The 72,089-nt window shown below is 41.7% G+C and overlaps 1 long non-coding RNA gene across 1 annotated transcript; it reads right to left on the reverse strand.

Annotated features, from left to right (window-relative positions):
- Positions 1 to 34,083: 34,083 nt before the first annotated feature.
- Positions 34,084 to 56,925, reverse strand: LOC123370963. Its single transcript, XR_006579664.1, has 3 exons — positions 56,877 to 56,925; positions 36,305 to 36,407; positions 34,084 to 34,196 (listed from the first exon to the last, which is right to left on the reverse strand). It is a non-coding gene; the product is annotated as an uncharacterized LOC123370963 (long non-coding RNA).
- Between the last annotated feature and the right edge of the window lie 15,164 nt (positions 56,926 to 72,089).

Here is a 72,089-nt window from a genome sequence, read left to right on the forward strand (position 1 = left end):
GAAGGCCTCTGGTTGTCTTTGATCTCCTTGCCACTGCGTCAGGGTTTTCCTCCTGTCAAGTCTCGTGTTGTCACTGCCTGCACACTGGTTTCTCCACAATAAAAGATTTCACACGAATTGCGGTACTAGTGAGCTAGTAACTAGCATGCAAAGAAATTAAACTCTATTAAGGGAACTGGAGTATCCTGAAACCATTCCATCCACATATCTACCCAGCCTATCAGATGCACTACAGCCTTTCATTCATCTTGGAAAATGAAAACTCCTGATATTAGAGCACAAACTATCATTTAACAGGATGAAATAGCTCCTACTTGAAGTACTAAAATGTACCTTCTATGAAGCCAATAAACCAAATGCTGTAAGCGGAAACAGCTGATCTAGATGAGTTTAATTTCAAACCCATTTGAACACTATCAGTTTTATACTAGGCAGCAGATATGAGATTTCTTAGAGCTTGTGTAACAAACCAAAGTTGTATATACTGATACTACTGTGAGGAGCAGGGACTGAACCCAGGTTATTCAGCATCAAAAGCACAAACCTCAGCCATTTGAGCTAAAGGAGACCTGGCTTGTTCAACTGTGAAATAGCTGTCAACTATGGACTATGAGCAGGGTCCCAGAGCCCAGACTCCAGCCCATGCCTGAAAGTCTACATTGCAATTGAACAGTCCCATAACCAGAGTCAGCTGACATGGGTCAGCCACAGGTGTTTAATTGCAATGTAGACATTGACTGCAGTGATCACTGCAGTCAACCATTGAAAGAAGTCCTGACCACATTAATTAGGCCAGTATATTACATATTCCCTTTATTACACGAAAATCACACTGTCCAAACATTCTGACTGGAGCATTTAATTAAGATAAATGTAAGGAGGACTTCTCTTCTATATTTTAATTTACCCTTCTATCTCTGTAAGACAACCTTACTTGATTCCATATGACGGGCATTGTCAAATGTCATGTTATTGTATACAGACTGAATAAGGCAAGAATTGTGCAATTGAAAAAGGTTTTAAATTTGTTCCACAGGTACAGTATGATTCATGGTTTGTGAATATTATGGGCCTAATTAATCTCTTTCTCCCTCTCATGTACAAATCAGGAACAACTCAATTGAAACCAGTGGATTTCACCAGTGTAAAAGATTACTGTAACATTATAATCAGGTTCATTGTTTTATACTACTCTGCATAAACTTCAATTCATATTTATTCCTAGATTGATTGAGACTTGTTTGCTTCAACTCATGAAATTACAGTTAAAAGAAACTTAAATTAGGTCTTAAATTATGCTAATGACAAACAATAAGATAGTGATTGCAGTTAATGAAGCTACAACAATCATCATTAGCCAAATAGCAAGTGCATAGTTAACCTGCAGTAATTTTTTCATTTAAATAAACCGGCAGCCAAGTGTATATATTGCAAACAGCATTTGCACAAACTGTACAACTTCATATATATATATATTTTTGGAGAATGAGAGTGGGGTAGTTGAATTAAAAAGCCTCATTTAACACCCTTTCTTCTATCTCTATATAGGTCTGAGGTACAAACCTATGAAAATGATATTTCTCTTTATGCTTAATGTGAAAAGGCACAAGATATTCATAATATGTACAGAAAATACCCAGATTTTGGCTTTGACCATGCTCAAGACCTACCTGGAAGTGATCATGTGATGTGGATAACTGCTGGCAACTAGAATTTTCAAAACAAGATTTTTAAAAAAAATTTCTTGGTAGGCAAAACCGCTTTAGAATTCTGTATATGTTCAAGCTTATAGCAACCATGATGATATTTTTGGTAGATGCATAATAAAGTCATATATCTGTTCAGCTATAGTCATTTGAGTGCATTCCAAGAGAAGGTTGTCTGTGCAATAGAAACGTCAATAAAAACCTGGTTTCTTGGAGAAAAGCCTATATCTTTGTTTGTTTGTTTTTTCTAAATGGACAGCTCAAACAAATATCCTGCTACTAAATCCTCAGTGATTTTTACTGGGTGTCATTAGCTGCCAAATCCCCCAGGCAAACTGGATATGCCATATATTATGAATCTGTTGCTTGCCAAACACGTCATAAAATGATAATTAACTTGGATTGAAACTGAAATCCCTGTTCATCTGCTAGCAGCTGCAATACCTACAACACCCTGTTTATTCACCAATAGCCACTCACTGTCAGAAAATTTGTACATTATAATAGTAATTTAGAGCTCACCAGTATTGAGCTTCTGTTTGCAGCTCATAGGTTTCACAATATTCAGCTAAAATTTATTCCTTGCGTTTACTTTTACCAAACATAGTTTTGGTATCAGTATGTATGATTTTCACAAAGAGTGGTATTATCTTTTCATTGTATATTTCACCATAAAGGGAAGAATACATGAGTTTATTCACATAAAACTAGAATATGTAAATACTGTATCTGTGCCTGTATGGCTGTGATTGTACATCTGTCTAGGATGGAGATCTTTGTAGATCTCCTGCCTTTGAGAGTTTTTTTTACAAACCACAAAACAAAGTCAGGTTTGGAATCAAGCCACAGTAATTAGCACTGCCTCTGATTCCTGATATGTGATTGTCCTCCAGGGGAAACAAAAACCCACAACAGAAAAGGAATGAGAATTGTGGTATTCAGTACATGCCATGAGATAAATCATACTGGCAGGTCTTTACTTTAGGGAAATAAGCAGCAGCCCCACCGATCCCTTCAAGTAAAGTTCAACAGGCTGTACAGCAGTAGGGAAACCACACACAAAAAATTGCCAAGAACAGACAGCATTGCCCAAGCCATAAACAATTGGAAAAATGCTCTTGTCCTGAGAACAATGATCATGCCCAACAAGCTAGAATGCAATTTGCTTCTGGTTTTGTGACTAATAGCTCCTGCCCCAGAAATAAAAGTAGATTACATATTCAGAAATGGTATTCCACTTTCCTTCTTTGAACCACCTATAGCTGAAAATCACTATGTCTATCTTCTAATTACACTGCATGTAGGAGTGTACAGCTTACTGCAAAATGATGTTGAATCATAATCATATTAGTCTTACTGATATTGTTCAAAATTTGAGAAAGAATATCAGACATTCTGTAATGGAATGACCTTGCAGAATTCCCGTAGGCAAATGATTTTCAAGCCCTGCCCTCCACTTGTGGGTACAGATTCACACTTTACAATGGCAAATATTCACATGCCTATTTTAAAAATGTCTAAAGTCTCTGTGGGCACAGGTGTTAAAATTTGCACCTGTTTGCTCCTCTGTGCAAGGTGGTTATTCATAGAATATGGTTGCATTTATATGCATATGCACAAAGTGGGGCCAGGCAGTGTCCTCGCTGAAAACTGAACCTTGATTTTTGGAAGTGCTGAGCAGCTACAGCTGCCATTAATGCCAAAGGGCACTGTAGTTGCTCAGCCAGCCATTCTAGAAATCAGGCTTCACAAGACAAGAATAGCTTCTAGAATGTTTGTGTGTTCCACTCTCCTTTGCATCAGTCTTTAAGACCAAAGCACTCCCCTCTGCAACCTATGTAACAAGGTTATTATTCCAAACAAGTTGGTGTTGTTTGCTGAAGTGTTTAAATAAAGATGTAAATCTTGATCACTGTTATCTGAAAAAAGATATGTGCTGCACAACCACCATTTTGGGAGCTGATTTTTCAACCAGTTCTATTAAACACATAATTATCCTTGTTGCCAGTGACTTAGGTGATACTGCTCTCAAATGAGTATATGGGACTAGGAGTTTATTTCTCATATCAGAGGCCAGAATGTGGCTCATAGTTAACCCTCAGTTTTGACAAAATACCATGCAAGCATTTCTGGCTTTCTAAAACCCATATGCTCTCTGGACTTTTGCAATAACTAGAGATCTGCCAGGAAAAAAAATAGTCTAGTTGCAAATGGATATCAGATTTAAAAAACAAACCAAAACAACCTATATGAAAATAGAACACAGAACTACTTATTGCACCCTTAGGCAGTAGTTATTGATTTGCCAAGCTGACATTTTATCTATTTCCAAACTTATAGAATGAAAAAGCCACAGTGACCTTTGCAGCTGCTACTTTTCAGCTAGACAACATCTTGAAGAAACCCATCTGTCCATTTACGTCAGCAGGACTTATTCTTTTGCATCATTGTAAAGGAATAAATCACATAACAATGAACATGTCATATTGTATCCAGGTACTGACACTCATTTATAAAATAGGGTTTGTTTTTTTTAAACAGGAGTCCGCAAACTTTTTCATTGACTTTTACCTTATCACTTGATTTTGTTGTTTTAATTAAAAAGAACATGGGTTAAAAATAGCATTACATATTCTCCTTGACTGACATCTTCCTTTGGCTTCTGTATCACAATCAGCAGAAATGGAGTAAGAAGGCCCATATTCCCTGGAGGGACTACTACTGAGGGGACACCAGTGGAAAAGGAAACATGGGGAGTTAGGTTGGAAGCAAAATCAGCGACATGAAGAGAGAAGTGCACAAGGTTTAATGAAGTTCCACTTGTTCATCTCAAGCTGCGTTCAGCATTTCACTCTTTAGAAGTGAAAAAAGTTACCATTAGAGAAACAAAAAGCATGGCTGCTACTCATCTAAAACCTCATATCAGAGAGATGCTACTTTGCGATAATGTTTGATAAATGCGGATTTAATGGCAAACATGATATATCTATATTACTGCTCCAACCCCTTGAAAGAAATTCCCCTGATGTACTGTAATCTGAGGATCTGATTGTCACAGGCCTGGTCTACACTAAGCGTTTAAACCGGTTTTAGGAGCGTAAAACCGATGTAACGCCACACCCGTCCACACTGAGAGGCCCTTTATATCGATATAAAGGGCTCTTTAAATCGATTTCTGTACTCCTCCCTAACGAGAGGAGTAGCGCTAGTATCGGAATTACCATATCGGATTAGGGTTAGTGTGGCCGCAGATCGACGGTATTGGCCTCCGGGTGGTATCCCACAGTGCACCACTGACCGCTCTGGACAGCAATCTGAACTCGGATGCAGTGGCCAGGTAGACAGGAAAAGCCCCGCGAACTTTTGAATATTTCCTGTTTGCCCAGCGTGGAGCTCCGATCAGCACGTGTGGCGATGCAGTTAAAAATCAAAATAAAGAAAGAGCTCCAGCATGGACCATGCGGATGTGATTGCTGTAAGGGCAGGCAAATCTGTTCTATCAGCGCTCCGTTACAGAAGACGAAATTCAAAATCATTTTTAAAAAATCTCCAGACAGATGCCATAGCAGGGACTCAGCGCACTGCTGTGTGACAAGCGTAACGGAAAGCCAAAGAATCAAATGGACGCTCATGGACTGGAGGACTCAAGCTATCCCACAGTTCCTGCAGTCTCCGAAAAGCATTTGCATTCTTGGCTGAGCTCCAAATGCTTCTAGGGTCAAACACAGTGTCCGCAGTGGGTCAGGGCATAGCTTGGCAATTTACGCACCCCCCCACCCACCCCCAGAAGTGAAAGGGAAAACAATCCTCTCTTGACTCTTTTACATGTCACCCTATCTTTACTGAATGCTGCAGATAGACGCGATGCTGCAGCACTCAACACCAACATCCTTGCTCCCCCCCGCCATGGGTGGCTGATGGTACAATATGATATCCATCGTCATCATCAGCCTATTGGCACATGGGGCAGTGCAAAAGGACTGGTAACCATGCCGACTAGCATCAGTGAGGTCTATCAAGGGCGCCTGCTCTTAATTTTTCCTGGCAGATGGTGCAGTATTGCTGGTAACCATCTTCATCATAGCAACAGGGGGCTGAGCTCCATCAGCCCCCACCCTTCATGTGTAAAGAAAAGATTCAATTGCCCCTGGACTAGCAGCGGGATGCTGGGCTCCTCTCCTCCACACTGCTTAATGTCCTGTCTGGACTATCATAGCAGCTGGAGGCTGCCTTCCACTCATTTCTCACTAACAAGTCACTGTGTCTTATTCCTGCATTCTTTATTACTTCATCACACAAGTGGGGGGACAATGCTACGGTAGCCCAGGAAGGCTGGGGGAAGAACGGAATGAACAGGTGGGGTTGTTGCAGGAGCACCCCCTGTGAATAGCATACAGCTCATAATTTCTGCAGGATCTGACACAAAGCAGCTGTGCTCTCTGGTTCTATGATACAGTGGTTCTCTAGTACACTTGCCCATATTCTAGGCAGGACTGATTCTATTTTTAGATACCGAAAAGGAGGGATTGACTCAGGGAGTCATTCCCAATTTTGGCTTTTGCGCCCCTGGCTGATCTCAGCCAGGGGCACTTATGACAGCAGCAAATGGTGCAGTGCAAAAGGACTGGTAACCATGATCATCTTATTACCAATTTATGGTATGGTAGATGGTACAGTATGGTTGGTAACCATCTCTGCTGTCATGCAAAAGAAAAAACCTGCTGCTGTGTAGCGCTGCTGAATCGCCTCTGTCAGCGGCATCTAGTACACATACGGTGACAGTCACAAAAGGCAAAACAGGCTCCATGATTGCCATGCTATGGCATCTGCCAGGGCAATCCAGGGAAAAAAGGCGCGAAATGCTTGTCTGCCGTTGCTTTCCCAGAGGAAGGAGTGACTGACGACATTTACCCAGAACCAGCCACGACAATGATTTTTGCCCCATCAGGCACTGGGATCTCAACCCGGAAATTCCAAGGGGCGGGGGAGGCTGCGGGAACTATGGGATAGCTACGGAATAGCTACCCACAGTGCAACGCTCCAGAAATTGACGCTAGCCTCGGACCGTGGATGCACACCACCGATTTAATGTGTTTAGTGTGGCCGCGCGCACTCGATTTTATACAATCTGTTTTGCTAAACCGGTTTATGTAAATTCGGAATAATCCCGTAGTGTAGACGTACCCACAGTTGCAGGACTGTATCCCTGTATCCCCTATCTGGTTTCTCTGAAGAAACCCCCTCAGGTTTCAAGCCTCATGCCATCACCTATGGAATTTCACCTCAGAACAGTTCTACTACTCTTAGACTGGACTCTTGGCTTTATCACCTTGTGTATCAACTGTTTAGTCAACAAATTCAACCAAGTTTGGACAGCTGTGGTTGTTCCATTTGGGAATCTTTGATTAGTGGCGTGTACGATGATCAGACAGCCTTCTTTAAAGAACTGTTTATTTTTCAGTAGTAACAAATCATTTAGAAAAAAAGTATTTTAAAAACAGTCTACATGTGTCTAATACTTGAAGTCTTACCATCCCTTAACAGTAATCTAGGCAGGCCTTACTTCTTCAGGCAGTCCTGTAGGTGTCTTTCTGGTTCCCCCAAAGAACTACCCTCCTCTCTTGAGACAGACACACAGAGACAGACTTCTTTTAAGCCTTGGTAAAGTTCTTTGATCTCGTGTTCCTCGTTCTTCTGTCCTGGCATTTTCTCTTAGTTACCGTCAAGTGACTCATTCCTTGAACCATTCTCTTTGCCTGGCAGCCTCCTTTTAAACTACACTATATTCACACTATATATATACCAAATAACTGTCAACATGCTATATAAATATTGCAGAGCAGCTCCAGATCTGTCACATGGATTTTACTCTTCTGAAGTTCTGTGGTCAAAATTTGCAAAGAAGAACAGTGGCATAAACCCTGTCTAATGCAGACACATATGAGAAAGGATCCAGAGATGAATAATTATAGTTAACTGACCATGATTATTTGTGAAAGCCAAAAATGTTTCCAGCTAAAAAGACTGGTTCTTCTAAAAGTCTGTGAAACTTTGAACATAAACCATGTAAAATATGCCCAGTATGTTTAAAAGAAAGCCTGAAACTTTTAAGACTTCCAGTGACAATGCAGCTGTAGTTGCCTCCCTACTTAAAACAAAGTCATGTATATTGTCTATGAAGCACACTGATAATCATGTGACAGTGGCAAATCACTTAGGCTCTGTGCCTCAGTTCTTGATCTGTAAAATGAGGACAATAGCACTTTCCTACCTCACAGGGATTTTGTGAGGATAACTACATTAAAGACTGACGTGTTCAGATACTACAGTAATAGGGACCACATAAGTACTTAAGATATAGATAATTTTAGCTGATTGGCGAGGATGCATCATGCATCAGATTTGTCAGGATAGGCTTCTATCTGCTAGACACAGTACTCATCCTTAACACTTTTACTTGAATAAGATAACTAAATATCACCTCAGTATCTGCACTATTCCACAGCTCTATACAGTAGCCAGCACTAGGATAGGTGAGCACCTACCAAAGTTATGAAGTGCACTCAAAGATATCGTTTCTCTCTTCAATCCAGTGCCAAGGACTGGGCTTCTTTTGTTGTTAGGAAGTATAGGTTGAAGAAGTGGGTTTTGCATTTTCTTTCATCCTCATCTCTTCTAGGACAGAGTCCCAGATTCCTGGGGCTCTCAGGCACTGAGAAAGCTCTGTCTCTTCTCTATAGAAGTTTCCACTCGAGGCTGACAGTTCCATTTTTTCCAACACAATGTTATTTGTATAGGAGTTTGTGATCATGCAGTATGAGGAAGTCAGACAGATAGGCCTTTAAAGAGGACAAAATCTGTAAATATGACCTAGTATTAAATGGGGGACTGTGGAAGAGAGCAGAGCACTAGGATGATGTGCTTTCAGCATCCTGTTGCTGTTTTCTAAGGTAACTGTAGCTTTAAGGTCAGCATCTTTTCTCACCCAAGGTCAAGCTTAAAGGTTCAGGTGGGCTTGAGGTCAGCTGACTAGGCTGAGCCTGCTCCAAACCCACAACATCCACACAGCTATTTTAGAGCGCTAACTCCCAGCCTGAGAGGCTTGCTCCCAGTTGCAGGGGTGGGTATACTCACTAAGGCTGAAGTGGGTATGCCCACACAAGAAAGTATTTTTTCACGCAATGCACTGTCAACCTCTGGAACTTCTTGCCAGAGGGTGTTGTGAAGGCCAATACTATAACGGTTCAAAAGGGAGCTAAATAGATTCATGGAAGATAGGTCCATCAACAGCTATTAGCCAGGATGGGCAGGAATGGTGTCCTTAGCCTCTGTTTGCCAGAAGGTGGGATTGGGTGACAGGGCATGGATCACTTGATGATAACCTGCCTGTTCATTCCCTTTGGGGCACCTGCCATTGGCCACTGTCAGAGGACAGGATACTGGGCTTGATGGACCTTTGGTCTGACCCAGTATGGCCGTTCTTATGTTCTTAATGACCTGAAGGCTGATGCTGTCAATGGACAGTGATATTACATGGATGGCTTCTCTCCCAACTAGTATTAGCTCAGCCTTCCCTCAGTTAAGCTACAGCCAGTTGCTTTTCATCCAGTTGAAGATATCTTCCAATCCCTAGGATTTCTGGGGAAATGGTATTGTTTATATTGGATATGAGGGTGGTGTAGAACTGGCCATTTACTGGACTAGAACACCAGCTATATGCAGGTGTTTTCAACCAGAGGTACACATACCCCTGGTGTATACAGAGATCTTCCAGGGGGTACATCAGCTCATCTAGACATTTGCCTAGTTTCACAACAGGCTACATAAAAAGCACTAGCGATGTCTGTACAAACTAAAATGCTCATACAGACAATGACTTGTTTATACTGCTCTATATACTGTACACTGAAATGTAAGGACTTTATATTTCAATTGATTTATTTTAGAATTATGTGGTAAACATGAGAAAATAAGCAATTTTTCAAGTAAGTGTGCGGTGACATTTTTGTATTACTATGTCTGATTTTGTAAGCAAGTAGTTTTTAAGTGAGGTGAAACTTGGGGTTTCTCAAGACAAATCAGACTCCTGAAAGGGGTACAGTAGTCAGGAAAGGTTGAGAGCCACTGGTCTAGTCCATTGTGAACACAATCTCAGCTTCATAGCTTCATACAGAGGGAGGAAAGAACAGATCCTTTGGGACTCTACAGGTGAGCCGTCTGAAGTAGAGCTGGTTAAAAAAAGGGAGGGGATTCCCCAAACATTTTTATGAAAAATTCAGCCTGTTTTCCACCTCCCCATCTCCCCACTAAAAAATGAAAATGTCAAACATTTCAGCCAGCTATACTCTGGAGGTGGAGGAGTAAGACAGTCTTGAGTCATTCATTCTTAGACTGCAATGAAACCATCTCAGTATGATCCTACTTATCCCTACCACGTCTGAGGCACTGTTTCATACTTGGAATAAAGAACACTCCAAACACCTCATTAGATTTAACAATAAATGTCCACCTTTTAATGGCCCTTCCCTGCCCTCCTGAGATGCACAGCACAACCCCTTAAACCCTGAACTGTGCTAGAAGGGGTGAAGGTATAATTTGTAGTGGTCAAGCAGAGATTTCCCCAGCCATTCTGCCTGCACAGGGAAGGCAGGGACAGAATGGCTGAGGTAACATGGTGGAAGCATACTGGCAACAGACCTAAAACTTATTGCATAAAAGTTTACTATGCACTCCATTTCCTTGCTACATGCTGCCAGATACTAGTAGATCTAGTATGTTGGGTTGGATGAGGTCCTAGCCATGATCTTCAAGCAGCTGACTATGCGTAGGGTTGTGGAGTACTAGTGTGTTTTGTATGGGCTCCCTGCCTAGTGCTCAGGTAACACTAGGTAAATACTCTGCCTGGCATCTGCACAGGAATGCTAGCAGGATAAAAGGCTCACTTGTACCCTGCTCTCCCTTGGTACACCTGCGTAAGGCAAGCTAGAATTTGTTTATGTATGTGAAAGGATCACTACTTACAACTGAATGGCATCTTGCTCTGGGATGGAAACATGGCAGCCATGCTGCACTAGATACACTGAGGAGGAGATGGTAAGAGTAATTCTTCCCATTTAAAATACATGAACTTAACCCAGTTATGTGGTCAGAAATCAAGAATTCTGAAGTCATTATTCACTGTACCCTACTGAAGATCAATGGGAATAGTCCTCTGAGCAAGGGTTGGCACCTTCGTTAGCAATACATTTCAGAAAGTCTCTCTGATTGTCTCTAAAGGAGGAATAGCTTTTGTTGCCATCAGGAATATGGAAAACTCAAGTGTTGTTCCTGTTAGTGGCGCTGCCAGGTTAAAACAGTCATGTAGGATAGTGGTAAAGACCATTATATTTGTTTGCAGTGTTGTAGCCATGGTGGTCCCAGGATATTAGAAAGAGAAGGTGGCTCAGATAATATCTTTACAGGATCTTCTTTAGACCTGAAGAACTGTTTGTGTAGCTCAAAAGCTTGTCATTCACCAACAGAAGTTAGTCCAATAAAAGATTACACAAACAAGAGATGAGGTAGGTGAGGTAATTTTTCTATGCTTACAATTTGGGGGCATATTTAACTTCAACAGACTTTGTTTGGGAATAAGGTACTACTCAATACAACAGAAAAGGTCATTAATATTTAAAGGACTAGGCATGTTTAAAATGTGTGAAATTTTATACAACAGCTTTAATTTTTGTTGACCACTGTTTGATATGCCAGCCTGGAGTTAATTGTAATTAGCCATTGACATATGTAATATATGGGAACACAGTATCTGAACAGCAATATTTGTGTGTTCCTTAATGTCATTTGATAACCAAAACTAGATTTTAAAAATTCCTTTAATAGAACGGAATAAACCTTAGTGCATAATTACACATGCGTATGGGACAACTAGTTACTTCGCTGCTTTGGCAAAGATTTCTAGTCAGATAAGACATTCTGTCAATGCTTTGTTACATTTACAATATATAATTTAGAAATAGCACAAGCCAGAATTAGCACTAGTATTCTCAGAGTAGTGATTTTATTAAGCATGATTTTATTTTAAGTTTGTTTTGACCCTTCTATCCCATTATATGAATCTTCCCATTCTGCTGCAGCCCTATCAAACTACCTCTAAAGGAATCCGTGTGTTGGGTAGGGATTGAATTAATTTCTTTTGCCAGAGACAAAGCTGAACTCATGACATTTCTGTCCTGGGAAATAATTTTAAATGTAATAGCTTGGTATTGTGCTTTCATCTTTTTTGCTTCTGTCACTGATCTCCTCCCCTCACACACATTAAGGAGTGCTAGCTACTGAATTTAGAACAAGTCCTTTGACATATGGCCTAGGTTACTCCACCTTCTTTTATTTCAAACTAGATTGTGTTAAATGAAGTTATTTTCATTCACAACACATTCTTATGCTGAAATAAGTGCTAGGAAATCAGTCCTGAAGGGAACAATAAGGAAGAATATAGGACTCCTTTGCATACTGATGGTACTAATTATATAGCACCTTGGCTAAATTTTAATTAAAATATCCTCTTGAGAGCATTTCTCCTTTCCCTGCCGAAAAGGCCCATAAAATAGATATTACTTAAGTTACTTGGCATTCTTCATCTTCAGTCATTCATAGTCTTCATCATTGTTTATTGGAAGCAGCAGCTGAAGAGTATTCATTTAATGACTACTTTCTTCATTTTTAATTTCAGATGGTTATTTAGAAACAGTTAATTCCAAGGTCTTATTTGCAAACTATTGGAAAGATACTGAAGTGGGAATAGGAGTTCGTAGTGTGTAGGGACTAGCCTGGATCCTGAAGTGAACAGCAATGTTCACACAAAGCCCCATTGGCATTAGCTATATTATGAAGCTATAGAAATAACATATGGTTAAGTTTTATGGCCAAGGATACTTTAGTTTAGAGCAGGGGACTTTACTTGTTCTAACCTAGGGAGGTCCCTTCTGGCCCAAGGTAGTTACATACTAAGAAAAAGGTAATCAAATATCATGCTTTATGATCAGGAAGGGTAATAAGATAAAAGTAAATCAAATATCAGTATCAAAGCAATATTTTACCCTATACACAGCATTGTTTGGAATGTGCCTTCATCTAAAAGTTTAGAAACTTGGTTAAGAAACAGAAAACAAAGGAAGGTAGTATACTGATTGTCAACTTAGATGGAGATTATGAGAGGGAACTCTGTGGATCTGTAGTAGTACTGATATTATTTAGCAACAGAAGAGTCCTGTGGCACCTTAAAGACTAACAAATGTATTGGAGCATAAGCTGACAAAGTGGGTATTCACCCACAAAACCTTATGCTGCAATACATTTGTTAGTCTATAAGGTGCCACAGGACTCTGTTGCTTTTTACAGATCCAGACTAACACAGCTACTCCTCTGCTACTTGATGTCATTTTGGATATTGATTAATGAAAGGTTGAATACTGAAGTGGCAAAATTTGCAGCCAATACAAAATTTAGATTAGTTAAGTCTAAAGAGGATTGTGAACAATATTTTTGAATATATTTTATTAATGTTGTTCACCCAATTCTAACTGTTAAGGAAAATTAGAGGACCCTGAAAAACTAGGCGAATCGACAACTCCGATACTTAAAAATTGTACATAGACAATGGCAATATCATGCACACACTAATATTGCTGTGTTCCAAATTAACTAAAGGAAGGATTTCCATTTAGTTCAATATACCTTAAGCTCTATGCATGATTGTTGACAATACAGTGAAAGATCTCTGTTCACCATGCATCTTTGATCCAAAAAAATCCAAACTAGATGTTACATCTTGGCTGTAAAGCATGTCTATGCCGCACTGGGGAGCAAGCCTCCCAGCCTAGGTAGCTGAGTAGACTTTACAGCTCAGGCTCTGAAGCCTGGGGGTGGCTGGAGAGGGGAAGAGAAAGAGAATAGTCTTGAATCCCTGAGCCCAAGGCTCAATGTCAAAACAACATCTACATAGCTATTTATTAGTGCAAGCCTCACTAACGTGACTGTGGATCTGGCCAGGGAGGCTTGTTTCCAGATGTAGTTGACATACCCAAAGAGCTTAAATGTAAGGCTGGTGAAACCAGGTAAATACAAAACAAGCAGCTGGGGAAAGCACATAGTGACCCTTCTGATTAGCGTAGTGTAATAAGCAGTAGTCACAGCATCTGTATGTTTGCAGTTCTGGCCTAGTATTTTTCATTGCAATTTGTTTTCAAAAAGACATTGCAGAACTATACTATTTGTAAAGAAATAGTTAGCATAAATTAAACAAGATATCTGAAGACAAGTATTTCTTGATATATTCTGCTCTCTTCATCAGCACCTGGAACGACACATGAAATAGTGGAAGAAAGGTATTGTCAGCCTGATTCTGATCTCTCACAGATGTAACTCAGGAATAGAACTATTGAATTTAGTGGTGCTGGATTTACTTCTCATTCAGCATTACTGTAATTCTTGACTTCAGAGCTACTCCTGATACAGAAAACAGTGAGAGGATAATCAGGCTAAAGGAATCACATCACTATCAAATGTGCAAATCTGAACCCTTTGTGTATTATTCTGCAATCACTGTTTATATTATTAGTGACTGAGTATAATGTCAGGATGACCAGACCAATCAGTTGTGCAAGAAACGTAGCCATCACTCACTATAGAAAAACCTAACCAAGAGTTTAAATATTAGCTACTGCAAGGTCTTTATGAAACTGAGTTTTGTATCAGACAATGTAGTCATGCTACAGTATACAGAAAATAAAGGGCTTATATGACAACCTTAATGACTACAGTAGCCAGATGACTTTTTGGTTTTTTTTAAGTATACATTCTAGCTAGATTTTCATCTCTATATTTGTACTTCTAACTAAATATTCTCAGCCTGATTATGATCTTGCTTACACCTCAAACCCCGCCCCCAGTGAAACTCCATTGGGCCAGATTCTAACATTGTACTGATTTTGTACTAATGAAACTTCATGAACTTCAGTGGAGTTATTCCAGTTTATGCAGACATGAGTGAGACCAGAATCCATTCCTTTATACCAAGCCCATCTAGAGTGGATTATTTTATTTTTATACTAGAGTTCAGAATGTTACTGTTTAACACAGCTCCACTGTATTAAAGTCTTCTTGATGATATCCATCCACAATTATTGATAGAACTTTTCCTGACAATGAACACAGAGCCTAAAATTGTATTCTACTGACTGCTGGAAAGTCATGAAACAGGACATAATGGATCAAATTCTGCTCTCAGTTATACTGCTGTAAACTTGGGTTGAAGTCAATGGAGTTACTCTGGATTTACACCAGTATAAGTGACAGTAATGGAGAACATTAAGAGCTGTCATGGTCAAGGTGGATTTGAGGACAAGCTCTTACTCTTTAGAAAATGCTTCATGAGGCCAGTACAAAGTATAGCCTCTGATGACTCAAATCCTACCCTTTGCCTTCTGAAAAGAGAGCAGGTGTGAAAAGCATGTCTGATGCCTTATAACCAGATTACTCTGGGGAGATGCTTGTTAGCCATGGTACACAGAAGTCCATCTAAGAGAATGGACTCTAATATCAAAGCCAAGAAGGTCAGGCCTGGCCAGCCATTTTGTAAGAGTTGTGCCAATCACACAAGTTCTATGGGTCTTTGTCTTCATGGAGTATATCAGTATAGTGTTAGGTTGTCCCTCAGAAGTGATGCACAACCCCTTTGCATGACTTCTGTGGAAAATGGGAAAAGGCTACTGCATTTTGGGTGCATACGGCTAGAGAAGCAAGCCCAAGAACTATGTTTGGCTGTCCTGAATGCAGGAACAATGACTGAGAAAAAACAACCCATAAGTAGCCAAGACATAGAAACACAGAAATGTAGGACTGGAAGGGACTTGAATACATTATGTAGTCCTGTCCCTACACTCAAGGGAAAACTAAGTAATAACTAGGCCATTCCTGACAGGTGTTTGTCTAATCTGTTCTTAGAAATCTCTAATGATAGATATTCCATAACTTCCTGTAGCAAGGTCGATGACTCACCAGCACAGTGCCTCCTGCTGGTCGTCCTGGGAATTAGCTCTCCAGCTCCAGAGCACCCTCTGCTGGCCAGTGGCTAACCTGTTGCTGGCCTCCGTGTCCCCCCTGGACCCCAGTGCCCCTTTTGTCAGGGTTCTGCTCACTGCAGTACCCCCCCAGTCTTTGGGTCTTCTGTCCCAGGGGAACCCACAACCCCCATCTCACCTTGCCTCAGTGGCTACTGTCAGTCATCAAGCCCCCGCTCACTGGGGCAGATTGCAGTCTATAAACCACTCATCATCAGCAAGGGGGGGTTTGGACCTGCTGCCCTTGCCTAACCCTGGTTTGTACCTCTGCAACCCTAGTACCTGCTTTGGGCCTTTAGCCAGGCTGGAGCTCTGCTGCTCCTTTGCTTTTCCGCAGCCCTGCTCTACCTCAGGCATCCTGCTCAGCTCTCAGGCAGCCAAGTCCTTCTCACTCCATTGCTAGAGAGAGACTGCCTGAGCACCTGGCCCACAGCCTTTTATAGGGCCAGCTGTGGCCTGATTGGGGTGTGGCCCCAGCTGTGGCTGCTTCCCCAATCAGCCTAGCCTTCTGGCTCCCTGGGGCAGCCCTTTCCCAGGGCTGTTTTAGCCCCTTCAGGGCTGGAGCGGGTGACCACCCCGCTACACCTCCCTAGGCAATTTCTTAGAGCGCTTAACTATCCTGGGAGCAAGTTTTTCCTAGTGTCCACATAAACCTCTGTAGGGAGCCGGGGTGGCCCCCTACCGAGCCGGACCAGGACGCGCCGCGCTCTCCGCCCAAGAGGGCAGGGCCAGGGCGCGTTCGCTCCAAACCCGGCGGTGGGAGGGGCGGAGCGGACCGGGACGCGCCGCGCTCTCCGCCCGAGAGGGCGGGGCCAGGGCGCGTTCGCTCCGAACCCGGCGGTGGGAGGGGCGGAGTGGACCGGGACGCGCCGCGCTCTCCGCCCGAGAGGGCGGGGCCAGGGCGCGTTCGCTCCGAACCCGGCGGTGGGAGGGGCGGAGCGGGCCGGGACGCGCCGCGTTCTCCGCCGGAGGAGGCGGGGCCAGGGCGCATTCGCCCCGTCCCCAGCTATGGGAGGGGCAGAGCAGGGAGTACAAAGGGCAGGGCCCTTTGCTCCGGGGGGGCGGCCTCACGGACGGAGGCAAACGCGGACGCCGAGCCGCTTCCGCCCGACCTCGCTGCCGACTCCGGGGAGGTGGAGGACCCGGCAACCCCCGCGGAGCCGGAGCTGCCTGCCGCGGTCTATCCGACCGAGCCGGAGGTTCGTGGACCTGGACATTTACCAGCGTTCCCCTGCTAGAGGGGCACGCTAGGGACTTCTACCAGCGTTCCCCTGCCTGAGGGGCGCGCTGTGGACCTTTGCCAGCGTCCCCTGCCTGAGGGGCGCGCTGTGGACCTTTGCCAGCGTCCCCTGCCTGAGGGGCGCGCTGTGGACCTTTGCCAGCGTCCCCTGCCTGAGGGGCGCGCTGTGGACCTTTGCCAGCGTCCCCTGCCTGAGGGGCGCGCTGTGGACATTTGCCAGCGTTCCCCTGCCTGAGGGGCGTGCCACGGACCCCCGCCGCCCCCGCCAGTAGCGAAGGACGCCCCGGCTTACACCTCCCTTGCTGCTATGTAAGCCCATTGCTTCTAGTCCGATCCTCAGAAGTTAATGAGTACAATTTTTCACCCTCCTCCTTATATCAACCTTTTAAGTACTTGAAAACTTATGTACCCCCCATTTTCTCTTCTCCAGACTAAACAAACCTATTTTTTTTCCCAATCTTTCCTCATAGGTCATGTTTTCTAGTCCTTTAAATAATTTTTGTTGCTCTTCTCTGTACTCTCTCCAGTTTGTCCACATCTTTCCTGAAGTGTGGTGCCCTGAACTGGACACAATAGTCCAGCGGAGGCTCTCTACTCACCCCCCCTCTCCCCACTGGCTTACTGTGTGCCGCCTCACTCCCCAGCTCCCATGAGGGAGGGGAGGAGAGGAGGGATGTGGTGAGCAGTGTGGACTCTGGAGGTAAGAGAGAAGCATAGGAGGAAGGCGTTCAGCAATGAGCACAGTAAAGTGTGTGAAGTTGCCGACATGAACCATTTGCTACAGGGCCCTGGACTGGAACCCAGAGTAGAGGGTGGGTTTGGGATCCCCTACTAACAACTGCAGAATGGTACTGTTTAGGGCAGTGAACTAGTCGAGTGCTGGGGTCAGGGTGGTGAGTGTGAGGACTGCCTGATGCTGCTTGAGCAGAAAGATTGGAGTTGTCCCCATCCCCAGAGGAAGAATCACAATGTGACCGTGTTGGAGGGCTGAGTGATGAAGCAGCTGTACTATGATGACGTGAGTAGGAGGAGAGCAGCACATGGGAAGAGGGGAAAAAGGGGACTCTGAACCAGGTTGAGCTAATCCCCAGAATTAAGTGCCACTCAGCAGTGAGTTGAGTGCCCAGTGAAAGGGGTGAAAGATGAGTTGTGGAACAAAGGATAGAGTGGTGGAGGCTCATGGAAAGGGAAGTTAGAACCTCATCCATAAATCTCAGATTATGGAGATTGAAAAGCATTTTATGTAAGGGAAGGGAGTTGTCCTGTGATAAGAATGCCAGGTAAACAAAGAACAGAGTCTAAGATCATAGTGAGGCCATCCATTATATGGGTCAGAAGGCTGGCTAATGAGGAGGAGAGAAGAACTACTTCACACTGCTGAAGTGAGAATGCTCAAGAAGGTGCTCAGGAAGAGCAGAGCTGATAGGCTATGCCAGGTGGTCCCCAACCTTTTCGTCTGGCAGGCACGAGATGAAGGACCGTGGTGGCGGTCGAGCATCCGCTGAAATGCCGCCGAATTTCAGTGGCATTTTGGTGGATGCTTGACTGCCGGCCAAGACGCGGGAACCGTGTTGGGGACCCCTGGCCTATGCAGTGAAACTATACAAGTCATGATACAGATAGCCCTCCCCCCATCATGGAAAAACAGAGGATGTATCAACTGAGATGGCTGGGACATGTGAGAATTGAGATGTTTGATATAGAAAGTACAAGAGCTAGCAGTCATGGGACAAAGATGATAAAGACCTAGAAGAAAGTGGTTTGAGATGCTGAAGGAGGACAAGAAGCTTGAAATATGCACTTAAGAACAAGGAGCTGCCAACATTTATTGATGGGACAAGGGGGAAGAAGTGGATAACATTAAAAGCAAACATGCCAGTAACTGGGGCAAATATATATATATATAAAATGTGTGCCTGGTTTTTTTGTTCACATTTAGTTTTGCCGGCTGGAGCATTTCCTTTTCCACACATGTTAATTATGCTGGTTAAGAAGAAAAGAAATTTGGTCCAAATGTTGCTCTTCATATTGATAGTGATTAAGTCAAAAGGGAGTTATTTGAGGTGTGTATAAATTCTAAAATCTAAAGATTTCTAAAATATTTTAGAGTGTCACGATGCAATTATGTTGTAGGAAGGTCTACACAAATGTATCAAACACTGGCAATTTAAAGAATCTACAAGTCTGCTTATGTAAGTGTTACTGTCAAGCATCCAGTTGTCTGCTAGTGTTTGGCACAGTTGTTATAAACAGCAACAATTAGATTGGTTTGAATACAGAATGGAATGTTTTGAATAAAAATAATTGACATTCATTAGTTAAATTGGCCGATTTAATCAACTCAGGAAAAAAGCCTCAATAGCTAGGATTATTGAAAGAATTGTTTCATATTGGCTTAAGTCATCTGCTGGTATAAACTGAGACAGCCTCACACTTGGCTAAGTGATTTAATCAAAAGCAAAGATCTATCAATACAGCCCTTATCAAATTGCCAGAGATAATTTAAAGACTTGGGTAAGGCAACTCCCATCTTTTCATGTACTGTATATTTATACCTGCCTACTGAATTTTTCACTCCATGCATCTGATGAAGTGGGGTATAGCACACAAAAGCTTATGCCCAAATAAATTTGTTAATCTCTAAGGTGCCACAAGGACTCCTTGTTGTTTTTGCTGAACAGACTAACATGGCTACCCCTCTTAAAGACTTGGGAATCGCAAAGCAATCAATTTTGGCCAGAGAGGAGACTGCAGGCTGAGACCCCCAACGTTGCATCACTTGCCTTTTGGAAGCCTACTCTGGCTACACCAGTATAACATGTTCTGTACTATGTTGATGGCACCTTGGTATATGCAGTAGAAATTCTTTACAGCCACAAGCCTGTGAGTAACCTCTTGAATTAAATGATTTTTCAAGTGATATACTACACATTTAAGTTCCAGCAGAAACTGGGATGCTAGTTAATCATTTTGACATACCCAGGATACACTCTAGGCCAGTGAGTACTGTGTCACCCTTACCCTCGAAGCTGGGGTGCCCTTTACACTGCTTTCCTGTGGCCTTCACTTCTGGACTGCTCACAAGCAGTGTTTAGCATGTAAGTCACTCTCAGCTATGTCTGTGTGTACTTGTGGCCTGCCAGTGACATTCAGGCTTTCACCAGCCAGAGTTATACTGCAGGGTGCTCCTGACACACTCCCAGGCCCACATTTCCCCCCAGAAATATAAATCTTTTTCTACCCAGCCCTTTCCTAGACAATACAAGCTCCTATAAGTCTCATTTTATTAATAAAAATGATATGCACCAATCCTGTATCCCACATGGAGTTTTCCCAAACACTTCAATTCAGCACACTGATTTAGATAAAACAGAACTACAAAGAGACTTTAAAATGAGTGCAAGTAATAAGGGGAAAAAAGAGAAACACAACTAATGCTGAACTTAAGCTATGTTAAATTCAGAACAAAGTCCGCCCCCCCCGCTCTCTGGCCAAACTTCTATGCCAGGATCCCTTCTGTTTAATGGCCCCTTCCTTTGTTCCTTCTGGTGCAGTAAATTGATGGACAAAGTGAGAGCAAAGAGGACAGGGTCCCTTGGGGTGTTTGTCCCTCATTTTTATGGTAACAATCCCCTTCTTAGAAAACAGTCTCCTGAATCTCAGCTGGAAAAGAAGTCTATGCGGAAGGGAACCCCATGCCGTTCCTTTGCTAAAATGTAGATTCTTTTGCCCACACCCCCTTCCTGCCAAAGAATGGCCATTCAGCAAGAAATGGCCTATTGACCTTATTTACACCTGGCTGAAGCATCAGCTTGTCTTTTATCTGAGGAACTGGTTCAGCCACTCTCCAGACTTTGAAAGTGTTTTCAGATAGGTCTACACTTACACAGCTGCACCAATGTAGTGTTTTAGCACTTTAGTAAAGACGCTACTATGCCAATGGGAGAGCGCTTCTATTGGTGGTGTTAATCCATCTCCTCGAAAGAGAGTAGCTATGTCAAAGGGAGAAGTTCTCCCCTCAGCATAGTGCTGTCTACACAGGGGGTTATGTTTGTATAACTACCTTGCTCAGGAGTGTCGATTTTTCACACTCCTGAGCAACAGTTATACTGATAGAGATCTGTAGTGTAGACCTGGCCTCAGCAACACTATATAGTGGAATCTTATAACTTTACACACAATGTTGCCACACATCTTACCAGGACAATGACCAGTAAATTATGAGTTTTTAAATACCTCGCAAGGTATACTTTGTACAAAGATTATTACAATAGTGTGCAAAGGGATATATAGGGGTACAGACAGTTACAGTCACTACAACTGAGATTATGGCCTTGAAAATAACATACAAAACCATTATAGGAAATGGATTAAAAGTTTTGGAGGTTTGTTTATTCAATAAAGATCAGAGTCAAAATGTACAAAGATGTATTGTCTAAAAGATAGGTTAGTACAGCTCAGTTCACAGGATAATGACTAATTGGAAATTGTACCTTTCACTGGGCCCAAAGCAGTCCCAGATGTTTAGCTTCTCTATTGCTGTAGGCAAGACAAATCATTTGAAGTTTTGGAACACCATGTGTAATTTTTCTCCTTACATCTACCTGGCTTCACAAAAAAAGTTCTAGTTTCCGATTCTTACAAACTGCTCTCTGTCTGAGGTACTTATATGGCCTCCCATTACTGTAGTATCTGACTGCTTCACAAGCTTTAGTGTCTTTATGCTGAAAACTGCTTCTATAATATCTAAGGAAGAAATTCAATGCCCATCTCCAGGTAAAAAGTAAATTGACTTCCTGTGGGACACACTATTTAGGGAATAATAATAAGGGAAAACCAGCTCCCTTAAAACTCACAGACTGGGATGTTACTCTGGCTCCTGGGCTTGAACAAGATTTGTGACAACTGTGTACCTGCTCAGTGGAGGTTTATGGCTAATAGAGCCTCCATTACTGACTCACTGGCCCACCCACTCGTTCTAACTCATCCTCTCCATGTTTCACACCCTTTTTTTTTTTAAACGCAAGAGAGAAATAATCAAAGCACCAATCCGTTGTGAACCTTATAAGGAACATTTTTGTTCTTGCATCTAATTGCTGTAGAGTGGTATAACAGATTCAAATACAGGATCGTTACAAAAAAACAAGTGCAAAAGACTTGTCTGAATGAATAAATCCAGTACAAAAAGTGTGTTTTCAGCGTTTTTTCAACAATTGTTGACATTATGTACTTTGGTTATGCTGGAAGGGGGAGTTGGCAGGTATGGAGAGTTGTGCAGGAACAAAGCACCTTTGATTAAGTAACCTTCTGTTAGGGGTCATTAATGTTCATTAAATGTTTTGGGAACCTCAGATGAAATGAATAAAACTGAAAACTTAATTATAATAATTTTACAGTACTTAGACTTTTTCCCCATAAGAGCTCTCCACGGATCTTCAATTACTCCTTTCTAACACATTTTTTTAAAGCTGCTTTAAAGTTCTGTCTTACAAAGGAGTGAAACCAAAACAGCCAGGCTCTATCTTTTTAGCTCCAACCTATACCTATAGGTTCATATTCTTGCTAAGTCACAGTGGGAAATGTCATGGAACATATGCACCTCATTTTGGTAAGTGAACACACAGTTGCAAGCACTTGACAGACCACTATATATACACTCACATATGAAATTCTCCATATTTTTCTTCACCATTAGCGTCTGCATGAAGCTTTGTCAACTGAACAGAAAGGATAATATTGGGCTTATTTCAAAATGAAGAGCCTCAGAGCTGCTATTGTATAATTAGTATACAGTATAATTTTCAGCATTACCTCACTAATCACTTTATTTTCCTAAATCAAGAGGATCAGAATATTAGCTCTGGATTTTGACAAGCACTTTGAGTTGGTGGGTCCTAGTCTGTGGGGAACTTTCTCCTGATGAAGAGCTTGGTTTTTGGGGGTATTTTCTGGCCTTCAATACAGAAAAAACCATCTGACTGCACTTCTCCAATTGTCACCTACACCGGAACCCAAATTGGATATCATTAAACAATTGCAACCCATACTTGACAGGGACCACATCCTGAAAAAAATAAATCTTTCCTGAACCCCCTCTTCTGGCCTTCCAACAATCCAAAACCTCACCAGCCTCATTAGAGGCAAGCTCCCCATAAACCAGGACACACCAACTCAAAGCAGCACCAGACCGTGCCATACTGGATGCACAACCTGCAAACATATCATTAATACCCACTCCAACACATCTTTCAAGATCCCTGGGTCCTACACATGCCTATCACAACAGGTGGTGCACCTCATCCATTGCACTAAATGCCGCAACTATGTGGGTGAAACCAGAAAAAAAAAATCACTATGCTCTCAAACTCATAGAAAAATAAGACAAAAAATAAAAATAAAAAAAAATAAGACCAAAAAACCCCATCAAACACACCATAGCACTTGTGAACACTTTTCAAAGTGATCACTCCATATCACCCCCTCAGTCCTTGTCCTCCAAGGAAACCTGAATAACACTTTCAAAATATGAGCCCAGGAGCTTAAATTCATAACTTTGGTAGACACTAGAAATAATGGTTTTAAGGCACTGGATTTATGGCTTATTTCAACAATCTATAACTCACTAACCCCTCTTTTTTTCCCCTATGACTACGGCAGTGTTGACTGATCACCTTGAATGATCTCTCACTCAGAGCTACTTATGCTAAACAATCTGTTCCATCTTGTAGTTAGGTGTGACACTCCAAATACTTTTCCCAGACCAGAAGAAGAGCTCTGTGTAGCTTGAAAGTTTATATCTTTCACAAACAGAAGTTGGTCCAATAAAAGAAATTCCCTCACCCCCTTTGTCTAATATTCTGGGACCAACATGACTACAACACTGCAAGGCCAGAAAGTTAAAGACCATTTGTGATTAACACTGTATTACTGATCCATCACATTTTCCAATTACCAGCACTAAGAGGTACCCTCATCAGAAGTGAGTCATTCCAATAAACTAAACACAAGTTCCCACAATATTAGTGGGTTTAGAACGGGGGGGAAAAGATAAGGCAAAGAAATATCCCATCCTCCACTATATCCCCAATGAAAAACAATCACCCGAGCAGCAAAATCATACCAAAATGACTACCTAGGTTGCTCAGACCAAGCTCACCATTAACTTAAAAATAAATAAATAAATAAATCAGACCTAGTTTAGAGTTGTCTTGAGTTTGGCTTGCCTGTAAATCAGACTTTCATCATGGTCTTGAAAGACTTACAACAATGAATAACAGAACTCCGAAATGTTTGCTTATTTATTGATGTGTCAACTAAGTGATATTTGGAAGGAGGATATTGACAGCTTGGAATGAAAAATAAAAATCAAATCAAGATCTGAAGACTGTGTACACACAACGAACACCTCCAATTACCTCAACCATAATGGGAGGCTAAGGATCATTAGGATTACAGTTTGAAAATGTGCAGACACACAAAGAAGATGTTAGCATTTTAAAGGAAACTGATATTTGTTGAATGATATATTGATCAGAAGACAGGAAAATTTCCTCAAATTCTCTGATAAGTAGGCTCACTCATGATCATGTCAAATGTGTTTACATGAACATAAACTAAGCTTTGAAGTTCTCCCTGATAAAATGTTGCTTATCCCCCATGACAGCCTGAAAATGGGTTCTGGCTTTCATCCTGCATCTAAAGTATATGTTTATAAGGAAGAAAACAGAAGGGAGCTACTTTTGTAGAGTACTCTGAATTTCCTCTGAGTGCCTGATCGGGGGCTTGACTTCAGAGAAATTTCCCTGATTTTACTAACAATGTAATGATAAACCAGTGCAATTTTGCACTTGGACTATCGCTTTTGCACTTTACACAAGAAAGACAATGAAGAAGCCACATGGGCACAGCTGGATCCCAAATTTAGTAAAGATATATAGAAATAAAGGCCAACCTGCATACATACTGCTTCTGCTCTGAGTGATTTCTGACATCTTCTGAAAGAAAAATCAGTGAGACCTACTTGAGGGCTCTAACTAATTAAAGGGTTACACCCTAAATTCCCTCTAAGCTGCGCAGCCGCCTATTAAGCCCCGTGCAGGGGCTCAGGACTGCGGCAGGGAGAGGATGGACCTGCTGCGGGAGGAAGAGGTGCCACTCTCCACTGGCCCCAGCACAGACCGGATTTGCCACGGCCAGGGGAGAGGTGCCTCTCCTGCCCAGCCCAGGTGTTGCTGCAGGGAGGGAGAGTTGGGGACAAGTCCTCTCTCCCCACCATAGCTGCTGAGCAGCCTGCACCCCAAACCCCTCATCCCTGGCCCCACGCCCGAGTCTGCACCCCCAGCCAGAGCCCCCACCCCCACCCTCAATCCTCTGCCCTGAGCCCCCGCACCACTCCAAACCCCTCGGCCCCACTCCCACCACATGAATTTTGTTATGTGCACCAATATGGAGGTAATGTGTGGTGCACATGAAATTCATTCTGCACATGCATGGGAAAAAAATAGAGGGAACACCGCCCCTATTTCTATATATTACAGGTTTAAACTACCCTACATTGGGTTAGCTGCCCCTGTTAAATTAGAATTTAATTGAAGCATCAAGTTAAGCAGCTGATGTTGTAATGGATTTGGTAGACAGCAACAGTACATTACTCTTGCCAAATGAAAGAGGACCCTTTTTATAATGTTCAAGGAACTATCGAAGTACAGCTTTGTTTTCAGTTTCTGGATTCAAATATATCTTGCAGCCAGTTTTCCCTCTGGAAAACTGTCCTGATAACAGATTCTTGCAAGTAGGGTTGTGAATTGAATGTCAAAGAAGATTACTGAGAAAGCTAAGAACTTAGATAGGGATTGAGTAAATGGGCAGAAAGTGCCAAAAATAAAAGTCAGCTTGGGAGTATTACCTGCATCTCTTCTTTCACAGCTTCTCTCATAATCAATTTTTCCAGCCTAATGGTCTTCATTTGGTCTGACTCACATTTTGTTTTATATCAAGGCATGCAGGGTCAGATTTTTAAAGGTACTTAGACATGTAAAGATAGGCACCTAGTGGGATTTTTAGAAGGACTTCTGTGCCTAGCTCCTATTGAAATCAGTGAGAGTTAGGCAGCTCGTACAATTTCCAAAAAGCACCTAAATGCCTACCTTCATCTTTAGACCCCTAAATGCCTTTAAAAGTCTGGCCTTTAGATACCACAACAATCTGGATGGGGAGAAATAAGAACGGCTATGTAGGAAAATGAAGTGTGCAGCATAGGATTAAATAAATCTCTCAATCTATCTCTCAAAGTGTTAGAGACCAACTTACAGAAGAGATCTCAAATGAAGTGATGACCTTCTGCTCTACTGGAGTAATAGATATGGGCTTGCCTTTTGCTAGTGCGCATCTTAGGATAAATCCTCATGTCAGCTCTCCATTATTGACCCTAAGCGTACTTTAGCACTGCTGCTGCTCTTTGCACAGAGAGTACTAGCACCACTAAGGAACTAACATTTACCAAGACTAACCACATTTTTCCTGTTGAGTATTTCTAACAAAATACTCTGTAGGCAAATGTGATCTAGGGGATTGAACCTGGGGCCAAGAGTCAGCAGTTTTGAGTTCTCTTCCTCATGGATGTATCTTAAAAAGGGTGTCATAAGGAGGAGGGAGAAAACTTGTTCACCTTAGCCTCTAAGGATAGAACAAGAAGCTATGGGCTTAAACTGTAGCAAGGAAGGTTTAGGTTGGACATTAGGAAAAAGTTCCTAACTGTCAGGGTGGTTAAAGACTGGAATAAATTGCCTAGGGAGGTTGTGGAATCTCCATCTCTGGAGATATTTAAGAGTAGGTTTGTCAAGGTTCTTCCCCCACTCTGAACTTTAGGGTACAGATGTGGGGACCTGCATGAACACTTCTAAGCTTAATTACAAGCTCAGATCCGGTAACACTGCCACCAGCCAGAATTCCAGTGTCTGGCACACTTCCTGTCCCCCCAAAACTTTCCCCTCCCTGGATAGCTTTGAGGCTTTTCCACCAAGTCCCTGGTGATACCGATCCAACCCCTTGGATCTTAACACAAGGAGAAATTAACCATTCCCCCACCAACTCCTGGTGAGTCCAGACCCAATTCCCTGGGATCTTAAAATAAGGAAGAAAAAAAATCAATCAGGTTCTTAAAAAGAAAACTTTTAATTAAAAAAAAGAAAGGTAAAAATCATCTCTGTAAAATCAGGATGGAAAATACTTTACAGGGTACTTAGATTTATATAGCCCAGAGAAAACCCCTCTAGCCTTAGGTTCAAAGTTACAGCAAACAGAGGTAAAATCCTCTCAGCAAAAAGGAACATTTACAGGTTGAGAAAACAAACATAAGACTAACACGCCTTGCCTGTGCTACTTACAAGTTTGAAACACGAGAGACTGATTCAGAGATTTGGAGAGCCTGGATTGACGTCTGGTCCCTCTTTATCCCAAGAGCAAACAACCCCCAAACCAAAGAGCACAAACAAAAGACTTCCCTCCACCAAGATTTGAAAGTATCTTGTCCCCTTATTGGTCCTCTGGTCAGGTGTCAGCCAGGTTTACTGAGCTTCTTAACCCTTTACAGGTAAAAGAGACATTAACCCTTAACTATCTATTTATGACAAGGTTAGATAAATGTCTATCAGGGATGGTCTAGACAGTATTTGGTCCTGCCATGAGGGCAGGGAACTGGACTCTATGACCTCTCGAGGTCCCTTCCAGTCCTAGAATCTATGAATCTTCCTGGACAAGTTATTTAACCTTATTGTACCTCCATTACCCAGTCTGTACTTTGCAGTACATTTCATTGGTACAGTTTGGTGTATAAATGGTGAGTATCTTTATTCTCGGTCAGTCCTACAAGGACGACACTGAAGCAAAGTTGGTTTTCTTCACCACTTTCCTGCCACTAATGAAAGGCACTAGAAGAGTTACAAGTAAACCATATGAAAGTGTATTACGTATGGACACAACATCCACTGTAAGGAAGTTAGTAGAGTGACAGTAATATTTATTGGACTGGCTTCTGATGATGAGTGAGACATTACTAGTTCTTGCATAAATTAGGACACCCAATTTTCAGGTGCATTTGGTTTTCTGCAGAATCAGAAATGTAAACTTTTTTTTTTAAATAAAAAGCTGTTCCATCCTTTGCCATGAGAGATGTAGCGTGAACTAGTGTCCTATTAACCCAGCTTTACAGAAAGTTTGCAGATATAGTGCAGCAATAATAAAAGGGCCTGACTTCACTGGGCATGTGTGTGGACATCAGTGGGATTATTTATGCAGTTGAGTATTAAACTCAGGCAAGGGTGGCAGCGTTGGGCTTAATACGTGTATTCCATCAGCCACTATGGAGTTGTCCTCAGGGACTACACCTGTACTACAAAAGATGGGCTTGCTTTTTTAAGAATGGTGTTAGCCTGCTGCAGGATTTCAGTGTCCGGAAAAAAACACAAAAACACACCCCACACTTTATCCTATTTTAGAAAACCATATTCAATTAGTTTAGCCAGATGTTTTAAATACATTTAAAGGACCAGTTCATATATATTTTTATTTTTAAGACCAACAATGTAACTTCAAAGCCCAACTGCAACAGTTTGCTGTAAACACCATCACTGGGTAACAGCAAATGCAGAAACATTCCAGTATAGATAAAATTCTAACCCCACTGGGAGGAGTTTCACCCCACAATAGATCTTGTTTGTGTAAGCTTTTGCCTCCTAACCAAACTCATGCATTTAAAAAGAGTGATCTACACAGCCATGTGGAAACGAGGGACTACTCAGTCCCACTACTATTTGGGATTTTAGATGCAAAGGGACACATTAAGCAGGTGTAATCCCCAGTTTGCATCAGGGCTAATTTTCATTTCAAGGTTCTGAAAATGCATTTTATGGTTATACATTGGTATTGCAAAATATATATTCTCAGCAGGTTATTTTCTTGACTTTTTAAAAACTTGCATGTTCATCCCAGGGTGTATGGCAAATGGATGTTCTAATGATTTATTGCTTTCCGCATCATTTCAACCTCTTTACAGATTTTTAAATGTGATTGCCTTCAGGATGTTACTGTATAAAAATCTCTCTTCACAGAAGTCTTAACACTCACTTAAGTTTGTCTAGTATAAAATATTTAATTTATGCTTCACTGGTAATATTAAGTAATCAGCGTTCATATTGTGTCACAATTCTGCCTTCCATTGTAAATCATACCTAATGAAAGCAACAGTCAGTCCTCAAATTCAGATTTGCAGTTGGTTGATAAAGTTCAGTGCAGCATTTGACAGCACTTCATTTAAAAAGTGCTCCATATTCATGTGAGAAGAAGCCTCCTAGCACCACCTTAATGAAACATGAAGTTACGACTACAGTCAACAGCTGCTGTTCTGTTTCTAGCCCCACTTGTGCAGCCAATTCCATGTTCAAGAAGGCATTCCTGCTCATCAAGTATTTGACCAAGCGTTACAGAATTTATTAATCTGTCTAATCAGATGAGGCTCACCCAGATGTTTTTTTCATTATTAAAAACAAAACCATAGCAGATGGAACATTAACACTTGCATCTCTGTGGAACTGGACCACTATGCAATATTGAAAATCTTAGGGTGTCTCATTCTCTATTCCTTGCACTAGTTTTATATCAGCTGAATTCCATGGAGTTGCACTGAATTCCATCAGCTACAAGCTGACTGAAAAATAGGAAAACAATGTCATGAAAGACATTAAAGTGCTCTCCTTTTACACAGTTCAAAATGGAGCCATTTTCAGATTCTTGGCAATAGTATTAATGAAACTTTATCAAGATTTTTCACTTACCCAAAAAAACTCCCAAACCAATCATATTCTTTCTGAAAACTGGATTTTTGGTAAGCAAAATTTCTATGCTGGCTTGGAAGAATATTGAATTTTGTCTCTGTGTGTCATTTAATTAAGTGACTCGTGATGAAAAAGTGTCATTTTCAGAAAAGCCATTTTCAATGAAAAACAGTGCTGTATAAAGTGGTTATAAGAGGGGGAAAATCTGGTCTACTTACTTACAGCAAAGAAAGTGGAACCCATGATATTCATATCAGCAATATGGTTGTTTACATGGCTAAGGAGGTGTTTCATAGAGATATATACTGCATTACAAAGTAAAGATTATATTGACATGTCTGGCCTACTACTTGCAATGACTACTTTGTTAACTATCTATTTTGGTACCTTTTGTCCACAGTATCAAAAATTACTCTGTTAGTGCACATAAATGATTACACACTTAACATGTATCTATCTTGTGTTCTTATTCTTGGTGTCTGTTACATCCTCACTTGTCTGTTAAACCCATCATTTAGATTAAGCTTTTTGGATTAAGTTTTTTATTTTTCTGTGAAGCAACTAGCACACACATTGATGCCATAAATAAAAATTAAGAGCATGACATTTGTGACACTTCTAGCATGGGAACTAGGTCTCAGACAGTCTCCATCCTGCTTTCACACAGTTTAACATCCAACCAAGAATTAAAACTTTCATGTAGATGCATATCTGCCTTGCCGGGGTGCACTGAAGAAAACAGGGAGCCTCTACTCCACAATGTAGAAGCCCTGAAGAATTAGCACACCTATGAGGGCTAGTCTGTGAACAAGTTACTGTGTGGAACTTCATGGATTTAAAGGGAGTGACCATTTATTTTGAGGGCTAGCATAGGGCAAGGCCTGGGTTTTTTTGTTGCTCAGGGAGATCACATACTACTACTGAAGCAGCAGTAAAAAAATAAATAAATAAAAAGCACTATCCAGCATGCTTCCCCAAGACATGTTTGAGCCATAAGAATGGCCATGCTGGGTCAGACCAATGGTCCATCTGGCCCAGTATCCTACCCGACAGAGACCACTGCCAGCTACTTCAGAGCTAATGAACAGAACTGGGTAATCTACGTGATTGATTCCCTGTCATCCAGTCCCAGCTTTTGGGAGTTGGGGTTTAGGGTCACCTAAAGCATGGGGTTGCATCCCTGACCATCTTCGGTAATAACTATTCCTGGACCTAGAGTCCATTAACTTAAAACAAAACAAACAAAAAAACCCAGTGTTATACTTTTGGCCATCACATCATCTTCTGGCAACAAGTCCCACAGGTTGACTCTGCATTGTATGAAATACTTCCTGGTGTTGGTTTCAAACCTGTTGCCTATTCATTTCATTGAGTGACCCCTGGTTCTTGCATTACATGAAAGGGTAAACAAAATCGTTCCCCGCTCACTTTTTCCACACCATTCATGAATTTATCCCTGTGGTCATCTCTTCTAAAATGATGAAGTTCTCCCATAACCCGAGCCTTTTTGTTGCTCTTCTCTGGACTTTTCAATTTATCAACATCTTTCTTGAAATGTGGCTCCTAGAACTGGACACAATACTCCAGTTGAGGCCTAATTAGCATGGAGTAGAGCAGAAGAATTATTTCATGTCTTGCTTACAAACACTTCTGCCAATCCCAGAATGTTTGCTTCCTCCCCCAACAGTTTTACACTGTAGACTCATATTTAGCTTGTGATCCACTATTGACCCCCAGATCCCTTTCTGCAGTGCTCCTTCCTAGGCAGTCATTTCCCATTTGGTATGTGTGCAACTGATTGTTCCTTCCTAAGTGGAGTACTTTGCATTGGTCCTTACTGAATTTCATCCTATTTACTTCAGACCATTTCTCCAGATCGGATCATTTTGAATTTTAATCATATCCTCCAAAGCACTTGCAACTCTCCCATCTTGATATCATCCACAAACTCTGTAAGTGTACTCTCTATGCCATTATCTAAATCATTGATAAGATATTGAACAGAAATAGACCCAGAACCCATCCCTATGGAACCCCACTTGATATGCCATTCCAGCTTGACTGTGAACCACTGCTAACTATTCTCTGGGAAAAGTTTTCCAAGCAGTTAAGCCTCCACCTTATAGTAGCTCCATCTAGGTAGTATTTGAGATGGGGCAACAAGAAAAGCAGTCTATATTCAACATGTGGGGGTGCCATAGACTTATATATGGCACAGGTGACATGCGGTGTCAAGAAGGGCTCTGTCCTTCCCCCCCCCCACACCTAGCTCCTCCCCCACATGTTTGGCCGCTTTCCCTGGCAGTTGGGTGGGGAGTAGGATGGAGCAGCTTCTGTCTGAGAAAGTCTGACTGGGAGGCAGGGCCCAGGCTGTATTCAGAATGGAGACATTCTTTGTTATCAGATTGATGAAACAGAAATTAAGTCTCAAACAGATATTAAGCCTGATGAACTTGGTAACAATTCTAAATACGATCAGCCATAGATTCAGGTAAAAGTGTGAATAAAGATATACACCTTTAGTTGAGGGGGGGAGGGGATGAACAATTATGTTCTTTCAAGCACAGACTCAAATTATGCAGTTTCCTATTATTTACTGATAATTAGTCATTGACTGCAATTGCATTGGTCTAAAATTTCAAAGGTAATATAAATAGAGCCATTAGTTAAATGCCAGATGTTTGTGATGTCTCTGGAAAGACAGGAGTCAAAAAGTCAAATTTAAGCATTGTGGTAAACTTGCAGAGAAAACAGGACCATGTTTTTCTGGAATCTCTCTAGGACTGCTGAAGATTGGTGTTTTTCTCTTTTTTTCTTGTCACCCAGCTTCTTCTGATTTGTGGGGCAATATAATGCCAGTGCTTTCTTTGCCAGTCACAGGCTGTTGCCAGGGAAGACACCATCCCACCCCTCCGCCCCCCCCCCCCAAAAGTCACCCACCACTCTGCTTTAACTCCTGTTATACAGCCTATGATGAAATGTGGTCAGTATTTTTCATTGCCAGTTCATACTCCACTGTACAGCATTATTCATGTTTTAATATGCATACTCTGATTTAGGTCTATGTAGTATCTGGTATTTTTACCTGGGAAATGATAATGTCAAAAATTTGTTTTAAAAAACCCACCATCTTGAATGGTGTCTAGTAGTTTTTGGGCAGCCATGTTAGCTGCCCTTCTCTTTGGAACTTTGGTGCCCTTTTGTTTGAGTTTGGCACTCTTTTGTGGAAAGGTGGGAAAAGGACTGGTCAGGTAGTCACTAGTCTGCCTAGAGAATATATAAGCCCCCCCTACAGGTTCTAGGGTGCTGTCCTACCTAGCAGCAGCCCATGTTCTCAATTCAAGAACTGCTGGAAGATCTCAGAGATACCACCACAGCTACTTACCTGAGAAGTAATCCCGATCCTGATTGATCAGTCATAGGTCTGAGTCCATCCTGTGCTGCCTGTCATTCCCAAGCACATTGGTAGGTCCGAATCCAACATCTTGAGGCTGAGGCAGACAATCAGACGAACTTTGATCTTTAAGTATCTTTGTCTGTCTTTTGTAGAGGGAGAGGGTTCTGGACTTCATGCTCATGCAAGCCACAGAGATATTTGGTCCATATACTTCCCTTATGTTAAATAAAGCATCTTTTTAGTTTATCTTCTCTTGTCCCTTATCCTTATTTGCACAGAGATCAATTAGATCTCAATGCAGGGACAGTCGTACTTGTGACTTCTTAGCAGGGGTCCATAACATTCTTCATCTCTCCCCTCACATTGATACATTGTAACAATTTGGTGCCCAGAGCAAGACCCCTGATTTTGGCTGCAGTGTTAATTATAATTTACTCAGTTAAGGCTTTACCCTTTTCCTATTTACCCTCTTCATATGCATCTTAATCACAATGCAGAGGGTGGGCACATAGCTCCTTTGGGATGCTGCCTGGTTTCCTGGCTAGATATGTTCTGAAGAGTCAAGGGTTATACATTAGCTATGCCTTTCACAGGACTGGAGAGTACAAACTCATGTCAAAGACTTCAGTTTGAGTATCTCCCTTAACTGCCTCATGCTGAATAAATAACTAGTATAGAGAATATTGTACACGTTTTAACAAGTTTGAGTTTGGTACTGTGAAAACAAACAAACAACGTTGCCCATTATATACACTTTCCTTTATATGAAGGATGATAAAGGAAAGAGACTCACCAAGATGTGCACATACTGCAAGGGCCTGCTCCTAGTATTTAAAGGAATCTCAAGACAGCCTGGACTGTTTTGGGAGAATCAGAGAAGCTGGACATGCTGTGATACATCTGAGGCTATGAGAATTACAGCACAACTAAAAATCACTAATTCAAGTCAGTTGAGGCAGTACATATCTTTGACATCCAATTATCCATGAGAACTACTGAATAAAATGAATTTGGAAGCTTCAATTCAATGTTGTTTGTATTTATTTTTAGAGCAATTATTGCTGTTGGCAGTTCTGACATAGAAAAGGAATGACTCAGAATGAATCAATATGTCCACAAGCTAAAGCAAACTGTTTACAAATAGAATAGGAGACAGCCAGTTACAGCTGTGTAACGATCTCTCTGGTACAGACAAATCAGCACCAAAATATTGTGACTTACGTCCCACCACCAACAGCTACTTCTGCTTTTTATTTGTGACAACTAGGTCATATACTTATCTAATATTACTTTTCCAGTAAAAACTTTTCACAGAGATGTATTTATTTCCATAAAGTATCCATCAAGAAGTTTTTTGACGCCAAGAGCCCTCTGGTCACGTCTGACCAGACAGAGGCGTAAATAAAAAAAAAATCTCAGGTTTTCAAACAGAATACAGCCATTTTAACAAGTTTCAGTTTTAGGGGGCGGGGGAAGCCTTTGAATTTTTTTTATTCCAATGCAGAATAAAGGCACTTCAAAAATTGTCATGAAACAGACTTGTCAATCATGTTGTTGTCCTTAGAGAAGTCCAAAGGATGACAACACATTGAATGCTCTGACAGAGTGACATCGAGTGCTAGGCAAATCCCAGAAACACTTCATTGATTAAAATAGTCTTTAGTTGCATTACCCACCCTCATTTTAAAATGGATACAATCTTCTGGGAATTTTAACTATTAGACTCATTGGAAATATTCACATGCTTAGCTTTAGGCATATGCTTAAATTTAAATGCTTCACTAATTCAGAGTAAGTGCCTTTGGCCCTTAGGGCCTCACTCAAGGCCCCTTTACATCAACGGGAGTCTTTTCTGAATGGTTGAAGAGGCTTTTAATAGTGCTATTCAGAAAAGTGTTAAAACAGGTGCCCTTTAAATGGACTCAGTAAATGCTATGACAAAGTGAAGTGAACCAGCCATCATAAGGAAGAGTAACGGTTAGGCTTGGTCTACACTACAGAGTTGCTCCTGCCTATATATGTTGCTCACTGCCTAATAACTCCAGCTCCGCAGGAGGCATAGCGCTTAGGTTGATGTAGCTAGGGCTATGCAGCGTTAGTATAGACACTGTGGGTACGTCCATACTTACTGCCGGGTTGACGGGTAGCGTTCGACTTCTCGGAGTTCGAACTATCGCATCTAATCTAGATGCGATAGTTCGAACTCCGAACGCGCTCCCGTCGACTCCGGAACTCCACCACCGTGAACGGCGGTGGCGGAGTCGACGGGGAAGCTGCGGACTTTGATCCCGCGGCATCTGGACAGGTAAGAAGTTCGAACTAAGGTAGTTCGACTTCAGCTACGCTATTCGCGTAGCTGAAGTTGCGTACTTTAGTTCGACCCCCCACCCTAGTGTAGACCAGGCCTAAGTTGACTATTCCATCTGGGGGCCCTGGACAGCTGTGGGGGGCCCACACTAACAGTTAAATCACTGGTGAGGACACACACCACTAACAGAAGGCACTTGTGTGGACATGCCAAACCAGTTTAAAGTTACATTGATGTACAGTCACTGCAGTAATTAGCCGATTTAATTTTGTAGTACAGATTTGCCTTAAGAAAGCATGCTACCTCAGAGTATCACCTCCTGGCAACTTCAGCAAGCAAGACTCAGCATCACAGCACTCTAGCTCTGTTTCCCCACAACAATCTCCAGCCAAACCACTTAAAAGCATTGCTCCCTGGGGGAGGAAGGGAGGGGAAGAAGGGGAAAGAGAGAAAAGAGTTCCTTAGATGAAGTCCAACAAAAGCATACAAAAAAAATGAAACGTCAGCCCAGCCAGGCTCAGCATTCAGTTGGCTTCTTTACAGGAAGGTCCCAGGAAAAGCAGCCTTTCTCAACATCCATCAATCCAGTCCAGTCCAGGCTCACCATCCTACAAAGGGCTCTACCCAGCCAGAGTCCTTAGACAGCTCCTGGCCCTCAACAAGGCTTCTTCCCACCCTTCCCACCAGAAATAATCTGTTTGCTCACCTGCAGGGCTGTCCTCCTTTTAAGCATTGGGGCCAAGATGTAGATGGTTGGAGCAGGAATCAGAGTTGGAAGTCAAGCCCAGGGTCAGAGCCAGAATCAGAGTCTAGGAGCAAGGATCAAAACAAGGCAGGGAAGCAGAGTCTAATATAGCAACCAGGTAGACCCCCAGATAGTCAGACAACTTCCTATGCCACTTTTTGGGTTTAAATAGGAAGCCCTAACCAATTAGAATTCATGTTCCTCTAATCAGGCCCAGGGAAATCCTCACTGATGTAACTTCAGATCTTTTGGTCTCGCCTGTTCAGGTCATTCATAGCAAATTGCTGGGTAGGAACCCTCCAGACCCAGATTCAAGAACAGTAGGGGTAATAACATTAAGTCTCCCAGCCTGCACAGATATAATAGCAGCAAGAAGGTGACTGCTTCAAGACTTCCAGGCCCTTAAAGGGGCAGACTGCCCTGTATGATGAATCAATGAAGTGTTTGATTGAGATAAAGGTGTGTTGGAGAATGTGTTAGTTAATGTGCTAATTAAGATGTTCTAAAATTCTAATATAGATTGCATGTGTTTTTACCTCATGCAAGCTGGTCAAGTTTAAGCCTAAATTCTCTCTTTTGCTTCATTCTTCACCAGTTGCATGTGGTAAAAGAATATCTGCCTTGTCTATGCTAGATTTTTAGATTGTTTGTTAGAACACATTAGCAAACAATTTCTAACACATCTTTTATCTTAGATAAGACAAACATTGCTTCAAGCAAGATTGGGATAAAGGGGAAAAGTCTTAACAGCTCATTCAATCCTAGGGCTATATATACCTTTTAAAGCACAAGAAAGCAAAATATTATGGAAAAATTAAAGATAAGCCGGTGTCAATTGAATGGCACATACACAAAATTTAGAGTGTAGAATAATAACATGATACTTCAATGGAAAGTCAATGGCCACAGGTTTGTATTTTACATAGAAGCTGTGATCAAAATTCTGGTGGCTTCATGACTGATCAATTGGAACTCCTTGAGCTTACTCTGGTCTTCTGCTTTCCCAACTAATTACTGCAGGTTATAATGAGTCAGGGCATGTATCTCATGTATGCTCAAGAGATAATTGCTCTCAAGCAAGCAATATGCTGTACACAGGGAATGTTGTTTAATTAATGTTCACCAGGTGGTTCTTAGACAACCACTAATGGCAAGAGCAGCACTGGTTGCAAGACCCAATTAGTGCATGTCACATTTCATGCTGCTGGGTTTCTTTTCCATTTACAATTATTCAACAAAAATGGTCCCTGATATACTGTCAGGCTCTGCCTGGAATGTTGCAATGTGCTAATTACCAAAGCAGAATCAATTTCTTAATACATTTTATAAAATAAGAAAACAGCTTTGACATATTACTGACTCAATGCAAAATAGATGCAGCACTATTTCATCTTTTTTTTTTTAAAAAAAAAAGGTTTTTCACGTTACAAAAAATCAGTACGGAGTACGGGCTTGCTGGAATTCATGGGAGGGCATGAATACCTCACTGTTCATCTTGGGCCAGATTCTGTGCCCTTACATCACACAAAGGGAGGAAGGATAACCCAGTGGTTGAGGCAATCAGCTGGAACATAGGGAATTGAATGTGGGTCTCCTACTCTAGCCTGGTCTTCCAGGTAACCTTGGGTAAATCACCTAGCCTCTCTGTGCCTCAGTTCCCTCTTCCTAAAAGGAATCTCAGAAAGGAGATGGGTACCTCTGGAATAAAACTGCTCATTGAAATATCATGAAAATTACACCTCTGTGACTAAGCCAGTCATGTGATTTAGAGCTCAAGTGAAGTCATTCCTTGCTCCCATTCCCCCACTTGCACAGTTCACAAAAACGTCTGGCCAAAAGTCCAAATCCTGGCCCCTATAGCTAGTCTCCTCCATCCTCCGATGAGGTCTTGTGATACTGCACTATCTTCCTAGGAGAAAAGACACCCTGTCTCCTTTTCTAGCTCATAAGAGGATGGTTTGTTCTTTTTCCTTCTTTCTTTCTTTCTTTCAGATGAAGGTTTCCAGTCACACTTCTTTTACATGATTGTGGTCAGAGGCTCACCAGCTCCTTCATGGTCCTCTTGTTTGGATTTTGCCATTTCTTTCCCCTTCTCCCATAGGCACCTCTCTATACCATCTAACTTATAAGGGGAAAGGACTGGTAATTCCAAGTCTTTGTGCCAACTGTACTTGCTGATTAGTGTTCAGGTCACTGTGCTGTTGCTGGGACAAATGGAGCTGAGTAATGAGGAGCATGTTCATTATTGGTTCAAACAGAACCATGTGAAAACTGTTGCCCCTACACTGCTGCTGTCAGTTCCATGGAGCCCAGTGCTCCATGTTCCCAAATTTGGAAGCTTCTTGGTATCTCAAGTGTCCAAATGGTTGTGAGGTCCTTTAGCAGAGGCTTTAAATATAAACTCTAGAGATATAAGCAGGCATAGTAGTATTAACAGCCTCCAGTCACTTCTTTATTCCCCAACTTCCAGAACAACCCGGGACAATACATACACCACCCTTTAGAAGATTTACAAACAGAAACCAAAGAGATTCTACTCTTCATTCTATATATAAACATAGCATTTACCCCTTGGCATAACCACTAGGGGACCACTGAACATGACAGGCATACTAGATAATGCACCCTTTACTTGACATTCTGCCTCAAAGACACAAAAAGGTAACTGCCAATATTACAATGAAAAGTGGTGGCAGGATTACATTACCCTATAATGTTGCTCCTCTGGCACTGCCATTTGTGATGGCTAATGAGTACTAGAATGATGGAAGTCTAACAGAAGCACAGAAAAGATGCAAGAGGTGGATACAGACAAGTACATGAGTGCAAGGAAACAATGAGACAGTACTGGTCAGCATGATAGGTTGTGGTATCAGCATATCAGCAACCTAACCATTGTCATTTTTTTTGTAGGCATCACAGAAAAGGAGAGTTTTAAAGAGGGTTTTGAGGGTGGATAATGAGGTCACTTACAGATGTTTATGGAGTGCTCCTCCCAAGCTGGAGGAACAGACTGGGAGAAAGGACCAGGGTGCTTGTTTGCAAATTTCACAAGTGAGTGATGGAGGCAGACATCATGGGCTGATCAGAAGTGGGCATCAACCTTTGATAGTGAATAAGTGATAATAAGTATAGTGAGGCTGTGAAGGGCCTTGAAAGGTAAGACAAGCAACGTATGTCTGATGATATAGAGAAGAGGGAGCCGGCAAAGGGATGCCAAAGATGGATTACACAGTCAAAGCAATGGACTAGAAAAGTGATCTTTGAAGCAGCTTTCTGAATAGTATGAGGAGGACACAATCACATTTGTGAAGATCAGAGAAAAGAAGGGGGCAGTTGTTAAGAGGTAAGATAATGAGAGCTTGCACATTAATTTTGGCTTTGTGAATGCAGTGTTATGTGGAAAGAATCAGCAAGATTTAGACAGCCTAGATGTGAAGCCATAGAGAGATGTCTAAAGATGACACCCAAGTTACAAGACTGACAGTGGTGTGTGGTCCACTGCCATAGAAGGAAATAGGAGGGGCCAAGATTAAGAGCTCTATTTTAGCCATGATTCACTTGAGCTGAATGAGGGGAGGCCAGTGAGACAGGTCAAGGTTTTAGTCTGGACAGAAGATGACAAGTCTGGAGTAGAGAGATCTGTGATTTGTCAGAGTAGAGATGATAGCTGAATTTGTGTTTGCAGAGATTGCCCAGAAATCAGTTGCAGAGGGAGACAGGAAAGGGACCAAGGACAGTGCCCTGTGGAGCCCCCACAGAAAGTTGGAGGATGCAGATAGAAGATCTCCCAACAGACACAATGAAGAAGCAATGAGAAGTAGGAGAGAACCAGGGGAGGACAGAGTTCACAGAAGCTAAAGAATGACAAGATTTCAAGGAAGAGCATGGTCGATGGAGTACTGGTTTGAAACTCTGGCTAGGAAGAATTCATAAGAGATGTTGGTGAGAATGTTTCTGTGGAGTGTAAGGACCAGAAGCAAGATTGGAGAGTTTTTATGGTGGAACTGGAAGAGAGGAACTCCAGACAATGATTACAGACATATTCAAGGAGTTTAGAGCTGAAATGGAAAAGGCAGGTGTAGAGGTAGCTGGACAGGCAAGTGAAGTCAATTATGTTTTTTTAAAAAATTGGTGAGACTAGAGCATGCTTGTATTGGGGGGAAGAGCCAGAGGAGAGTGAGAATGTAAGGAGAAGAATAAGGAAGGGGATGAAAGCAACTATGAAGGAGATCAGGAGATGCGATGGGGCTACAAGTGAAAGTGGAGAGGTTAAAGGAGGAAAGCAGATCAGAAATGTCTATGTTCATTCTGTCCTGGGCCTTTATACATAGATTGTTAATAGGAGTGTTAACGCCAATTACGAGAGTGATCTTTGTGAATGGGACACTTTCTCACTAGAATTTGGAGTGAGATAGTCTGGTCATTTCACAGACGCCACTGAATGGCTGTGAGAGGGTAACATTTGTCATTGCTAATATGAGGCAAACTAGAATAGATAGACTGAGTGATGAGGACAGTAGATCTAATTATCAATCCCTTAAATATCCATTTTTACTCAGCTGCTACTTTTAAAAATTGTATTGTTCAGAATTGTTACCCAGGGGAGGGTTGCTATCTGGTCAGTTGACACATAGAAAGCTTTCCTGAAGCAAAGTTAGCATGGAAAACTTGGCTTATTTTACACTCTCTTCTTGACTGCATTTCCTGCTCAGCCCTGCCATCTCCTTCAGCATATACTACACTCACTTATTCCACCTTGCAGTGATTCAGCACCATGTAATTTACATCACAATATGGCACCTTTGGATTTGGCTCCATCAGACTGAGTGTAGTAGTAATCCCAATTTTTCCTTTTGTAATTCTGGCAAGTTAGCGGTCAACTCTAAGAGTGGGCACATTTTCATTTGATTCTTGTGCCTCAATGACAATGTTAGCTAATATGTTTACTTTTACACAGTGCTTAATTTCTAAAGAAAGAGGGACTGGGGCTCAAGCAAAACAATATGGCATTTTCTGCAGCGTGTGACCTTGCATGCACTGTACGTGCAAGGTCACACTGCATCGAGGATGCATTTTGTAGGACAAATTGGCATGTTCCACACAGTATGACCTTGCACACATTATACGTGTGATGGCATGTCTTGGATGCAAATGTAGAATTGCATGCCTCACTAAACTCCACTAATTGATTTGTGCCAGGGCTGAGCCGCAGCAAGTTCTGTGTGAGGAAGTGAGTTTTTTACCCATGAAAGCTTATGCCCAAATAAATCTGTTAGTCTTTAAGGTGCCACCAGACTCCTTGTTGTTTTTGTGGATACAGACTAACATGGCTACCCCCCCACACTCCGATACTTGACATCCATATTTGTGTTATCAATCTCTTTTGCAAACCTACAGGATGTGATACCTCTACCCCACACTCAGTGACAACCTATTTAGGACTTTAAATACAGAAAAACCCTGGGAAATGTATATTTTTTCCTCAGTTTGCATTTTGTCCGAGATCCAATTCTCACTGAAGTAAACGACAGCATTTCCATCAACTTTAATAGGATCAGGATCCATGTGTCAGGAAAGCTGTCCATATTTTACATATCATATAGGTAGCACCAAGTGTAAATCACAATTTCATGGAAGACATGGAACTGTGAAAATGCTCCCAAACTGTGATCTTTCAAGTATTATTTTAGCTTACGGTGCTGTGCACATGCGGAAGAGCAGACTGCTGTTCACACGGATGAAAGAACGGAGTGCAGTGTCCAAACTTAGTAAGCATCAAGGGCTGCTGGTGAAATTCATTCCGTGCATAGTCACCAAGTTTGCTTGTAAAATTCTTTCAGTGCAAACTCCATGAAATTCATGACTTTGCCACTTACATGGTGATGAATTTTCTACATACATACATAGTGATTTACACAGGGCCTTAAGCACGGGATCTATTTCAAACTCAGAGCAATATTAATGAATACAGTAAAAAAAGAAAAAAAATCACTCATTTTTCTTTTACACTGTTTGTACTTGTAACCCTGGCAACTCAGCTGTCAAAATAACAATGAGAACTTTTTGAACAAAAAAAATCTATAATGTCTCAATTGCAACAGTACCAAGTATGTGCCTTTAATGAGATGTGTGGTTTCCACAGTGGCCAAAGCAACATCATCTGCTGTCTGTCAGACCATGTTGTGTGACACCTGCCTCTGCTTTGTGGTATCAAAGCAATGGATGCAAATTGTGGTATCCTGGCACACATGATTATGTTTTATATGAAAACATAAAAATATGGATTTTATTATTTATAACTTATTTGTAATTCATTCTTCTAGGTCGCATTTGTTACCTCCCATGATCTCCTCCTCATCCTCCAATTTAGAGAAATATCACTAACAGCCAACTCCCATTTGTCTTATTTATCATACAGGCCTAGTCTGATTGTCTCAAATGAGAATACCTGCATGATTACAGGGAGTAGGATTTGGCCTTCAGTAGAACTCCAATATACTACTGAAAGTGAGAAAATGTCTCAAGACTTTTCATTGCTTGAGCAGTATTTTCATCATCAACAGTAATGCCTAAGGGTGCCAATCAGAATGGGGGTTCCATTGTGCTAACACAGTTAGGCACCTTAGACTGAGATTCACAACACCTGAATTGGGCATCTAAGCTCCTGTGCAGTGAATGGGAAGAGATAGGCACCTCAGACAGTGGGTATGTCTATACTATGAAATTAGGTCGATTTAATAGAAATCAGTTTTTTAGAAATCAATTTGATACAGTCTATTGTGTGTATCCCCACTAAGTGCATTAAGTCGGCGGTGTGCATCCACAGTACCAATGCTAGTGTTGACTTTCGGGGCGTTGCACTGTGGTAGCTATCCCACAGTTCCCACAGAGTCCGCCGCCCATTGGAATTCTGGGTTGAGCTCCTAATGCCTGATGGGGCAAAAACATTGTCATGGGTGGTTCTGGGTACATGTCGTCAGGCCCCCTTCCCTCCCTCCCTACGTGAAAGCAATGGCAAAAAATCGTTTCTCGCCTTTTTTCCTGGTTACCCATGCAGACGACATACCATGGCAAGCATGGAGCCCGCTCGGCTCACTGTCATCGTATGTCTCTTGGGTGCTGCTGGCAGATGCAGTACTGCATTGCTACACAGCAGTATCCCCTTGCCTTGTGGACAGCAGACAGTGCAATATGACCGCTAACCCATCGTCATTGTCCCATGGGTGCTCCTGGCCAACCTCGGTTAGGTTGGTCGGGGGTGCCTGGGCAGACATGGGTGCTCCTGGCCAACCTCGGTGACATCGGTTGGGGACACCTGGACAAAAATGGGAATGACTCCTCAGGTCATTCTCTTCTTTAAGTTTCGTCTAATGGAGATTCAGTCCTGCCTGGAATATCATGCCAGCTGGAGGCTTCTGCCTCAGGCTGCTCTCTCAGTCAGCAGCACCGCGCGGTCGCACCTACCGCATCCTACCCCTTGCTCCCATGGCTCATGAAGCCTGGACAGTAGTAAGGAGCAGTTCAACTATAGGCTGAGCAAATGCATAATGGTGGTAGAATGTGCCTTTGGACATTTAAAAGCTCGCTGGCGCAGTTTACTGACTCGGTTAGACCTCAGTGAAACCAATATTCCCATAGTTATTACTCCTTGCTGTGTGCTCCACAATATCTGTGAGAGTAAGGGGGAGATGTTTATGGCAGGGTGGGAGGTTGAGGCAAACCGCCTGGCCACTGATTACGCACAGCCAGACACCAGGGCGGTTAGAAGAGCACAGCAGGGTGCACTGTGCATCAATGAAGCTTTGAAAACCAGTTTCATGACTGGACAGGCTACGGTTTGACAGTTCTGTTTGTTTCTCCTTGATGAAAACCCACTCCCCTTGGTTCACTCTACTTCCCTGTAAGCCAATCGCCCTCCCCTCCCCGCCTTTGATCTCTGCTTGCAGAGGCAGTAAAGTCATTATTGTTTCAAACTCATGCATTCTTTATTAATTCATCACACAAATGGGTGGAGAACTGCCAAGGTAGCCCAGGAGGGGTGGGGGAGGAAGGAACCACAGCAGTAGGGTAGTTGTAGGGGCACTCCCTAGAATGGCATGCAGCTCATCATAGAAGCGGCATGTCTGGGGCTCTGACCCGGAGCGGCCGTTTGCCTCTCTGGTTCTTTGGTAGGCTTGCCTGAGCTCCTTAAGTTTCACACGGCACTGCTGCGGGTACCTGTTATAACCTCTGTCCTTCATACTCTTGGAGATTTTTTCAAATATTCCGGCATTTCATCTTTTGTAATGGAGTTTGGATAGCACAAATTCATCTCCCCATACAGCGATCAGATGCAGTACCTCCTGTTCGGTCCATACTGGAGCTTTTTTGTGATTCTGGGACTGCATGGTCACCTGTGCTGATGAGCTCTGCATGGTCACCTGTGCTGATAAATTTGCCACGCTGGCCAAACAGGAAATGAAATTCAAAAGTTCACGGGGCTTTTCCTGTCTACCTCGCCAGTACATCTGAGTTGAGAGCGCTGTCCAGAGTGGTCACAGTGGAGCACTCTGGGATAGCTCCCGAACGCCAGTACCGTAGAATTGCATCCACACTACCCCAAATTCAACCCATCAGGGTCGATTTCAGCACTAATCCCCTTGTCAGGGAGGAGTACAGAAATTGATTTTTAGAGCCCTTTAAGGCTTCGTTGTGTGGACGGGTGCAGGGTTAAATCGATCTAACACTGCTAAATTCAACCTAAACTCGTAGTGTAGACCAGGGCAGTGATTCACAAAAACCAGCTCACTAAGCAGGGAGCCACCTAAGCTAGCCAATAGGAGATGCTAACTAAAGGGGTGTGTGCTATAGGATGCAGGGGAGCACCTATCTCTGTTTGGGATTCTCAGCTGCTAACCCTGACTTGGCTACACTGTTAGCAAGACACTGTGGGGTAGGAGGAGCAGGCCCGGCTTAAAGAGTTGTGGAGCTCTGTGTACCATGTAAGTTACGGGTCCCCACCTTTTGTAAACTAGATATCAAAGCATCGCCGCCCCATGCAGACCCAGAATTCCTCTCTCCCCACCTCACACAGAGACCCTCTGCCCACCTCACCCCACACAGACACCCAAATGCCTCATCTACCCCACATACACTCCAACAACCCTCCACCAGCCCCCACTTATCCTGGCAGCCCCCACCCACATCTTCAAGAGCCTTGACACACATCCCATTCATACATCCCATGCAGCCCCCCAACACCTCAGCTCCCCACTCCTCACCCCCACTCTCCCCTCTGCCCTTCCCCTGTAGCCTCCTCAACATCCCCCAATCACCCCATAGCTCACCATCAATTGACCCCAAGCTCCTCACTCACTCCCACTGGGACATTCTTGGCCGTGCACCAGCACCCTCTAACTTGGTGCTCCATTCCCATCCTGGGCTAAGGTGGCTCCTCTTGATTCCAGCTTCCCAGCTTTGGGGTGGAACAATCACACAAGCAGTAGAAATACATTGGATAGGTTTATAGTCTTGCCTTTAAAGACACATACTGTTTGCTTATCAGCTATGTCTGCTTACTTTCATTATCTGCCTGATTTTTTAATTCAAAAATAACTGTAGAGAAATTAAAATGCTCCACTGTTCTTTCTTCAGTCATTTCTATTATAAAAAGTCTAATTGTTGTGAGAACCTTTCCTCAGTACTCATCAGTAACTTTTAAACTTGAATAAATCATAATAGTTGCAATCAATGGTCTTCTCTAATTAAAACAACAATTATTTTACATTCCCAACTGACACATGAAAATTTCTTATGCCAAATTCTATATTGACATACACTCTGTACAACCCCATCAAAGTCTGTGCAACATATGGCTCCCTGAATCTAATTAACTGTTGAAGTTGACTATTATGGTATGTTTCATGCCACGGTCGAGATTCAAAGCTCAAGATTTGGGCTAGATTTAGACCCAGAATAAGCAGACGCTACTCCCTGGAGTTCATTGACTCCAAGTCAAAGTTTGGTTTCTGTATCTAATTCACTTGTTGCTATTGATGTATGTTCTCTACTCTTGCGGTTTCAAGTTCCTTTTATGGTAAAAGAAACACTGAAATAACACAGCACCTAAAACATTCCGCTACAGCGGAGAAAACATGGATATTAATAACATGAACTATGTTTTGTTTTTATAAAGGTTATTTTCCTTTAACCTATTAGATGCAGGAGGTTCTGTTCATTATCTGGTGCCTTTCAACTAGGCTATTAATAAGATCATCATATGCCACAGCATATGCAGCAAAATTCCATAGAATGCAATTTTTATGCAATTCCATAACACATCACTAATTTTATTCAGTGCTCTTCATGATAAGAAGTGTTTAATCTCTCTACTTTAATAATAATTCCTATGGTAATTTGTAGTCACTTCTTTCCACAAAACCAAGGTAATCTACGCCTACATTGTTCAATGCCACTCTTAGTGTCCTGTTTTCCTTACAGCACTATTTAATCAGGTATTGCCTTGGGACTGTAAGGCAATTGAAATAGAGGATTCATGTAGCAGATCAACAGCACAGCTAAGGAGAATCATTTTGAGTGAGGGTGAGAAGTTAGATGGGTTTTTTTAAGAGTTTCATTAAATAAATTACTGTACTTTCCATTCCTCATCCCTACATTGCAGAAAGAAGAGACCTACTTCATTTGAGCAAGATATTTCAATTATTCAGATTTCAGTAAAAGAAAGGTATTTTAGCCTCCACTGGGAATCCAACAGATTCCTTTAGAATCATTCAGTTGGTCTTTAATTGTTTCTAGAGATCTGTCTTTGTTTCTACCAAGAGACATGTAGTCACAGGAACCAGGAGACCAGCGGATTTGTGTGAAAACCTAGTTCTAAGTGGAACTAAAAACTGACATTTTTTAATAAAAATGTTGAATTTTTTTGAAAAAATTGTAACTGGAATTTCCACTAGGATCCTCATGATCAAAGGAATGCTGGACTTCTTCATCCATAAATTCAGTGGGCCAGACTGGGCTGCTCTGGTGACATGACCATCAGTAACTAGCTATCCTGGGAGTTCCCTTTCAAAAAGGCAATCTCTGTGTGGTAGAGAGCTAGTGTATAGTGCTCTATGTCACTCCTCTCAAAGTCCTAAGAACAGGAGGCATGACACAGAGGAAGGGGTGTGGTTAGCTCAGATAAACCAGAGAATCTGGGTAAAAATATAGCTTAGCCATAAACTTTCCTTGTCATCTCAGCTTTGTTAAATTTGTTGAAAGTCTAGTTTACAGAAAGGCCCACATCACACACAAACCAGCATCCTGGATACCACTTGGAATCTAAAACTGAAGGACATACCTACCTATTTTAGGATTGTACACTGCCCCCCCCCCACTCACTTGAGCACATTTTTCTTCATTTATTTCTTTGGTTTTTACAAGTTTTTATTTTGTTTTATTTTCAGTTAGGTGAGTGTTTGGGTAGGTGAAAGCGTCTTTTGTGAATGACATTCTTCTGGTGACAAAGAGTCCTGTGGCACCTTATAGACTGACAGAAGTATTGGAGCATGAGCTTTCGTGGGTGAATACCCACTTCGTCAGATGTATTCACCCATGAAAGCTCATGCTCCAATACGTCTGTCAGTCTATAAGGTGCCACAGGACTCTTTGTCGCTTTTTACAGATCCAGACTAACACAGCTACCCCTCTGATACTATTCTGGTGGAAAGGCTTTTTCAAGAGGAAGGATTTTCAGCATTTCTGAAAGATGGCCAGACTCTGGACTCACCTAATCTCTTCTGGAAGTTCAGTCTATAGCCAGATTTCCTGTACCAAGAATGTTTTGTCCCCAGTTCTCACGTGCGCCATCTTAGGCTTTATGCGCCCCACTGTCCCAAACAAGCACAATTGTCTCAGCAGTTGATAGGCTGAAATAAAGTCTTTCATCTAGCTGAGACTTGATACATTAATTGTAAGTTCTGCTGCCAAAGCAGCGAGCCTAACTGGCTATAGAAGAGCTCCTGGAGGTTTTATTACTTTTCATAGTTTCTCTCTTTTTTCCTTTATTATTGGTTAAATTGATCTGTGTGTTGCTAACAGAACAAAATTCCTTTGAGAGAAAAAAAAATACAAGAATATATTATTTACACTGCAATGAACCAGTCCTGTAAAGCACTGAGTGCCTTGCAATCCCATTTACATCAATGAGATTTGTAATCTATGTCATGCTGTCTGGAGTGGCTCACGACTGAGCGTGCCTACCTCAGAGCAGACTGTAAAAAACAGGGCAGCCACCCCAAACTAGTGGTGTGTTCTATAATTAGATTTCACCATGCCAGCAACAAATGTGAACTCCAGGATCATTATAGCCATTTTACCATGTAGTCACACACAATCCCCCTATGCTAAACCACTTATACTGAACACAGTGGTTCTCAAACTCTTTTTTTCGCAGACCACTTGAAAATTGTTGAGGGTCTGGGTGGACCACTTAATAATCTTTCCAAATGTTGTCTGTACCATTAGCTAACTATTGTAAAGCGCTTTGGATAAAAGCACTATATATATATATAAATAACTTAAGTTTTTGTTCTACAAATAAAAGCACACAACTCATATTTTAATATCAGTGGTCTTACCTTTCTAATGCGATGGATGTGCCCTCTCTCCCCCATCACAGCAGCCCCCGAGCTGGGGCTGGGAAGGAGGGATGCCTCTCCCTGGCAGCTGCAGTCCTCGAGCTGGGGAAAGTTGCCTCTTTCCCTGGCCACTGCAGCCCTGCATGTCCCAAATCCCCCCCCCATCCCCTCTTCTCACCCCACTGCCCCCTCCCATCTATCCCTTATTCCCCCAAGGCCACCACCTCACCTTACATGTGCATCTTCTCCAGGGTCCAAGCACCTAATTAGTGGAGCCACTCCTGCTTGGCTCTACGGACCACAGTTTGAGAACCTCTGTGCTAAACTATCTGTTTGACTTTGTGTTTAGCTGTGACACTCTGATTGCCTCTCTGAGGTCTGAGGAAGAGCTCTGTGTAGTTTGAAAGCTAGTCTCTCTCACCAACAGAAGTTTGTCCAATAAAAGATATTACCTCACCCACCTTGTCTTTCTAATATCTTGGAACTGACCTGATACAGCTACAATAACACTGCAGAAGTAGAAATTGGTAAGTATACTGGGTTATTTCTTAGGTCTTGCCTTAAAAATATCAAATCATGCACCGATATTAATGCTTAGTCTTGTAATCTGTATCAGATTTCCCAAATTCACTCAGAACTGCAGAATAGAAGAAATAATCACTTTATGGCTTAAAGCTGGTGTTATTTTTAGGTATCTGCCAAACAATCAGACTATAAGAATTTTAGAAGTTTGACCCTTTGAAGATTTCCCATATAAGAAAACTTGTGATCCAGTTTTTCAGTACAAAGAAAGCAACATTTCTCACTCTCCCACTCTGTTTTACTTGGCTTAAATTTCCATAGGAACTTCTCTTTCCCACAGAGTACTTTGAAATGACTGTGAGAGAACCATTCCTTTTCCTAATGGCCAGTAAAGTTCACTGACCATTTAATAAAGGCCAATGACTGGCTAATTGTGGGCCAATCATTTTTTTTCAGTAATTGATGATGTGATGATGATGATTATCACCAAATCTGAGAATAAATTTTATTATGCAATATCCTACGGAAATGTTCCTAGAAACGTCCTGCCATCCATACTGCAAAGAAGAAATGGATAAGTTTGACAATGTAGCCCATTGCTCTTTTGACATTTACTGGAGGACGTCCCACTGATCTGCATGGAATGGCTAGAGAGGCACTCAGCACCTCAGAAAATTAGGAAGTAGGTTTGCCACAGGATAGATAGAGGGAGGGTTTGCACAATACAAGCAAGTACAGAAATATAAACCTTGAAACCCTTCTGGTGCTGAGCACCTTCTACATATAGTTGAAGGTCCTCAACTCACACTGAAGGCATGTAATACCTCAATGCATCATAAAAGTTTCAGTGCTTCTTCTCCTGTTACTGTACTTGTCTGTTTTGGGTAAAAGTCAGACACACAGCCTGCCCCTGGATTTTACCCCTCAGCCCTAGTGTGGGTCACCTGTATGAAGTACAACATTTCTGGCTTTGAGGGGATATCTGAATGTCACCATACACGAGTCCATGATCAGTTTACAAAATTAATCTCATTTATGAAAAGCAGTAATAGGAATTATGTTTAAAACTGTCAATAAATATAGTCGATTATATGGTGAGAGTGAGGTTTGAGTTTACTTGTTAATAGTCTATATGTAAGTTCAATGTATAACTGAACTGCACTTTTAGGCTCTGCTTTTCATCCTAGCTTTATCTGAGCTTCTGTGTTTGGGTTGGCAATTTTACAAATACAAAGGATTGAAGGAGCAATTTTGCATATGCAAATACATGATTTGATTTAGATATGTAATTGGGAATAAAAACAGGCCAGGGTTAAGGTCTGCATCCCCCGGACCTCCATACTGGAACTACTCATGCTAGTAAGCACGAGGCTTGGAAATTAGTATGTTTAGGATCACTTCCTAAATCCTGCACTGGCAGGTCATTTAGGCTTTTACAGTCTCTAATTTCTATGATCTAGAAATTTGCCAGTTGCTAAAGATGAGCAGTACTTTGGTTCATCAAGGCAGGTATTCTGTTTCCAGTGTGGGCATATCTTCCTTTCCCCTAGCCAAACCTCATTGTATGAATTTTCACACCAACAGTCTGACTGTCTCATATACACAGCTTAAATTTTCTAGCAACACTGTAGAGTATGCACTCAGATAACTATTTATTAAAAATCTATACCCTTACTTTTTTATTTCTCACTGTAAGCTTTCAATAGGCTTGGGCCATGAGCCAGTCATCAATTTCCAGGAAATACCCTGCAACTTGATCACTGTTGCATAAAACTATAATTCAACAATTAATTTTGCCTGTACATCAGTATAAATCATTATGACCTCTTTAATTTTACTTTATAATTGATATTGTAAAACACTGACGTACCACAAATCTATATTTTCCAAACTACTGTAACCACTCTGATACTGGCATCTTTCTGACTAGCAGCCAAGTTAATGCTTCAAGGGATGCACATACAGTATGGATTCAATCTGGCAACATGCTAGGCACTCTGGTCCTGATCTAGAGAAGCACTTATTCACATGCTTAACTTTAAGCACGTGAGTAGCTCTATCAATTTCATGTGATTCCTCAAAGTTATTAATTTGTTAAAACAGAAAGAAAGAATTAAAAAGTTCACACCAAACACTAGCGTGTGCACAAGTCTCCTGATGACTTCACATATACTGACTTCAGTGGTAGCCATATGCATGCATCTGAAGACACAATTTGGCCCTTTGACAGCAAAAAACCAAAAAAGTCCTTTCAATGCAGTTTGTGGATAAATGTTTTGTACCAAGGACCTTTGTATTGCAAACAAAACGTACCACTGCTCTGTCTGTTCAGTATTGTGTTTGATTTAATTTACTCAAAACCATAACCACACACCACACATTAAAGAACACCTCCTTCAGCGGACACATGTATTCAACATGCTCAAAATATACAATTATTCCCAGCTAGACAGAAGTTTATTATATTTCTTGGACATTTAACTATTTTACCTTTATAATGTGTTACCAGAAAGTTTATCTATTGAACTGAAACATTTAAAAAATATTTGTGTGTTAGTCACAGAATTAGTAAACATGGTGAATTAACTATATGTGGTCACTTTCAAGTCTCAGCCATATTGATTATCTTCTTTATCACACCAGGCCCAAAAATACACATAGAACTAGATTCTGGATCTCTTATTCATACCGAGTAGAATCTATTTGTGCAGTAGTCTATGGAAATCAATGGGAATAGACTGGTGAGTAAATTCAACATGAGTAAAGGCTACCAAATCTGGTGAACATTAAAAAAGAATGCTTCTCACTTTAACAACACTTATATTTTGGAACATGGTAGTATTACATGGCTATCAATTTTCCCTGCACAGATAGTTTCTCTAATAGCCCATTTTAAATTAATCCTGACATCTTTGATGGTCTTTCTACATGAAGAAATGGTGTTCTTTTGCCATCCTGACATTTTACTTCCCACTGAGTTCAGAACACAGGTGATTCACCTGTGCTTCAGTTGCCCAGTTAGGGAAGCTTTACAGTTTCTTTGCCCTACCAGATAACATGAATCAGAATCTAGCCCATTATACTACCTGATTTTCACTGTTTTGCTGATGTGGTCATAGAGTTCTAGTACATTAGAGAAGTATGATTTTACTTTAATGAAGCCATGCTCATGTGCCTTTATTGTATTGTGTTAATCTAATGTAGGTGTTTTGCAATTCTATGTTAATTATCATTTGAAATAATTTACCTGATATTCTAGTAAGGTTTATTGTGCAGTAATTCCTAGGATCACACCTACTGCCTCTACTAAAGATAGAAATGTTACTAGTTTAATACGTAATCTAGTATACTTTAAAAATAATATTAAAGGGAAAATTTCATTTGGGTCTCTACATTTTTTAAAAAGAATGTACACATGTAAAAAACCTGCACTTTCAATGACATGTAGACATATAGACACGTGAATTGGGAACTGTAATTATGCATGCCTGTCTGCTTACTGAATATCAAACCTTTCATATGATGTTGAATGGTAAGGTACACGACTGAAGAATAATTTTTAAGGCATAAGGACAAGGGGGCATTACCGAGGTTTAGATTGCAGCCACAAATAACTCTGTTTCCTGATTCTGAATGCCCTGTCTCTTAGCATTAATGTTTCATGAACATTATTTTTTGCTTGGAATGAGGCGTGCAATTTTCCAGGAGATTTCTTCTTTGTATAGGCTGAGATTCTTCCTTTGGTGCGCACCGAAAAGCTGAAAGGTATGGTGGGCTGCTATCCAGCATGGGGGCCCAGGAAAAGTTCTGTCTAGAATTCCTTCGTCATTCAGCTTCTGAGATGCAAGTGCCAAACTAGTAGCCCTTTTACTCTTGGAGAGTGTAGCATGTCCCTGATATTTCCTTGGCTGGCTACATTGATTGATATGAAGGTGTGACAGGGTGCTGGCTAGGAAACTCTGAGCCAGACCTCTGTCACGCCAGCTCCAATCAGGAAAGGGAAATTGGAACTGGCTGAGTAAGCCAGTCCTAAGTGGGAAATAGGGAACGGCTGCCAGCCTCGATAGCCAGGGGCTACATAAAGGCTGGCAGGAAGGAAGCCAGGGGGAGCTGGAGCCTGCTCTCCCTTGCTGGCTGCAGAAGGTAGCAGTCCCTGATGCTGTCTGTAGCTACAAGGTTGTGGGAACTTGTACTGTAAATAAAGGGCACAGGTGATTGCACCAAAGCAGAGGTCTCTGGCTGGTTTGTGGATGCAGAAGTGGCAGAAGATAGAGCGGCCCACTGGTGCCCTGTTACATGTTGGGGCTTGTCTGGAATCCTGAACCAATGGATGTGGTTGGTAGCCTGGAGATGGAGGAGACCTTGCAATGGCTCATCAAATAACAGGAGCAGATGCAGAAGGCCCTGCCAGGCTTCCAGCAGTACCACCAGGCCGAGAGACAGGCCTTGCTAACTTGGCAGGCAGAAAAACCTACAGGACTTTATAAAGAGCAGGCCAGCATGCAGCAGCTGGCTTGGCACTCTGTAAAATGGGCCCAACAGATGACCCAGATGCCTTCCTTGGTATGTTTGAGCGGGTAGCCATGGGTGTCATATGGGATAGGGCAACATGGGTCCTAAGTTTTGCTCCTTACCTGGTGGGAGAAGCTCAAGCGACCTACATTGCCTTGAGTGAGGAACAGGCCTGGAACTATGAGACGGTGAGGCGGGGCCATCCTAGACCGGGTGGGCCTGTCAGCAGAGAAATACCGCCAAAAGTTCTGGTTGGCCCGATGGATGGGGGCTATATGGCCCTGGGCATTCACCCAGAGACTGATGGACTGGGCCACCCAGGGCCGGCTCCAGGCACCAGCAAAGGAAGCAGGTGCTTGGGGCGGCCAGTGGAAAGGGGTGGCATGTCCGGGTCTTTGGCAGCAATTCAGTGGTGGGTCCCTCACTCCCTCTTGGAGGGAAGGACCTGCCGCTGAATTGCCACCAAAGAATGAAGCGGCATGGTAGAGCTGCCGCCGAAGTGCCGCCGATCGTGGCTTTATTTATTTATTTAATTAATTAATTTTGCTTCACCACTTGGGGTGGCAAAAAAGCTGGAGCCGGCCCTGGGGCCACCCACTGGCTGAGGCCTGAGACGCAAATGGTGGAGGAGATAATGGACACCCTTCTCCTAAAACAACTGCTAAGGCACCTCCCTGAGAATATCCAAGTCTAGGTCAGGTGACATCAGCCAAATATGGTCTATGCAGCTATCAAGTTGACCGAGGAGTACACAGAGGAAGCCATTCCCTGAAGGGAGGGCCACCCCCATAAAGACAGAGAGTTGGGGAAGAAGCTGAGGGAACCCCTTCCTGATAAGAAGGAAGAACCCCCAAGGAATTCCCAGTAGAGCCAGTATGATTGTTTGCTGGCAGTGTGGGAGGTCAAGACATAAAAAGGGGGACTGCCCAGATATGGAATATGGGTGGGCTAAATTTTGTGGCTAGACTAATGCTGGGGGATGGACAAGGGGGAAGAGGCTGTTCACCATCCCAGTGAGTGTAGGGAGGAGACCTCATAGGGGCTGGTGGATAGAGCTTCAGCCTGCTCACTTGTCCAGAGGGGGCTGATAAAACTGCCCTGGATAATTCCAGGTGCACAGATGGCCCTGGAGTGTATCCATGGGGACAGGAGATACTGCCCACTGGCCCAGGTGCCCCTAGAAGTGTGAGGTAGCTTTAAATGGAAGCGGGTTAGGATAGTACCCTGTTGTGTTAGGTAGACTGGGGCCCTCCCCCGGAGGGAAAAAGAAAAGAGGAGTTATAGGCTGCTCTCCCCTGCTGGCTGCAAGCCTGATGCTGTCTGTAGCTACAAGGTGGTGGAATTTGTACTGTACATAAAGGGCCTGGGTGATTGCACCAAAGCAGAGGTCTCTGGCTGGTTTGTGGGCACAGAAATGGCAGAAGATAGAGGGGCCCACTGACACCCTGTTACGGAGGGTGAAAGCATAATCCTTCCCTTACCCTGCCCCTTTCAGGCAACTAATACTCATTAGGGCACCATGAGCAGGGACTGTGCCCAACAATGGGATTTTGGTCCTACTTCACCCGTCCTGGGTTAATTCCTTATCTGGCCCATACTGCTCATATAATTATCGAACACTAAACATTGATGTGAAAAACAATAAAAAGAAGTGTTTAAAATACTGGATGTCTAGTTTGGTTTGCAAATTGGGACCAACAACAGTTAATCACCCTACTAGATTTTGTTGTATAGATCCTGTAATACTGTACACACCACAGGAAAACTCTCTAGGCTTGCATAATTTTTTACTTTACTGTTCACAATTTAGGAGAGAATATACTGGCTGGCTCCAATTGCCTCATGAATTATGCCTCATGAATTAGCAACCTGGCTGTCATACAGAGGTAAGTTCTGATTTAGGGAGTAAAGACCTCTGCAAATTGCTTGCCAAACCGATTGATGTTCATAAGGTTACTCCCACTGAGGCTGGTCACCACAGAAGCTGAATACTGTCATTGCAACAGATTTTCCAAGTGAAATATACTGAGTATTGATTTGTGTGCATTGCAGCATGAAACAGAATAGCATGTGGGCCCTGGTATTGCATTTAAAGAAGAAATACAACAACCCAGCTTTAACACTGTAATGAGAATGAGAGATGATGGCACCATTTTCCATTCATATTACAATAACTGTCATTCATGATCTGTCATTTTCTATTCTTGTTAGACTCTTATTTTGTAAGGGTGAGATGTTCAGCACCCTAAATCCCAAGTAAGCTGCAGGATGTGTTCAGTCACATCATAGAATCAGAAATCAACCACCCCATAGAATTCCCAGTATAAAGACAGCCAGAAGAGGTATTAGCGTTTTGCTTTTCTTACAATTTGCTGGGCTAGATATTCCTGTTTTCTCTATTGGCTGAGCAAACTGTTAGGAAGGTGTGGAATAATTCAGCCATTCAAAAGCAGAGGATTTTAAAGGGGATAATGTTACATTGTTATTGTATACATAAAATGACACAGTTTTGGAAACAGACTCAAATATGCATTTCTAAAAAACACGTGCCTGAGACATTTGTCTTTATTTCTATTTCACAACAATACAAACAAAAACTCCTCCACCCAGACAGAAGCAATAACACTGATAACTGCCCAGCAGTTCACTACCTTACAGGGATGTTCTAAGAATAAATGCATTAAAAGATTCTGAGGTGCTCAGCTACTATGGTAATGAGGGGCCATATAAGGCTTCAGATGGCTAGATAACAGCATTAAATACCAATATACAAATACATTAAATCTGCCAACCAGCAGCATCAAATAACCAAATGGAGATAAAAGTGGCTGAGGTAAGTTAAGGGACCAGTCAGTGTGACAAAAACAAATTCTACTTACAGTACTGCAGGCTGGGAGCTTGCTGCTTTATTTAACTGCATAGCAACACTGAATGGGGGAGAAAACTTCCCCTACCAAAAGGGGATGTAATATGGTGGCTGAGCGTGGTCCCATCCCATAATACCCTGGTAACCCAGTTAACCCCATGATGACCACTTTACTACAGCCAGTCAATAAATTAAAACTCAAGAGCCCAAGAAAGCCCCTCACAACTTCATTCTATTCATAATCTTAGTCTCATTTTGCCTCCAAAATGCTATCAAATAAATGGCTCACTGTATTTTGCATGCTCAATTTTTGATACTTAAGTTTTACATACTTAATTTTTGGTATTCACATTTGAATCAATGGGATTACACCTGTATAAGTGAGAAAAATTTAGCTCCCTGTTATTTTATATATTTTTTTAAATGTGCTTAGAGGCCCTTGGATAAACAATTAACATCTATTAAAAGATTTGAATAAGTAATTAAGAGTCTCCATAGTTAAGAAAATATGGGAATGTGGTGTTGTGAACCTATTACTCATGATGGTGAGCCTTATGCAAACCGCTCCATTGAACACAATGTGATCACCTGTGTAAATGAATGCTCACCAACATGAATGAGTTGCACAATCTAGTCCTTAATGCTCATACAGCACTTAAAACACAGACAATAATCGCTACTAGCTTTTTAAATACTTTCTTATCTCATACATTGTTATAACTTAAATAATCATCCCCCTGACATCAAATGGTCATGACTCTCTGAAAAAAAAACCCTCCTTTTCTGCTGAAATTTTCCATGCTCATTCTCAGCCCAATGGTGACTTTATTTTTGGAAGGCCTAATCCATTCACTCATTTTTATAATATGGAAAGGTAAAATAATTACACTTGTCAAATGTTAAGGTTGTTTTCTGGTCATGCACAACTCAAAAATGACTAAATTTAAATGACACAGGGATTTTTCTAAGAAAGATGGTCAGCTATTCAGTGGGTTTTAAGGTTCTTTGGCCAGTATTTCAGAAACTATTTTATTTTACTCAGTAAACCTTGATAAAGGTCTGAAGGTCAAACTGGTGGTGATATGATTATTTCACAAATGTTTGTTTGTTTTTAGCATAACCTTGTAGTCCTGCAGTCTCTGGCCCTACTTCCTATTTATCATGCAGCTGTTATTCTTACAGGGTTTCAGTGGCACATATACTGCTTTGTGTTATGATGCTCTCTCATTTAAACCATGGGAAATGATTTTTACAGCATCTTCTGAATTACTGATCTACAGATCTTTTGACTGTTAATCCAGTGTTTGGTCTAGTGTCTGAACAGGTACAGTAGATTTTTTCAGACTGAAACCTTACCACAATAAACAGTGCATTCTGCTGACCATAGATTAGTTGAACTACAGTATTTTTGGCTCTCATGTTTAGGAGCTGAACGAAGATTTAGCTGAACACAAGGAAGAAATAGTTTAATTATAAACATAGCTACAGTGGGCCATTATTGTGCCATCAATTTTTTAGCAGACTCCCTATTGCAGTCAATGGGGGAGCTGTTAGAATATTGATGGCATAATATTGCTATTATGAGAACATGCAATCTGTTCTATTTTAAACAGAGGAAAAATTTGCTTGAGTAAGATCTAAGAGTGTGTGTGTGCGGGGGGTAAACTGTAGATTTTGTTTCAATGTATCTCAGAAGGATATAAGAAACAAAACTCTTGTTTAGGTTTTGCCAGCAAATTGTATATTACATAAAACAGAAACCCCCTGTATAATACAAGTATCAGAGGGGTAGCCGTGTTAGTCTGGATCTGTAAAAGCAACAAAGAATCCTGTGGCACCTTATAGACTAACAGACGTTTTGCAGCATGAGCTTTCGTGGGTGAATACCCACTTCTTCGGATGCAAGAAGAAGAAGTGGGTATTCACCCACGAAAGCTCATGCTGCAAAACGTCTGTTAGTCTATAAGGTGCCACAGGATTCTTTGTTGTATAATACAAGTGACCCAATAAAACCAGTGATATATTCACTCGATCTGCTTTTTTGCCCTCACCAAGCAGCTCTCTACTGGCAAGAAGGTCCTGCATTGAGGACGTAAAAGCCTTAATTCCTCTTTTCTTACATGATTCCTGAAGACTTGCAGTATCCATTACAGGAAGATAAGAACGTGTACAATATTATATACATTGTTTGTCCTTTTTCCTTTGCTCTTTTATTTCTGAGGAAACTTCTGTATCTGTTATTCTCCAAATCATCAAAAGGAGAGTGAGAACATAGCACACTTGTTGGGTTGCCAAGATTGTTAGGTTACCTCTGTTTGCCAGAAGCTGGAAATGGGTAACACAGGATGGATCACTTGATGATTACCTGTTCTGTTCATTCTCTTTAAAGCACTTGGCATTGGCCACTGCTGGAAGACCGGATACTGGGCTAGATGGACCATTGGTCTGACCCAGAATGGCCGTTTTTATGTTGGGATTTAAATTTTGAACCACTAGACCCTTATGACCTTGCTGTCTTTAATAGTTTGATACCCATGCTTTTGTTTTACTTCCCACCCCACAAAATGCCTCTTACAGAGGGGAGGATGCAGAGGAGGGAAGAGGGAGAGAGAGGAATAGCAGGAGGGAAGGGAGTGACCTAGAACCAGCTATCATGCTACTCAAACCAGCATGTTTCTCAGCATCCAGTGGCTCAGACTCAAATTCCTAGTTCCTGTGTTTCACATGTGCTGGGGGAATTCCTCAACTGCCTTATTAGGGCAGCTTTAAAGTCCCTGTAAAATGCCAACCATTACCTGAGCTCCTCCTCCTGGCCAGAGGTCACTCTGCAGCTCCCTGCCTCTCTTTTCCCTCTGCAGGGCCCCTTAACTCTACAGAGTCTGTCTCATCAATAGCAGCCCTCCTTGAGGTCTGATTTTATTATATCACAGTTCCAAAAAACAAACACAAAAACTGTCCCACTCAGCTTTTAGCTGGGCACACACTCTGTTTTCCCGGAGGAATTATCCTTTGCTGGTCTCAGAGCACTTAGAGAAAATGCAGGGCCTACCCGCCTTCCTCCTGCAGAGGAAACAAAACATGAAACTCTATTTTCATACCCAGCCCCAGCTCTCTTTCTCGAGGGCCACTGCAGAAGACTCTTCTCTCCCTACCGCTTCACTCTGTAGTTCTGCTGTTCCTGACACTTTCTAACTCTCCTTATACCAATTCTGTTCCCTTTTGCTCTCACTGAAATTTACTCAGACCCTCTATAGCCCAGGTGCAATCCCACCCTCTTAACTAGCTCAACTAACAGCACCTGCTCTGGCACAGGGGCACTGCTTTAATCACAGGAGCCAGCCACCCTGTGAGAGTCTGCTGTATGCTCCCCACCACACTGACACAAAGGATCTTGAAGGCTGATGATCTGGTCTTTTGGGGGATGTCATAGGCTAGATAAAATCATGATTTATATAGTTAATATTAACAATGATATATGAAGAGTGAGTGACAGTACTTTGGCTAAAGATAACACTTTGTATTTGCTGGTGGCGGGGGTTGGGGTATTGTTCAGTGCAATGATTTCATTTTCAGAACCCATATTTCTCATATGAACTGATAGAATTCTGGAGCATGTTTAGCAGTTGCTAAGTCTGATTAGACATTGGTAGCAGTTTATGCTAAGAATTCACCAACTAAGGACAAATAGAATGGATTGTTTTTGGAAATGCATGTGGCACCTACATCAATGCCAAATCAGTTGATTAAAATCAATGACATTAGGTAAATAATTAAGTTAATTCAGTATTATTGGACTCTTCAAATAAAGCGTTGGTGCAAATTCTTGAATTCTTTAAAAATCTAAAGTTATTCTCTGTCACGTGAATCTAGATTGTCTAACCCTAGTTCTAGAGTCTGATACTGTTCCCATTGACAAAGCTCCCATTGACTTCAATGGGGCCAGGTTTCCCATCCCTACTATCTATACAAACATGGAATTTGAATGAGAGCCTAACTCAACCCAGAAAAAAACTGAGATAATGTTATTGGGTTAGGAAAAACAGTCCCAAAAGTTATTGGTGCCTGTGACAGAGTGCTGGAAGTTTACAAGCAAGCCAGTTACCAATCAGTTCTGTAGAGAAGGCTGTTTGGGGATATACAGCTATTTAGCTGATCAGGCTGATTAGAGCTGTTGAATCAACTAGCCATCAATGGAGGGATATAAAAGAAGACACAGGAAAAGAGGGAAGGATCTAGACCAATTGAGCTCAGTATGTGTTGTGATTTCAAGGAAAGGACTCTTCCTCTGTAGTGCTGTGGGAAAGGGCACAAAACAGTGTGCATACTTGGCTACACTGGTGATGGGAATATAAATAAATTCACATGAAGTTGCTATTTACTGGAGAGTCTAGGAGATTGTTGGGGCATCAAAGAGTGGGGATGGACCAGGCCTTGTTTCAGTGCTGATGACTGAGGGGATGTGCCCACCTTTTATAAAATGGATCTTAGATTCTGGCTTGCTCCTGGATGCTCAGCTAGTAGCTGAGGGCACTTTTATATCCATAATTGGCAAGACCGTGGCCTTTCCCTTTCAATGCAGGCCTTGCCACAATTATCCAGGCCTTTATCACCCAGGGATTAGATTGCTATGATGCACCCTGTATGGGAGGATTGCATCTAGAGAAAACTGAAGTTAGTGAAGAATACAGTGGTCTGTTTGTTAAGTAACTTGTCCAATGTGGCCATGCAGAAGAGTTAATGGGCATAAGATGTCTTTGGTCCTGCATCACCTGTCAGAATGCATGGGTGAGAGCAGGCTCGGCAGTCCTGGTACTCTTCCCCTGCACAGGTGGTAAGGGTGTGGGTAGGAAGGGATGCAACAGCCAATGCATTGGTTAATGCAGCTGACCCAGCATAGGGGGTAAATAATCTGTTACTGGTATGGGTTAGTAGCAATCTACTTCTTTCTGGGTTCATGTGAGAAACTAAGACAAGAGTTCTAACTGAGTCACATTTTGTTCCCTGACCAGCTCCTGGGGCAGTGCAGCAAGGTATCACTTCTGGCTCTAGGCAAAGTTGCAGACTTGTCCTAAGAGGAGTCTGATACTGGGAGCACATTATACTATTGGTCCAGGATGTGCATTGGCTGCTAACAAATTACAAGGGGCTTGTCTACATGACAGAGCTTTTGACACTATTGCTATTTAGGTATTAAAGAGCCCTAAGCGGTTTGAAGTCTGCTTACCTAGGTGATTGCAGCTGTGACAGTACAGCAAAGGAACAGAGACAATCAGCAGAACCGCTTATTATAAATGAGGAGGACACTGCTGGCAGGGTATTCTTCATGTGGACTCCTTGACTTTGGAATTTGCTATGCTTCATGTTCAGCCAGATCCTGGATCTACAGAGATGTTGCAAAGCCTATATTTCCCCCCAAGATTTTAACTTTAGGATTCTTTCAGTCTGATAGAATTGGTGGCTGTATTTTGTTGACTCAGTAGAGCACTTCCATGAATATGCTGTGCATTAGAGTAGCTTAATAGTTGTCACTTGGATTTTGTATGGTGGTGAATACCTTCAATGAAATCAATGAGAGTTGAGGGCTCACAGGTGGAGGTAGTTATACTTTAATCCACTCAGAATTGCATGGCCTAACTGATTTAAATGGCAAGTCCCATTGAAAGAAACTCAGGTTTCTAAATGCCAAATTCACATTTAAAAATGGGATTTAGCCATCTAAATCACTTAAGCATTACAAAGCTGAAAGCTATGTTCCTTTAAACATCTGGGCCTGGAAATGATCAGCACATCAGAGAATAAGAGCCTTGCCTTTTACAGATATTTGTTTAAAACTGATTCTCTAATATCTTATTTTACACACAAAAAATCTGTAGAAACAGGTGAGATTACATTTCACAATGGTAATTTTATTTCACCACAACAGTGGGGAAGTCACAACCTTACATTAATTTCTTCAAAGCATCATTCCTCTGGGAGGAAGGAAGAAAATAGAACTGAAATATCTCTTTAGTAAAACTAATAATATGAATATACTGAATTTGTTGTATATTTAATGTCAGCTTCAAGCACTACATTGCAAAATATGTGATAATTATATACAGCGGCATTGACACATTTGCCAGACTCAGTATATACATATAAAGCTCTGCAGGTTACAGTATAAATTAAGCAGATTTACTTGAAACTGATTTCCAGATTTAGAGATGGAAGACTCAGACTAATACATGTTTCCTCAAACTTCTAGAAACTCTGTTTTTGGGCTGTGTACTATGCAGAAATGATGCACTAAGATACTGTGTATAGTGATAAATACTGTTGCTTTTAAGAAATCAAATTTAAAAAGTAGTAGGTTGACTATATCTAGGGTGATAGTTAAAAAACAAACACACAAACTGTAAGTGACTTCAGAGTGCACTCTGGAAAATCCCACTCTAACAAATTCAGGGTCCAATCCTGCATATTCCTATGCACATGAATATGAGTGGCAGTGTAAGAACATAAGAACGGCCATACCGGGTCAGACCAAAGGTCCATCCAGCACAGTATCTGTCTACCGACAGTGGCCAATGCCAGGTGCCCCTGAGGGAGTGAACCTAACAGGCAATGATCAAGTGATCTCTCTCCTGCCATCCATCTCCATCCTCTGACTAACAGAGGCTAGGGACACCATTCTTTACCAGTCCTGGCTGATAGCCATTTATGGACTTAACCACCATGAATTTATCCAGTTCTCCTTTAAACACTGCTATAGTCCTAGCCTTCACAACCTCCTCAGGTAAGGAGTTCCACAAGTTGACTCTGTGCTGCGTGAAGAAGAACTTCCTTTTATTTGTTTTAAACCTGCTGCCTATTAATTTCATTTGGTGACCCCTAGTTCTTGTATTATGGGAATAAGTAAATAACTTTTCCTTATCCACTTTCTCAACATCACTCATGATTTTATATGCAGGATCGGACCCTTAGACGTTATTAATGAAAACATGCATTAATGAAGATAATATTAAAATTAATAAAGAAGAAAAAGGAGCTGGTGAAACTGATGTACAGGAGGAATGAAGTCATAAAGTTGGGTCAAATAGATGAAATGTGCCAACTATTTTTCTGAGCAAATTTCCTTTCCCAGTCATTTGAAACACTTTTCTTCCCAAGCAACTTATAACGTGTAAGGTTGGAAATTGCTATTAATTCGACGCATCTGCATTATCTCAAAAGATAAATGGTAAGGCTTCACTATGCAGTTAGGGAGCTCTAGATTAGTTGGAAACAAGGGGAAACAAAACAGGTGGTAATAGAGTCATCCTACGGGACTGACAGTTACTTTCCAAGGTAGTATATATTAACCAGGAGGTTTCATTAGAATGTTGTTTTAAAAACAATTCTGAAAATTATTGCTCAACTTTTATGAAAAAAATAACCAGTGGGAAACAAGAGACTGTGGAGAAAAATAACAGGAGAGATTGCATCAAACTTTAGTTTAACAAATGGCCTTTTAAAATAAACCATTCTGTAAAATCACTGTGGTAATCCTAACTGTGTTTGTACGAGCAGATGCTGAAAAACAGTTAAGCTTTTGTTTAGTCTTTGGAAAAATCACAAACTTTAGCTTCCACCAGCATCAGTAATATTAAGAAATATAATCAACTGTTGCTGGCTAGATGTTCACTGCTTACTATGGGCTAGATTGTGCCTAGAACTAACACAGCTGCAGATGGGAGTGGAAGGGGAGGTAGCTCTTACCATTAAGGCTTCCCAGGTTGTAGGTTCACAGATGTTCTCTTCAGGATCAAGTAGTTAGGGAACTATGCAGAGCTATGGTTCTGTCCTCTGACATGCTAGCCTGCAGAACTAGGCTAAATTATTTTCTTGTCTAGCATAAGAAGAGAGTGATGGAAAACTTGTGCCTCTGAGATCAATGCCTCTGTTTGCCCCACTGAGGTGATACACTTATACACCATTCCTTTATTCAGGGCTTTGCCTTAAAAGCACAATATGGATTTATAAAATAGTGTCAGTTTACGGTTTGGTGGTCCTCTCTGAAAGAGAAATGACATCTAATTTAATTGTTGGATCATTTGTAATAAATACATTTTCACAATAAATACAGAAAGGAACAATACAGACTATATACCCGATTCTTCTTTCATATATAGTAGTGTAAACCAGGAGTAACTCCACTGAAGTCAATGGAGAAGAATAAGAGTCAATGTGTGTGAAATGGTAATATCAAATATTGTATTTACATAATATCAGTGCCTCACCTATTCATACCATAGCTGTGTCTGAACTGTGAAGAAAGTGAGACATGTATCTTGATTTGAACATAAATGGTTTGGAATAGTCTCTAGTGACTAGTGAATATGATGATGTGTTTGTATGGGCTGTAGATTCAGCCTTTAAACCAATATTCTTTCTAATGTATCACAAGAAACTTTTTCCAAAAAGTTTGAGTATAAGAAATACTAAAAGCTGTAAATCCTTAATAGTTAGGAAACCTATATAGTGTCCCTTAGATGAGACAGTACTAATGAATGGTGACAGACATCCCGGGATTACATGAGCTGAGGCCTGAAAACTAAATGCAAAGTTTGTAAGTGAAGATCATATAAGTGAATATCTGAAGCTTCAGAAACAAAACCCTTAATTTTTTAAAAACTGAATTTCTAGACAAACACATTGTGAAACAATGGGGGAAAAAAAGATGGGTTGGAAACAGTATATCATCAGCCAGAATAAACGAGCAATTCTTTTTCAAGGGTCTCTGGCTTTGAGAGCATGATGTAGTGACTACAAATCAGATCTGATGAGATGATTGTGGGAACACAGTGTACAATGGCTGTTAAGTAGAAAATGCACTACAATGTTTAGGTTTCCATTCCTGTCATAGGAAGTAGGTTGTTAGAGATGAAAGGATTATGACTAGATGTGGAAAAACACTCTGAACATTTCTAAGACGGAATTTGACTATCTTTAGTCATCTCACATTCACCAAGCTTGATCATCAAAGATGAGAGGGTTATCATGACATGATTCAAACCACCTGTACAATGTGCTGGAAGCATATCCTTTATCTACCATGTCAGAGGATTACATGCATACAGTCCATATAACATGCTGCCGTACACAGGCTGTTAAAGATTTGAGTACTCCAACTTGGGTTCAGATAATTGTAATGATACATATTACTGGGAATTTTGTCTCCATCATGCCCTTTGGAAATATTTCATTAGGTATGACTGGTAAACTCAATGTTCTCAACAAAGTTCAGAGACGGGGAAGCTGAATAGGTGATGTCAGTCAAGCAAGTACTGCCTGTGTAAAGACAAATTCCTGGCCCGCAAAGCATTTGCTGGTGGCTTATGGAAATCTGGTCAGACTCATTGTGCTGGCTTCTACTTTTTTTTGAGCTGCATTAAAATATAGCTGAATATACATAGCAGCCTTTTGAATATTGCTTTCCCATATAAGCAACTGTTATAGGTGCCACAGGGAATTTTAAGCAATTGCAAATGGGACGAGAGTTTTTCTATGCTGTGGTGGGTGAGGCAGTTGCATAATTTCTCTCTTAAATCTTGTTTTAGGAAATCCTGCCATAGAAAACCCACTGATGCAAAATTGCTTGGTGGCTTTTGTATTGTGAGTGGAATCACAGCACATAAGGGTAGAGGTTGTTGCTGACTGGCCCAGAGAGGATCCGATTAAGACATTGTTGAGGCAGGGAAGCACTAGAATCACACATCCAATCTGTTGTGTTTTGAAAGTATGTCATTTGCCCCTACATAGCAACTGGACAAATTTCCTAGCCTTACCTGAAAATAAAATGTATATTGCTATGACTGTGTTTATATAACACTTGCCTGTGTACCACACAGTCAGGAAGTAGTGGTTGAAGTAAATGTCTTCAATGAACAAGAAGTGCAATAGTCACAAAGGATATGTCTGCACTGCAATAAAGCACCTGTGGCTCGCACAACTCAGCTCACTTGGGCCTGTGGAGCTTAGGCTGGAGGGCTATAAAACTGCAGTGTAGACATTCAAACTCCAGCCTACCCTGCAATTTTATAGCCCTGCAGCCCAAGCCTCGTGTGCCTAAGTCAGCTCACATAGGCCAGCTGTGGGGTTTTATTGCGGTGCAGACATACCCAAAGCTCCTTTTGAGCAGACCTTGGTCAGAACAAAGCATGAAGAGACTGACACATGCTATTAGCAGCATTTGAAAAAAATGCACACACCACAATGGGAAAGATTCCCTTTAAATAGTATGTCCTCAGTTTTATTTATATATTCTTTTAAATTTTTTATGCAAGGGTTTGGGGACTTTTGTTTTTTGTTCCCCTGGTGATGTTTCATAAGCAACACCAACCATGCTCAGGACAATCTCCTTTTCTCCCTCCCCTTCCTCTGTCTGTCTGCTGCCAGTTCAGTTTCATTTCCACTGCTGCTATTACTTGTAAACTGCTGTCACTGCAAACTCACCCTAGGTTTTGAAAGTCAAGCTGTGGTTTGTCTGGCTCAAGCATTCTGGTGATCAATAATAAAGATTCTGCAGACCAAATGTTTCTGTTAGTTACCTGTTTGTAAGGCATTTGGCACAGATCCTCAAAGGTATTTAGGCTCCATTGAAGTTAGGGCTTATAAACATGTAACTGACAGAAACATTTGGTCTCCAGATTTCAATGGAAGTTAGGAGCCTAAATACCTTTGGGGCTGGGCCTTTGTCCTCAAATTATGCAATCAGTTATATCTATGCATCCCTATTGCCTTCAGTAGGGTTGCACAGGTCTAACAGATGGTAATTCAAAGATTAGAGGGTTGTACAGATAATCAGTGTTGCCAACTTTTGCAATTTTATCACAAGTCTTATGATTTGGTGTTTTTCTTAAAACCCCACCTCTTGGAGTCAAGTGATTACATGAGGCTCTCAGCTTTCATTCTGAAACTAGAACCTAAATAAAAGGAACCCATTTTAAAAAAATCACATGATTCAAACCCGCTTTCAATTATTTGATACTCATGTTTTTTTAATACATAGGGTGGGCAATAGTGCTTAATTCACAATTTGTTTGATGATATGCAAGGCAGAAACAAATCCAGTTTGTTCCAAGAGCTACAGGGCAGATCTATAGTTTAAACTTTTGTGTTACAGCATCCTGTATGCAACCTCTTCACTGTTGAGGTTTTCAGTATAAACTCCATATTTAACTTCAGGTGTGCAAGCAGTCCTATTGATTTCAATGTTTGCAGGTTCAAGGTGTAAAGTAGTAAATCTGATTGATGCACAGACATTATTAAAAATAATTATATAAATACAGTCTCTCAAGTGCTCAGTAAGTCTCCTCTCAATGTAACACTGTTTTTCTTTTGATGCATATAACTCTCATTAGTACTGATGACAGAACTTACCTCATTGTGTTAATTTTAACAGTTAGTACCCATCATCCTTTGGTGTAACTTTCTCCTAAATGCAGACAGGTGTGTGATTAGTACAAAAGACCATGGCCATCCTATTTGCTTTAAAAAAAAATTCATTTCTTGTTGATGACTAGAAGCCTTTATCTCTCTTTCAACAATGTTCTTTTACAACTACATAATACATTTCAAAATAGACCCCATCAGTGCTTCAGTCCAATTAGTATATTAAATTGCCTTTCTCACAAAGCAATATATTTCCTATAAAAGAAGATAATTACAAATAAAGTACTTCTCTCATGGTTTTGTTTTATTTTACCAAGAAATTTTTTCCCAGCCTCAAATCTAAATTAATGCAAGAAACGCATTCACTGAACCAAAACTGAAGTTAACAAACTAATTTATCATTCCAAACCTCAAGTGAGAGATCTTTAGATGAGATGCACTGCAGGCCATTTGTGAATTAACTGAGTTTCTGAACTTTTTGGATGGTGACCTCATTCAAGGTCAAGTATGAACTGCATTTTTGTGTAGAGGCTCCTGCAAAAGTGAATGATTTGTCCCTGTTGTGTTTGAAAAGCTCTTAAAGATATAATATTGGTGTATGGGTGTCATGGTGCCTCAGTGGATCATAGCTGAGAATACCAGATTCAGGACAACCTGCTGAGAAATGGGGCAGGCCCACCCCAAACTTGTGGTTATTCTTCCATTAGATGTACCAAGCCAGTAATAAAACTGAACTTCTGTCTCACAACACTGGTTAACAAGAAATCAGTCTCTTTAGGTATCCCTGCCCTTGTTTCATCACCTGGACACTAGACTTAATGATAAGTCTAGTGATGATGATAATTTAAAACCAATTTAATCAAACAAAGGGTTCTTCTAATCCCAAGAGATCAGCCACACAGCCAGGTCAATATACAACTCAGATCTTACCCAATAATCATACTGTTGCCAGTCCTTTAGTATCTAATATCTAAAGGTTTATTTATAAAAGAAAGAGGAGCGAGTTAAAATGGTCAAAGGAATCAAATACATACAACCATTGAAGAGTTCTTGTATCAAGTTTGAAGCAATGATGGAATAAACTGCTGGATTGTAAGGTCTCTGGTAACTTCTGAAAGATTGGAGGTCCTAAATCCATTGGTATAGTGGAATATGGAGGGAACAGCCTTTGTGATCCCTAACTGGAATTTTGCTTGGATCTTACATGGGGTCTGAAAACAGAGAGGCATCTCATTATGCTCTCCATACACAAACACACACACACCACTGCACACTGTGGTGTGGTGTGTGTGTTTGTGTATGGAGAGGTCCAGGCAGCATCTGGTTCAGGTAGCATCTTGTCCTCAGTAAGTTTGCATTCCATTATTCTACAGAATATTGACTCCTGTATTGAATTACTCAACGATTTGACAAAAAGTAGCATTATATCTTAAATGAGCTAGTCTTTTAACAATGGTGGTTGACAGTTTCATGGGAATAGCTGAACAAAACCACATGACAGATCTGATACCTTGAATGATTTTTCTTTAATATTTTTGAACGGTTTCTTGAATGATGACATTAAAAAAGCAGTTTGTTGTATGTTTTGATTTGAAGAAACTATTTTGTCCCAGTTCATTAACAGGAGATGATGGCTATTCCACAGCAATGTCCTGAGGACTTGCTGCCTGCTTTCTTTCATGGGCTGTAGTGTGGTGAAATACATACTGTTGTTTTTCTGAGTAATAGTTACCCATTAATTGCCTCTGTCAGAGTCTGCACCCTCACCTGAAACTGGGGGGTTTCAAAGTGAGGACCCGCATGTCTTCCCCCACCCCAAAATCCTAGGGTAGGTCCCCTTTGCTGCCACCACCGCGGTCAATACGTGGGCCGGGACACCCCTGTTTCCCCCCTGTCTCCCTTCAAAGACACTCCCTGGGAACACAGATCAACTCACAGAGGAGGAACCTTCCCCCTCCCCTCTCTTCCCTCTCTCCAGCCTGCTCCGGAGAGAGAGATACCTTGATTCAAACTCCTTGAATCTCCCACACACAGGGAAGCAGCCCACTTCCCACCTCCCTCTCTGCTAGCCACTCTGTGAATCACCGAGAGAGAGCGTCTTAGCCCCTTCCGCTATCCACAGTGGAAGGAATTTAATCAAATCTTTATAGGAAGAATTTATTAAAAGAAAACAAGAAAATACAGAATCTCTATGAGTCCAAGCTGGACACTCATAGGGTATAACCTTGCTAAGTTCTGGAGAGAATCCCCTCTCCTTCTCAGTACAACCAGTACAAGCAGAATTAAGAATAATCAATAACAAACACACAGAATTGCAAGCATAGGATTATTAGGTGAGGACACCAAGTATCTTTCTAATACTCTCTATCTTGACTAGAAGAAATTAGTTCAGAAAGGTAGAAACTTGTAGACTTGATTAAAACATCTGGACTCTTGTAACTCCAGACGGCTAAGAACAATACACACACACACAGAGGGAAAAAGTTCCCTCCTAGGAATTTCAAATTCTCTTCCCTGATTGGTCCTCAGGTCAGGTGCCCACCAGGTACTATGTTTTAACCCTTTACTAACTATTCATGACACGCCCCCCAAATCGTCACAGTGGGATCCACTGGCGGCGATTTCTTCCTAGAACTGTAAAACAACCAGAGTAATAAAACACATGCACTATTACATAGACTACTAAGCATGAAAACATATTAAGAACAGTTTTTAGCCACTTGATTCTGGGAAACTTTCACGAGAGAGTGCATCAGCAACTTTGTTGGAAGCTCCTGAAATGTGTTGAATGTCAAAGTCAAAGTCTTGGAGAGCTAAGCTCCAGCGGAGAAGTTTCTTGTTGTTTCCCTTGTTGGTGTGAAGCCATTTTAGCGCAGCATGGTCAGTTTGTAGCTGGAACTGCCGGCCCCAAACGTATGGGCGTAGCTTTTCCAGGGCATATACAATGGCGTAACATTCTTTTTCACTGATGGACCAGTGGCTTTCCCTCTCAGACAGTTTCTTGCTGAGAAACACGACAGGATGGAAGTTGTGATCCGGTCCTTCCTGCATGAGTACCGCTCCTACCCCACGTTCATGTACGAATTTACGGATCATGGCCCCCAAAGTTCCATTAAACCTTTCCACTAGGCCATTAGTTTGGTGATGGTACGGGGTGGCCACCAAGTGATGCACCCCATGAGTTTCCCACAGGTCTTTCATGGTCCCTGATAGGAAATTTGCTCCCGAGTCTGTAAGAAGTTCAGAGGGCCAACCCACCCTGGTAAAAATGTCAGTTAAGGCCTGGCACACAGTTGTAGCCCTGGTGTTGCCTAGAGCTACTGCTTCTGGCCATCTGGTAGCAAAGTCCACAAAAGTCAGTATGTACTGCTTTCCTCTGGGAGTCTTCTTTGGGAAAGGACCCATAATATCCACAGCTACTCGCTGAAATGGGACCTCAATTATGGGAAGTGGTTGGAGAGGGGCCTTGACCTGGTCTTGGGGTTTTCCTACCGTTTGGCATACCTTACAAGACCGGATGTAAGTGGCTACCGCCTTGCCCATCCCCTCCCAGTCAAAGGACCTTCCCAACCTGTCTTTGCTTCGCTTCACCCCAGAATGGCCACTAGGGTGATCATGGGATAAGCTTAAGAGCTTTTCCCGGTACTTGGTTGGGACTAGCAACCGTTTTCGAGGATGCCAGCCCTCCTGGTGTCCACCAGAAAGAAATTCCTTGTATAACAGTCCTTGGTCCACAACGAACCGGGATCGGTTAGTAGAGCTGAGAGGCGGTGGGTTGCTGCGTGCCGCCGCCCATGCTTCCTTGAGGCTGTCA

Source organism: Mauremys mutica, chromosome 5, assembly GCF_020497125.1.
Source record: "Mauremys mutica isolate MM-2020 ecotype Southern chromosome 5, ASM2049712v1, whole genome shotgun sequence".
Taxonomy (NCBI): Eukaryota; Metazoa; Chordata; order Testudines; family Geoemydidae; genus Mauremys; species Mauremys mutica.